General features: G+C 32.3%; 4 protein-coding genes and 1 pseudogene across 9 annotated transcripts; 3 read left to right on the top strand and 2 right to left on the bottom strand.

Annotated features, from left to right (window-relative positions):
- The first annotated feature begins 764 nt into the window (after window positions 1–764).
- Window positions 765–2,748, top strand: LOC137822958 (1-aminocyclopropane-1-carboxylate oxidase 5). Its single transcript, XM_068627996.1, has 3 exons — window positions 765–1,019; window positions 1,109–1,335; window positions 1,829–2,748. Exons 1-3 carry the CDS (start codon window positions 918–920, stop codon window positions 2,424–2,426), a joined length of 927 nt encoding a protein of 308 aa, XP_068484097.1. The 5' UTR covers window positions 765–917; the 3' UTR covers window positions 2,427–2,748.
- Window positions 2,749–3,595: 847 nt separating this feature from the next.
- Window positions 3,596–20,023, bottom strand: LOC137822956 (NAD kinase 2, chloroplastic). 4 transcript variants are annotated; one of them, XR_011083031.1, is made up of 8 exons: window positions 19,716–20,015; window positions 17,574–19,469; window positions 6,527–6,648; window positions 6,279–6,420; window positions 5,977–6,184; window positions 5,745–5,819; window positions 4,370–4,471; window positions 3,596–4,128 (listed from the first exon to the last, which is right to left on the bottom strand). XR_011083031.1 is itself a non-coding variant. In XM_068627992.1 (8 exons), exons 1-8 carry the CDS (start codon window positions 19,911–19,913, stop codon window positions 3,925–3,927), a joined length of 2,964 nt encoding a protein of 987 aa, XP_068484093.1. In that variant the 5' UTR covers window positions 19,914–20,023; the 3' UTR covers window positions 3,596–3,924. The 4 variants fall into 4 exon arrangements, 1 of the variants encoding a protein (XP_068484093.1); XR_011083029.1 differs by having other exon boundaries at window positions 4,370–4,767; window positions 5,960–6,184; XM_068627992.1 differs by having other exon boundaries at window positions 5,960–6,184; window positions 19,716–20,023.
- A 5,769-nt stretch (window positions 20,024–25,792) lies between these two features.
- On the bottom strand, window positions 25,793–34,853 carry LOC137822957 (ubinuclein-1-like). Of its 3 annotated transcripts, XM_068627995.1 has the most exons (14): window positions 34,309–34,788; window positions 33,195–33,281; window positions 32,976–33,068; window positions 32,761–32,837; window positions 31,702–32,305; window positions 30,580–30,679; window positions 30,373–30,464; window positions 30,178–30,261; window positions 29,451–29,576; window positions 28,856–28,990; window positions 28,722–28,769; window positions 28,227–28,328; window positions 26,130–26,396; window positions 25,793–26,063 (listed from the first exon to the last, which is right to left on the bottom strand). In XM_068627995.1, the coding sequence occupies exons 1-14, from the start codon at window positions 34,480–34,482 to the stop codon at window positions 25,959–25,961; spliced, it is 2,094 nt and encodes a 697-aa protein (XP_068484096.1). In that variant the 5' UTR covers window positions 34,483–34,788; the 3' UTR covers window positions 25,793–25,958. The 3 variants fall into 3 exon arrangements, with proteins under 3 accessions (XP_068484096.1, XP_068484094.1, XP_068484095.1); XM_068627993.1 differs by having other exon boundaries at window positions 25,793–26,396; window positions 34,309–34,853; XM_068627994.1 differs by having other exon boundaries at window positions 25,793–26,396; window positions 28,856–28,987.
- Window positions 34,854–49,127: 14,274 nt separating this feature from the next.
- LOC137821781 (PLASTID TRANSCRIPTIONALLY ACTIVE protein 6, chloroplastic) lies at window positions 49,128–52,664 on the top strand. Its single transcript, XM_068626534.1, has 6 exons — window positions 49,128–49,705; window positions 49,807–49,875; window positions 49,978–50,082; window positions 50,823–50,942; window positions 52,062–52,151; window positions 52,225–52,664. The coding sequence occupies exons 1-6, from the start codon at window positions 49,220–49,222 to the stop codon at window positions 52,339–52,341; spliced, it is 987 nt and encodes a 328-aa protein (XP_068482635.1). The 5' UTR covers window positions 49,128–49,219; the 3' UTR covers window positions 52,342–52,664.
- Window positions 52,665–62,092: 9,428 nt separating this feature from the next.
- The window catches only part of LOC137823042 (agamous-like MADS-box protein MADS9), a 3,166-nt pseudogene continuing 2,274 nt past the window's right edge, over window positions 62,093–62,984 (top strand).

A 62,984-nucleotide genomic window follows, 5' to 3' on the forward strand; every position in this document is an offset into this window, starting at 1 on the left:
TGATTGTGTAATCAGTTATATATTGAAGCCTTGACCCTGCCTTCCTTACCCCTAAAACTATGCCTGCAAATCTGTGTATTAACAGTATACTATTCGAAATGGCAATGGTCACAAAGGACCACATCATGTGTGAATTCATTGGTAGTAGTTCTATAAAGCAATAGGGTGTAGTCAACAGATGATTAGATTAGTCGGCACAGATTTAAACCATACGCAAAATTTTCATTTTCAAAGTCTGCTAAAGGATAAATTATTCATACTTTATTACTAAGAAGGTAACAGTTTCACACGAATCAATACTAAATGGAAAAGTAAATTATCCCAAAACTGCTGAATGTTAAGTCCCAGTCAAATAACTCGTATGGTTTTAACTAAGTATAAATTATGCAGTGCTACTAGTGGTTTAATGAGCAAGTACTTGGGTTGGTTTTAAACATAAAATGAAGTCAAACACCAGTGTTTGACACGGATTGATACTTATTAATTTACTAACAGATCTGTTATCAATTATTATTATGCAATAATCGTAGCATGGTTGGAGTGATTAACAAATGGCTTCTTTAATGGTAGGATAATTAATATGATGCATCATCACCTGAAAAGTGAAGGCCCTTGTTGTAGACTTGTAGGCTAAAACAAGCAGTAACTCCCAAAGCAAGCATTGACATTTGAAATTTTAATTAAATGTATCACCGTCTGTGACCTAATTCTAACGGCTGCTTACTTTTAAAGGGAACATATACTATTGGTTGAAATCCAACTATGTATCCAATAAGGTGGGAAGTTTTGCTATAAATAGCCATAGGTACTTCCCACCCAAACCACAGCACAAAAGAACTAGCCAACCTCAAACAACACTTGTTATCTCTCCCTCTCTTACACTTGCACTCTATCTCTTTTTTGCACCGTCCTATCTAATGGCAGTTCCAGTGATTGATTTTTCAAAGCTGAATGGAGAGGAAAGAGCCAAAACTATGGCTCAGATTGCTAATGGGTGTGAAGAGTGGGGATTTTTTCAGGTACTTACCGCTAGTTATGTTTCAAAGAATGGTTCCTAATATGCTTAAAACATGTTTATACATATCAACACTCATGCTTTGTGTTACAGTTGATCAACCATGGCATTTCAGAGGAGCTACTTGAGAGGGTGAGGAAGGTTTCCTCCGAGTTCTATAAGCTGGAAAGAGAGGAGAATTTCAAGAAGTCCACACCAGTGAAGCTAATTGGTGATATAGTTGAAAAGAAGGAAAGTGAAAAGCTGGAGCATGAGGATTGGGAGGATGTTATCACTCTCCTTGATGATAACGAGTGGCCAGAAAGAACACCAGGCTTCAGGTATATATAAACGAAGCAATTCAAGAGTTCTTCATATTTCAAGAAACTCAAACAAAAACAAAAAATGCCTGAAAAACTTGTTATATTTCATATATTTCAAGAAACTCAAACAAAAACAAAAAATGCCTGAAAAACTTCATATCTCTCTATGTGAAAAATAGTCAGACATCACATAAAAATATTATATTTCATATAAGGAAGGACACCATCTATAATTTCATGCACACTCCCTTCTATCATACTTCCTCTTATCTAAAAATACGCATGTTCTTTGTACACTTCAAGCAAATTAGAGTTAATCAGAATTCAATCCATCTTACTCTTGATGACTAAAATTGATCATTTCACCAAACATAGATGACATGAAAGGAAACCATGAATTTGAAAACCGTGGACAATGACCGTGGAACATAATAATTAGTGGTGTCATGTCACGACACAACAGGTAGAGCTTCCACATGATTGCATAACTGAATTTTCATATGGATGACAGGGAAACCATGGCGGAATATCGGTCTGAGTTAAAGAAATTGGCAGAGAGGGTGATGGAGGTGATGGATGAGAATCTGGGCTTACCCAAAGGATACATCAAGAAGGCACTGAATGGTGGAGATGGAGACGGTGCATTCTTTGGCACCAAGGTGAGCCACTATCCTCCCTGTCCCAATCCAGAGCTTGTGAAAGGTCTGCGAGCTCACACTGATGCAGGAGGTGTCATCCTACTCTTCCAAGATGACAAGGTTGGTGGCCTCCAGATGCTCAAAGATGGGCAATGGATTGATGTGCAACCTCTGCCAAATGCCATTGTGATCAACACTGGTGATCAGATTGAGGTCCTGAGCAACGGTAGATACAAGAGTTGTTGGCACAGGGTTCTGGCCACTCCAGATGGGAACAGAAGATCAATTGCCTCCTTCTATAACCCATCACTCAAGGCCACCATATGTCCTGCACCCCAACTCGTGGAAAAAGAAGACCAACAAGTGGATTACACTTATCCTAAGTTTGTTTTTGGTGACTACATGTCTGTCTATGCTGAGCAGAAGTTCCTTCCGAAGGAACCAAGGTTCCAAGCTGTTAGGGCCATGTGAGAAAACCAATTGCTTTCTGCATAAAAAAATACTTTTGCTCCTCCCCCCACTTTTTCTTTTCTTTTCTATAAACTTCATATTTTCTTTGTTTTCGGGTCTTGATACTATAAGACATGCTTGATAGTAGCAAGAATATCATTTGGTTGTCATTCTCTACATAAATTTATCTACAATCAAAAACCACCATGGGTATTTAGTATTCCCTTTTTTAGAATTTTGCCTTATCCTGATGTCATGGGGGGAACTAGTGTGCATCCATCTGTGCTTGCATTGTACAATAGTTCTATTACATAAATTCTACTATAAAGTTGTCCACCATAAACTTCTCTTTATTCTACCCTTTTGAATATGCTGTTGTCTTGGTCTGGTTTCGGTTATTATCACTAACACGAAGTAGAATAAACGCGACCATCTCCATGTCCTGTAATATTTCCTAAAAAATAAACTCTAAAACGGACAACCACGGAGCATATATCTTTCACTCTTTTTCTCAACGCAATCAACTACTAAGTTTTAGAACAAGTAGCTGCCACTTACGCACTGGCATGTTATGGAAATATCGAAGTATACATTTTCCTTTTCTTTAACAAAGCATCATAACATAATAAATTTTATAATTGATTCAAGTTACAACCTTTTGCTTGTGAAGTAGACAAATACAGATTTTATAGGTCATCAAATGACTAAAAACTTGTAAATCTTAAAACCCTTAAAAGGAAATTGTAAATACTTTGACAAAGTTAGTGTAAATCCAGTTAGTTGACAGAAACTATAACTCTGGATTTTTCTTCTTCCCAAGAGTGAGGCCATTGTTACATGAACATGTACATAATATGGCAGAATTTATGTTTGCCGGTAATTGCATGTTGAAATAGAGAGAAAAGATCCAAGGATTACGTGAATAGGGATCAGGGAAGTGTCTAGCAAGTGCAGCAAAATATTAATAGTATCTCAACTACTACAAATATATATATATATATATATATATATATATATATATATCAACATATCGAGTATAATAATGAGGAAAAAAGGAGACTAGCAGACAATGGTGAACTTCGAAACCCACCACTGAGCTGCTTCTGATATCAATTTACAAGCTTTAAATGTCAATATACAACATCATCTAGCCACAATAGTATGGTTAAAAAATATTAGCAAACCCGATCTTCTGATGGGAAGCAGTTGAAAGAAATAGATGGATTGTGTTTTTGAGATGTGTCTACAATTGTGATTACAGCTGAATTTATGAACTATTTACGACCTAATTAAGAAGAGAAATAATAAGTAATTAAAACTATACAAATCAAATCACTAAAAGATATCAAATCTATCCTAATAAAAAGATAATGAAATCTGCACTTAATTATGGGATAATTCTTAACAGAAGCCAGTGTCAAAATTTTGCAGTAACTAGCACTATGTAGCAGAGTTGTGCAATTTTATTTATAATATGTACAGGAGAAGATAGCATCTTCGCTCTTCACTTTCATATGCTTTAAAGGGCCTTTTGATCAAGCCTTTCATTCCAATTTAGGCAGCGAATTAAGCTGTGAAACCAATCACCTGTTTGATCAAACTTGTTAACTGTTGGAAGTGGATGCTGACTCATAGATATTCGTACTGAATCTCCTCTTGAAAGTTGCTGCCTTCTCTTTCCATCAAATGAAACCCAGGCATTGCTTCTTGCATCCTCTGGAATCTGTTAGCAATAAACTTGTGTCACTCATTCTAATCACAAAACCCAAAATTAGTTAACTCCACAATTCCAAATCATACAAAATAAATTGTGTCCCTAAATTCATTGATCCTCATTACCATGTTATCTTAACCATGTAGCCTTTTTCAATACATGCCTGACACAATTTAGCCTATCTGAAGAGAAACATTTTTTTGGCATACATCATAAGCAATTAAACGTGCAACTTTGTAACTAACTTCACCTTCAATTCAAGTTGTGCAGAGTCTGGAAGTATGACTGGTCTAAATGAGAGCGAATGCGGACAGATTGGGGTAAACAGCATGCACGGAACATTTGGATGGACCTGCAGTTTTTTTTTTCATTAGAAAAGAATATCAATTAAAGAAATAATTAATTCAGGCCGATTTCATACTGTTACAGAGTAGAGATACCATGCCACTAGATGATTCGTGTACAAACAGAATTTAAGAATTTATACTAACGGAAAGGAAACTATACGAGACTACTTCTATGAGATTTCTATACTAATTTAAACTTGGAACCCAAACTCCTTGGATAATAACTTATCTCGTCATCAACAAATGGAATAAATTTGCAGTTACATCTTCAGAGTCCCTTTCTCTAGCGATGTTCACTGTTCTACTTTCCACATGATAGAAGCCACATGCAAAAGGAAACATAAAAAGAAGAGCATTTTCTATATGAGATAGTGTAATGTAAGTATAGATTATATGAAACTTCTTTTGGGAAAGGTTCCAGAAGGAAGAAGGGCAGACTCTGTTTAATATGGTTCCTTGTTTTACAAAACGAAGGCAAACCAAAAAGGTGGGTTTGAAGGAGAGAAGGGGACTGTATCTTGGAGCAGTTATCTGCAACTCACTTAGCTTTGTCAAATGTCAGTCACCAACATTCGGAAGCATACAAGAAAAGATTGTTTATTAGAACTTAATATCACTAGTTCCAGTCTTCTTAGAACATAATAATGGTTCTCATAGGATTTCTTAAGCTGCCTATTGTAAACAGGTGCTAATTAAGGATATAATCTCCCTGTATATTATTCAGAATATAGTTGTAATTATTAGGATAAATTTTTATCTTTCCTATTTTTTCCATATTTCCCTTAATACGTTTAGTTTCCATATTTCCTTTTACAAGCTTGGCCGATAAATAGGGATTAGTTTTCATATTTCCTTTAATAAGTTTAGTCAGTAAATAGGGATTAGAACTTGGACTAAAAAATCATTCATAATATTCTCTTTTCAAGTCTGCCACTTATAGGGCAATGCAGTAAAAGTAGGAAGATGACGTGTCAGTACAATGTTCATCTACTGAGTGTGAAAAGAGTAGGAAATATTGCTTGAACCAATAATAGCTAGTGTTTGTAAGCACTGTTTATCAATATTAGAAAGATTAAACTTCTTCAATCTCAAAACTTAGCTCGTGAGGGAAGGATTGTCCAAGTCTAAAAGGAGTACATTGGTCATATTACTAGCCAACATGGAACATTTTATCAAACCATTCCAAGGGAAAGACATACAAGGGACCAATTCTATTTAATTTAGTAAAAATACAGCTCAAACCATGCCCTAACAAATAGAACTCTAGCTCAAGCTTACCATGGAACCTCCAGCAGCTGTAGAATAGGCAGTACTTCCAGTAGGGGTGGCCACAATGACTCCATCACCTTGTACCTGAAAGACATGCCAATCATCATATAGAAGGAATGACACTGCTTCCGAAAGGTGTTTAGAGATGGTGAAAGCTCTAATCACCAAATATAAAAAAAACAGAAAATTTGGTGCACAAATAACAATTACATAATCAAACATGCCTTGGTTATAAGTCTACCATGTTCATAACATTCGATCTTTGACAGGTATGGATTAGAACCCCGATCAACAACAACCTCATTGAGAATATCAAATACTTTCCCTGGTACAGCTTTACCCTTACGAAAAATTTCACATCGGAGACGCATTCTGAGAGTGATGTACACTCCATCTCGTGCACTATTACCATGGATAACTTGTTGTAACTCCTGTTTGTAGTCTTCAAACTAGAAACAGAAAACAGAATTGCATCAAACATATGGCCAAAAAGATACCAACATTTCTTTATGTTGAAATAAATGATGGATTTGAAAAGCATACACTATGAGAAGTCAGAAAACCAAGAGAACCAAGGTTAAATGACACAACAGGGGGAACAGCACCACTGAACAGATTTGAAGCATGCAGTATAACACCATCTCCCCCCAAACAAGCTACGAAATCCACTTTCTCGTGTAGATCACTGAACCAGAGGTATTAGATATGTTAATCAACAATTTAATGAAACACAAATTTTACATAAGGGTAAAAAGTAAAGTTGTTACACATAAATTCACAAACTTCAGTACCGTGTATCATGACTATAGAAGGTCTGAACAAATCCAAACCCAGGAATTCTTGAAAATATATCATGCACATCTGGTTCCACAAATACATTCATTTTCTCTTGGTAATACAGAAAAGAAGCAACCTGCAGATTAGATGCATAAACTCTACTGAGAATGAATTTAACCAAACTAGTTATAAAAAATTCGGAACAAAATGCGGTCAGAATATCAAATAAAGCTCAGAATAACATTACCCAATCTCATCTCTCCAGAGAGGTGACCATTTTTTGCCCACTCACCACCTATTTCCTAATATATTTTTTCTGTTTTTAATTTTATTTTTCTTTATGTTGGATCTATTTTTTCTTTCTTGAAGTTTTTTCTTTCTATTTCATGTTTAGTTGCAAAAAAAAAATTACAATGTCTAAAACTGGGACTAGTTCAAATTAATCTGATCCTAATATCAATGCATCTTCCCAGCCCAGACTTAGAAGTAAAAATGTTGTAGGAAATAGGACACATGTTGAATGGAAACATAGTGTAGATGTTGTGGGAAATGGAAAAAAAAGTTTAAAGTAATTATTGTGCGAAAACATAAAATGGAGGAATTTTCATACTCAAGCATCATCTTGCCGATACTAGATATGATTTTGAACCATATGCCTCACTGACAAAAGAAGTTAAAATTGTAATGATGAAAGTTGTGGCAAAGGCTAAGGAAGCATCAGTGAAGAAAAGAAGGTTAAATAGCATTGAAGAGTTTGATGATGAGCAAAGTGAAGGGGTGTGTCGAATGTAACAGGCTTAGTCCATAGTTTCTATTATGTTATTATGTTATTATTTCCATCTATAAATAAACAATCCTATATGTGTATTTTACACATGGGATATTAATCTTATATTTATTTTCTTTATTCTTAATATGGTATCTAGAACATAGGGTTAGGAGTTAATTTTTTTCTAGTGAACCCACTATTCAACTGTGTTTTCCAACCACCATCGCTACTCCGCCGCCACTAACACCATCTATGGCTTCTCCCACTATACTTGATCTGTCTATGTATACTAATTATGTCAATGTTCATCTCTCCATTGACAAATTGGATGAAATTAATTGACACTTGGATCTCAAATATTAAATTATGGCTTAAGTGTCAAGGGTATGTTGATCATCTTACCCAATGTGTTCCCAATATTACTGAAAAATAGGTTTTTCGGTGGTTGAAAATTGATGCTCAATTATGCATTGTTATCAAATCTACCATTTCTCATCTTTAAAACAAATTTTTCGTGCTTATGAAACATGTTCAGAAATTTGGGAATAGGCAAAATTATTATACAATAATGATACTCAACGTCTTTATGGTGCGTGTCAAAATCTCCTCACCATTGTTGCTCCCAAACATCTTGATGGTACAGTGGCTGAATATCTAGGTAAACTTCATGCTCTCCTCACTGTTGTTGCTCCCAAAAGTCCAAGTTCTTCATGTTATTGGGCTTAAATGACCTTTCTGATGATTATTCTCATGTCCATGATCAAATTTTGGGATCTCCTGTTGTGCCCAATTTTACTTCCACTTGTTCTACCCTTCAGCGTATGCCAGTTTACACACCGCTAATACACCTCCTCATGTTGATGACTTTTTTGCTTTAGTCTTTTGGCGTAATGATCGCACTTGCCTCCACAAGTAGGGCAAAGGGCATCACAAGTGTGACCATTGTGGCAAGTTGGCCACAAATTTGACAAGTGTTATGTCTTACATGGTCATCCTCCTAAATCTGTTGCGATTGCCCAAACTGCTCCTGTGCAACATTCTATTGTAGACACTACTTCATCTGATACCCCATGCTAGCCTGCTATTTTCAATGAATTTCATAAATGGTATGAGGATCGTCAGAACCTTGGTTCAATTGCTTTTATTGCACATTCATGTACATCTTTTGTCGGCATCACTCACTCCAATTATTTTGATCTTTGGGTTATAGACTCGTGTGTCACATGGTAATAAATCTTTGTTTTCTCTTCTACGTCTACCTCTAGTTATTTACCATCTCTTACCATGACTAATGGCTCTAGGGTCTCATCCCATTGTGTTGGTATTATTCATCTCCTTCCTTTTTTATCTACTGATAATGTTATTTACGTTCCTGGGTCTCTCTTCAACTTATTATCCATTAGTCGTCTAAATCGTTCCCTTGAGTGTGTTATTTCTTTTACCAAAGATTCTATTTGTTTATAGGACCGAAGTTCGGGATGAATGATTGCCACTGAATGTGAGTCTCAAGGTCTTTATCACCTACGAACATTTGTACATGTTGGCATGACAATGGATTCTCCATCTCTCGTTCATACTTAAAAAGAATATAAATGTTTGTCACCCTCTCCTAACCGCTACTTCTGTTCTGCAAATGTTATCTTCACTGGGTCTTCTTTTTATTTTAAGTCTTTTTTTTCTCAACCTGTCTCCATATGATCAAATACATATTTTGGTTGTCTTTAATCCTCTTGTTATTTCTAGTGTACCTAAAGATTTCCCTCCTCCCCCACCTCTTCAAGTTTACCATCGTCATCATACTTTCCATCGTCCACTAAATGACTATGTTCTAGTGCTAGATTCTCTGCCCCTTCCGGATTTGATGGTTGAACCTGATCTTTCCATTGCCCTCTGTAAAGGTATACGTTCTACCTGTAATTCTTCTCCACATTATACTGCTTTAAGCTACCATCAACTATCTCAACCTTCTTTCGTCTATTTCTTCTATATGCATTCAAAAGTCTATTAGTGATGTCTTAGCTCATCCTGTTCGGCGTTAGGTAATGCTTGATGAAATAAGTGTTTTTCATACCAGTGGAACTTGGGAACTTATTCCTTTACCTTTTAGGAAATTTTTTGTTGGTTGTAGGTGGATTTTTGCTATCAAAGTTGGTCATGAAGGTACTATTGATTGTCTCAAAGCTCATCTTGTGGCTAAAGGCATGGTAGTTGTATCGTGAATCAAAAAGCTTATATTTCAAATCGCAAATGGTTTCGTATCACAAATCATAAGATTCATAAACATTTAAAAAATATAACATAAGTCATATAAACATGTAAAAAATATAATTAATAATCACAACCACATTCAAAAAGAGTGGTTGTATCACTAATCAGCTTAGGTTAATATTATAATGGTTGGATTGAGCTAGATTATATGGCCCAACTCCTTTATTAAATGAAAAAAAAAAAAAAATTGGGTTGGTGGCCCAAAGAGAATAAGAAAGAAAGTGACAACATTAGGGTTGTCTTCTACACATGTGCCTCTTCATTTCCCATGGGCATGTTACTGTTACTGCTACTGCAGTTGTCTCTTCGTTTTCGCATGGACGCCGCTTCACAATTGGAATAAGAAAGAGCACAAGTTGGTATGCATCTCCAACGCCTCCGACACCGCCCGCACCTCTCGCTCCTCCGCAATTCACTTCTTCGTCATTCGCTCTTGTTGTCATTCTCCATGCGTCACTACGTTTGGGCCATTGGAGGAGAAGAGGGAAATCATAATTGAAGAAGAAGCAAGTTCATGGTAAAAAAAAGTTAGGGCTTTTACCAAACCCAAATGCACAGCACGATTTAAGGCACGATATAGAAGCAATTCGCAATTCTGCAATTTTTTGAACGATTCACACTTGTATTGTGCAATACAGGAGCAAAAACGATTATTTACACGATACTTACTACCATGGCTAAAGGTTATACACAAATTTTTGGTTTGAACTATAATTATACATTTTCTCCCGTGGCTTTTGTTTGCTTATTCGTAGCCATGGCAGCTCTTCAAAGATGGTATCTATATCAACTAAATGTCAAAAATGTTTTTCTTAATGGGGATTTGTAGGAAGAAATTTTTATGGAGCAACCTTTAGGTTTTGTTGCTCAGGGGAGTCTTCTAGATTGGTATGTCATCTTCGAAAATCTTTATATGACCTCAAGCAGTCTCCTAGAATTTGGTTTGGAAAGTTTAGTAGTGTTGTTAAACAATTTGGTATGACTCGCAGTAAGGTAGATCATTTAGTTTTTTTACCGTCAGTCAAGTGTTAGGTGTATTTATCTAATAGTATATGTTGATGACATTGTTCTTACAAGTAGTGATCACCATGGCATCTCTCAAATAAAACAACATAATTGTCACCACTTTCAGACCAAAGATCTTGGCAAACCCAGATATTTCTTGGGGATTGAGGTAGCACAATCCAACAATGGTATTGTTATCTCCCAAAAGAAAATTTATCAGATACTTTGGAGGAAACTGGATTAATGAATTCAAAATTTGTTGACACACCTATGGATCCTCATGTCAAACACATCTTTTAGATCTTGAGAAGTACATAAGATTAATTGGAAAAATGAACTGTCTATTACTCATCTTGATATTTCATTTGCAGTTAGTGTGGTGAGTCAATTTTTTAATTCCCCATGTGTTGATCATTGGAATGCAGTCATTCATATATTGAAGTACATTAAAGATTCTCCTAGAAAAGGCTTGCTATATGATCACAATAATCTTCATAGAGTTGTATGTTAGTCAGATGCTAATTGGGCAAGATTTCCGTTTTATAGAAGATTCACTTCTGGATATTGTGGTTCTATTGTTGGTAATTTGATTTCTTAGAAGAGCGAGAAACAAAATGTTGTGGCAAGATCTAGTGTTGAAGCAAAATATATAACTATGCTCCTGGCTACTTGTGAACTTATTTGGCTTAAACAAATACTTAAAGATTTGTTTAGTGTGGTGAGTCAATTCTTTAATTCCCCATGTGTTGATCATTGGAATGCAGTCATTCATATATTGAAGTACATTAAAGATTCTCCTGGAAAAGGCTTGCTATATGATCACAGTAATCTTCATAGAGCTGTATGTTAGTCAGATGCTAATTGGGCAAGATTTCCGTTTTATAGAAGATTCACTTCCGGATATTGTGGTTCTATTGTTGGTAATTTGATTTCTTAGAAGAGCGAGAAACAAAATGTTGTGGCAAGATCTAGTGTTGAAGCAAAATATATAACTATGCTCCTGGCTACTTGTGAACTTATTTGGCTTAAACAAATACTTAAAGAAATGCAATTCGGAGAGGTCACTCAAATGACACTCATATGTGATAATCAGGCTGTTTTTCAAATTAGCTCAAATCCCGTCTTTCATGAAAGAATCAAACATATTGAGATTGATTGTCATTTCATTCGAGAAAATATTGTATCTGGAGAAGACTAAGTTTGTTAATTCGAATGATCAGTTAGCAAATATTTTCACTAAATTTTTATAGGGACCTAGAATTGATTGTATTTGTAACAAACTTGGTACATCCAATTTATTCTGAATGGGGGGAGTGTTGAATGTAACGGGTTTAGCCCATAGTTTCTATTATTCTGTTATTATTTTCATCTATAAATAAACAACCCTATGTGTGTATTTTACACAAGGGATATCAATGCTATATTTATTTTCTTTATTCTTAGTAGGGTGAATACCACTCAAAGTAGTAATAGGATGCTGAAAATAAAAGAAAGGAAAAATATAGTCATAATGTTCAAACTACTTTAAATCAATTGTACAAAATATAGGATAAAGAAAAAGTTGATGCTAAAGTTGCTAAATTTTTCTGTAACTATCATTCTATTCAATGTTATTAGAAATCTAGCTTTAGCAAAAGTGCATGACACGATAAGGAGATATGATGTTGGGTATAAACCTCCATCTTATCATGATGTTAGAGAAAATCTTTTGAAACAATCAGTCCAGAAAACTTATTTAATCCTTGAAGAGTATAGGTAGGAATCAGAACATGTTTCATAATAATGTCTAATGGGTAGACAAATAGAAAAAGGACATTCAATTTGTAACCTTTTAATAAACAACCTTAAATAGACCGTGTTTCTTTATTCATTGGATACCTTAGACATCGTAAAAACCACAAATAAAGTTCTAAAATATTGGAAGATGTTGTGGAATATGTTGGAGAGGAGAATATAGTACGAGTGGTTACTGATAATGCTGTAAATTTCAAGATAGTTGAAGAATCGTTGATTCAAAGCAAGAGCATTTGTATTGGACTCCATGAGCTGCCCATTGCATTGATTTGATCTTTGAAGATTTAGAGAAGCATCTGAAGGTCCATCAACTTACTATCAAGATGGGAAGAATGATCAACATTTATGATAGAGCAATGCTAATTAGCATGTTGAAGAAGATCAAAAAATAAAGATACTTGATACAGCTTGATATGACATGATTTGTCACGACTTATTTGACTCTAACATGTCTTCATGAATTAAAAGCATCATTGAAGAGCTTTTAGTCTGTTTTAGTGGGTTTGTTATTATATTGTTTTATCTCCTCTCGGTGAAAACACCTTTTTTCAATAATAATATTTTCCTTTTTCTTCTTTGAATGTGCACTCAATCTCACATCCTTACATGGTATCAAGACCATTGATCTTTTTTTCTCTCTACACCTTTTTTCTCGGTTCTCATCCTCATCACCATGTTTGTTACATCTTCATCTGCTGCCTCTTCTCAAACCTCCATGCCTTCTTCCTCCACACAACTACATACTTTTCTCGTTCCTCTCTTTTTAAAACTCGACGACGATAACTACCTAATCTGGCAACAACAAATCCTTGCTCATGTCAATGGGCTTCAACTTTTTCATTTTCTTGACGGCTGTGCTCCTCCTCTACGTTTTCTCACCACCGACGATGTTGCTGCCAACAAGGTTAATCCTGCGTTTTTGGTTCATCAACAACAAGACCATCTTCTAGTTGCGTGGCTTCTTGGCTCCATGACCACACCGATCTTGACAAAGATGGTAGGGTTACGCTCTGCATCACAAATTTGGGGGAAATTACATGTTTATTATGCTTCTCAAACCCGTGCCAAAATCATCAAATTAAAGACACAATTGAAGGCTCCTAAGCGTGACCGATCCATATTTACATATCTTTTGGATATTAAGAAGACTGTAGATACGCTTGCTGCTACTGGCTCGTCTCCCACTAATAAAGAACATCTTGAAGCTATTTTTTACGGTTTATTGGAGGAGTATGAATCTTTCATTATCATTGTCACCTCCTGTCTTGATCCTTACATGGCGGAAGATATTGAAGCTTTGTGGATGGCTCATGAAGAACGGATTGAATGGTATAAACCTCAAGATCAACTTTTGCCTCAAGCTAATCTTGCGTCTACTCGGTCTTCATCCAACCCTATGTCTAGACTCATGTATGGGTCCATAATTCTCATAATCGTGGTTCACACCCCCCTATCAGACACAACAACTTTAATGGCCATCATCCTCCTCCCAAGAATTCTTGGACTGCATCTTCCATGCCCAATTCGTCTTTCTCCGCTCGCGTTCAGTGCCAACTATGTCAGAAGTTTGGTCATACGGCTCTGGAGTGTTGGCATCGGTTTGACACTGATCTTTCTTCTCATATTAATGCTAATTCTTCTCAATTTTATTCTTTAGATAATGACTCTGGAGAGCCATCTTTGTTGGGCACTCCATCTACTCTTAGTGACCCTCTTTGGTACCCTGATAGTGGTGCTACTCATCATATAACCCATGACAGTAATATCTTTTCTTCTAAAACTCCCTACACTGGCTCTGAAGTGGTTCAACTGGGTAATGGAAAAGGTATGAATATACGCCACATTGTCTCAGCTAAGTTATCCTACTACTATGACCACATTACGCTTACATAATTTGTTGCATGTGCCATCTATAAATAAGAATCTCATGAGTGTCTCTCAATTTGCAAAAGATAATAGTGTCTATTTTGAGTTTTTTCCTAACCACTGTTTTGTTAAAAACCAGGACACCAAGGAGATAACCTCCAAGGAAGAGTTAAAGATGGTTTATATGTGTTTCCCACAATACAATGTTCCCTCAAACTTTCTGTTTCCAATACTACTTTCAATCCTGCATCTTCTACTTTTCAGTTGTGGCACTCTAGGCTAGGTCATGCTTCCTCTAGAATTGTTCATAATGTGATGAAACTCTGTAATGTTACATGTCACAAACATGATTTCTTTTGTCAAACATGTGCTATAGCTAAATCTCATCAGCTTCCTTTTAATGATTCTCTTACTGTTTACACTAAACCGCTTCAATTGGTTTTTATTGGCATTTGGGGACCTTCTCCTGTATCCTCTTCTAATGGATTCAAATATTATATTGCCTTTCTTAATGCTTTTTCACGTTATACATGGCTTTATCATTTGCACTCAAAATCCCAAGTTATGAGTGTCTTTATTCAATTTAAGTTGTATGTTGAAACTCAAACTAGTCACATTTTAAAATCAATTCAAACTGATAATGCAAAAGAATTCTTATCTCTTAAAACTTATTTTGCTTCTCATGGTATTCATCACTGTCTCATTTGTCCACACACACATGACCAGAATGGCTCAATCGAGCGCAAACATAGGCATATTGCTAACATGGGTCTTTCTTTACTTGCTGGTGCATCTTTTCCTCACAAATTTTGGGGTGAATCTTTCTCTTCTGTTGTTCATATTATTAACAATCTGCCTACATCTGTTGTACTTAATAAAAGCCCTTATGAAACGCTGTTTTTACATAAACCAGATTATAATTTTTTAAAGGTTTTCGGTTGTGTTTGCTACCCGCTTTTAAGACCATATAATCAGCATAAGTTTGATTTTTGCTCCTCTCTATGTTTGTTCTTAGGTAATAGTACTCGTAACAAAGGCTATATTGTCTACAACCTTTTGGAAAAATTATTTTATCTCATCATGTCCTTTTTAATGAGTACTTGTTTCCTTATTCTTTATCTGATAATCCTTTTCTTCCTACTATTTCTTCAGAATCTTCTCCTCCTGTTACTTTCACTAATCCTTTAACTGTTGTTTCTCTTTCTACTTTTATACCTAACATTCCATTTGTTGCTCATGATAATGTTACTAGTAATACTTTTGACAATTCTTCTACTAGTAATTCACCTGTTTCTGCTAGTACCTCACCTTTTTCTGCAGGCACCATGCCTTCTTTTTCTGAACCACATCCTAATAGTTAGTACTAATATTCATCCAATGACAACTCGTGCTAAGGCTGGCATCTACAAACCCAAAGTTCTTTACACCTCCACTACTCAACATGATTTAGAACCAACTACATACAAACAAGCCATGCAACAACCTCCCTGATTACAAGCAAGTTTAGAACTTCAAAAATTGAGGGGAGAAAAGTTATGAATATGTTATTATATAGTCGATTTGGAATAATGTAAGCATTTTCCTCAAAGTTGTTGCCCCTCTTATGATGGTCTTTTGATTAGTGGATTGAGATATAAAGTCTGCAATGGGTTTTATATATGAGGAGATGGATTGTGCAAAAAAGAAGATTAAATTTAGCTTTCATAATATAAAGAAAAGGTAAAATTTATAACCTTTTCTTATTGAAAATTTAACTATTTATTTCTGTAATTGTTTCTAATATAACATCATTGGTATTTTCATAGTTATGAACTTGTTTGGAAAATCATTAATGAGAGGTGGGATAATCAACTTCATATGCCTTTGCATGCAGCTACATATTACCTTAGTCCCTACTCGCACTATGAACCTAATTTCAAAAATGATGATCATGAGGTGAAAGTGGGGTTGTATATACGCATGTGAAGATTGGTCAAGGATGTTGAAGAAAGGGAAAAAAAATAATATGCAACAACTTCATTCTGTAGAAAATGCAAGGGATCATAGGAAAGTTAAGCGTCCTAGTGAATGGTGGGAGATGATTGAGGATGGAACTCCAGAGTTTAAGAGGTTTGTTATTTTTGAGTTTTGAGCTTGACTTGCACTTCTTCTAGGTGTGAGCGTAATTGGAGCTCATTTGAAATGATAATTCAAGTTTATCAAGTTATTTTTGGTTTTTAATTTTATTTATTTGGTTTATATAGTTTTTAAATATTCGTATTTATTTATAGGTTCATACAAAAAGAAACTATTTGCATAAAAAAAAAGATAAATAACTTGGTTTTTGTCATATCCTAAACCTGAAAAATAAACAAATTAGAAAAACTGTTGTTCTCTCATTTGATGATATTGAGTCTGATGATGAATGGATAACGAAAGAGGGAGACAATGTTAAGGCTGCAAGTTCAAGATGAAGGTGATAGTGGAAATGTTGACTTAGCTGGACCAAATTCAACTGATCCAACTCTTAATGCACTTGATCTTGATAATATAGTTTTTTATGTCAATATTGATGGTGCACACTTTTATCATATGAGGAAGAGCTTGATGGTGATGAAGATGGAGAAGATGACGATGACCTTGTAGATGATGTTAGTAGAGGACTGAAGAGAAAAAGTTGAAGATATTTTTCCACTTTCAGTTATTTAATTGTTATGACATCAAGGATGTATGTTTTGTAATTATATGAACTTATCTATTTGGTGTAGTTTAGTTTGAACCTATATAGTAGTCATGCGTGCTAAACTTAGTTATTTTAGAATTACAAAATTATTGTTTATTGTTTTGATTAATTATGGTGTTGAACAATTGAATTAGTATGCTATTTATTTTCATATGATGTGCACTCTTAAGAGTCTACGAGTCAAGTCTACATAGCTCCCACAAACATACGTAGACTCTAGAGTCGGATAACCTTGATTAAGCCTATACAAATGAGTTTGGGCTAAATAAAGCTCTACCACATACTTATGATTCTTCACACTAATGGATAAATGAACATACAAGTTTGAGCAAAGATATAATTAAAGAGTAGATATGAGAGGAACATCAATGCTTGATAAGTATGATGCTAAATCATTTTCAGATAAATTGTTGTCATTAAGCTCCTTCCTTCATAGAGTCATAGCACCTACGTTGAGCCCACCTCTAAATGCCTCTCCCCTCCCCACAAAAGGACTTGTCCCTATGTATATCAAACACAAATTTGACCCTAAACTTCATTGTTAGAAACTTTGGTATCTAGGCTATTGGAAACAAAATAAAACTATATTTGATGGCTTGGATGATTCTTAGAGCTAAACAGAAAAAGAAAATACTACCTCTGTAGCTTCTTCCATGAGATGCTCTCCTGGCTTTTTCAACAGTAAAACAGTCTTTGGCGTAGATTTCCACAATAGCATCTGTTGCTGGGTGCTGGGATGAGTAAAGGCCAAAGAGGATTCACTCACCCTCTCTCTTGCACAAGAAAATCCATCTGTTCGTACTAAGAACATCTCTGCTTTCTTCCTTGACTGCACCCTTACCACCCCAGTTGATGATGCACACATGTCTCCTTCAATAAGCCCCAAGTCTTCATCTCGTAAGGCTAACCTAGCCTTATCTTTATCATCTCCAGTCCTTTGGGAGTTAGTATTGACATTATCAATATCATTGTTCACAGTGGAAGAGATATTTGCATCAGCCCTGTAATTCATTTCCCCTTCACTATACCCATTAACTGTTGTCCAAACAGAACTGGAATTATTCACATTCACTAACTTCCAATTGCTACCAACTATGTTATGTGACCGAGCTGACCCATTGGAACTTTTTGCTGGACCCACAATTTTAGGTTCAGAGCTCCTCGCATCTGGCAGGCATTCCAATCTTTTAACCTGATAACTGAAATAAGATGGTTTTGAGATCTTCCTACTTCCAAAAAATTTGGACATCTCTTTTTTAGAAAATATATCAAAAGGAGGAACTTGAGCTTCTAAAGGGCTGGTTTTGCTGGAGAAACTTGGAAAAGATCCTTCTCCAGTAGCACCAGTGGCTTGTGATGAGGCCCTACTATCAGGAGTAAGTTGACTTATGCCCCCATTGCTTTGTGTTTTCCCATTATTCTTCTTTAAAGAGTTACATAAGTCAAATGAGCCAGTAGAACCATGCGTTCCACCCTCTTGCGGCAAATTGGTATCCTTTTCCTGGAATGACAACTCGGCAATCATTGAGTCCTGCATTTTTCCAGATCCATTTGTATAATCCAATAACATGGTATTGGAAATAACTGCTTGATTAGAAACAAACTGTGATGTAGAGCGAGTCACGTACTGCCTCCATCTAGAGACCATGGCAGATGCTCTCCAAATTCCTTCCTTGCTATGAAGATAAATTGGTCTTTTACTGCAATCTGAAACATAAGATGCAAACCTCACAACCTGTTCCCTTGTAGGTGCAGCCCTATCTTTAACAGGGATCCTGACCAACTCAATTCTTCCAGATGAAATAGCATCATACACAGTTGCTTGATAGAAGCTATCTTTTACATCTTCTTCTCTGAGATCTATGATGGTCTTATATCCTTTATCAAGTAACCAATTTATGCCTTCTTCCGTTACCTGCCCACCTGTCCAAAAAGCTGGTTCAGATTCTTTGGATTCCATATCCTCTATGGAAGAGTATAAATACACAGGACTCCAATTTGCAAACAGTAAAGAACATGGATCATCCTCCCCACGAGGAAAGCCAGAATCATAGCACACATTCTTCAGTCTCTGAAGTTTCCTCCATACATCCAAGTTCCGATCATCGCCAGGAATTATATAGTTCTCAAGAGCAACGTGCAAGTTCTCACAACACCTCTTCATCTCGCTCCTGAAAAGGGCAAGTGGGGGAAGTGTATCCTCCATCACAGCAACCTCTGTGGCACGAAAGGGAGTCACAATCGAAGATCTTCCAGAAAGAAGATCCTGCCTCCCACTATCCACAAGGGCCACAATGCATCCAATGACAGATACTATTTTATCCTCCAGAAACTGTTTCTCGTCAGACGGAACCTCATACGAAACACTAAATTCGCCAGTGATCGGGTTCCACAAGGCATCCCTTAAAGCAGAATGAAGCCTTTCAGAATTCCTAAAGATCCTACAATATGCCTCCACTTCAGCAATGTCACCCGGAAATGGACCCATCCAAGGCAACCGTGATGGAACATGCGATTGATCGGAATTCAAAACCTGCAAAATGCAGACAAAAACATTTAAAATTTTGAAACAAAGAAATACCACTACATGACAACAAAGCTTTGCAATGGTGAATTCATGAATGCGTATACCTTGATTTGAAAATGATGATTTATTCACAGAACACAATTGGGTGGTCAAATATTTATGTTTTGTGAACATGGGGGTTTAATTTAACACTTAAAATTTGTGAATGAGTGGAAAGATGAAAGGAGGAGTTAGCGAAAGAGTGAAAGAAACCTGAGAGAGAGAATCAAATCCGAAATTGGAGAAAGAATTGGAAAGTTGAGCAGTGAGGAGGTGTGTGTTCCTTCGAAATTGGAAGCGGAAAGCCAACACTCTGGCATTATCAATGCCAGAGAACACAGACACCATGGTGGGAGTAATCCGGTCGACGGAGAACACCATGTGGCACGTGCAGAGGGTGTGAGCCAACATGGAAATTCGGTAACAGAAACAAAAGAAGAACCACTTCGGGAATCAGAGAATGTTTCTGTTTCCTTTTCTTTGATTTGGATGGACATTGCCTTTCTATAAAACATCAAATTAATGTCACTTGTTTTTTTCTTTTTAAGTTTACTTTTTTTTTCTCAACTTTTTGGACTTTTCTTATTAATTTTTAATTAAAATTTGATTACTCTTTTCTTTCTAATTTTTCTAGATAATATTTTTACTATCTGTAATCAAATATGGTAAGTTTACTAGTTAACTATGAAGGTCATACACTCCTCTTAAATAACGTGTCAATGTTCGATACTCGTGTTGGATACCAACATTCGTATGACACTTGTAGGACACGTATCCGTGAAATGTCAAATTCAAAAAGTATTTGTTAGATTTCGGACAATTCTAGTACGGTTCTAACACAATTTTTAAAAGGAAAAATACATTAATTTTCTCAAAATTCAAACTTTATTGTATAAATTGTTATTATGATTATAAAAATAAGAAACAAATCATTGTAAACCAGTCATGAAAAACATCTTTCCGCTCTAAAAAATAATTTGGAACATACTTGTACACATAAATCTTTATTGTCAATTTATATAATTCATAATTATGTGTCTCCGTATCCTACATTTTAGAGATTTTACATATCTTCATATCCGTATCTGTGTCGTATAAATGTCCATGTTCTACGCTATGTAGGTTGTTAGCAATAGGCAATAGGGGTAAAGAACAATTTTGTCCCAAATTCACTTTTTTTTTTATATATAAAACCTTTCAGGCATTTTGTTCCAATTTCACTTCAAAATTACAGTAACTTAAAAAAAACGAACAACGATTTAATAAATAAAAACTCTGCTTCAAACTACTATGTTTTTTATTTTAATTGGAAAATTATGTTAATAAATACTATTTTTATTTTTTATATTGAACTTGTGATTCCCTAGAATTAAAAACAAAAAAAGTTGTGTTTAGAGCCATTTAGGTAAACCATGACAGTTTTAACATAATATTAATTATACATTAAACTAAATTATCTATAACAATATATAAATAGATTCCTCTCTCTCAAACTGTTTCATAAATGTTTTTTTATGTAATTTTTCTACTTTTATTTTTATTAATATACCTCATTAATATAACAATATATAGGCATTTTTTAAATAATTTTACATAATGATAATAATAATATATTTAAAAAGTCACATTCACATAATTTTATAATGACTTAGAATATTATAATATAAATGAATAATAATTTTTAAAAATATGGATTTGCTAGTTTTAAATGATAAAACTCACCTACTAAAATGGGACATGTATTTCCGCTAATTTTAAATAATAAAAATAACCTATTCAAGTGTTATCTGCATCAGTCTTTTTTTATCATTAACAAGAATATAAAGTTATGTTTTACTTTTAGAGAACGAAATTAATATGAAAAAAAATTAATGATGAATTTAATATTTTCAAATTTTATAAAGGCACACAAGACATTTTACCCTTGTAACTTTACAAGAAAAATTAAAAAAATAATCAAAACTTACTTCTTTTTTTCCTTTTGATCTAATTTTTTAAACCAATTAATTCAGTTTTCAGTTTCAAAAATTAATAACTGAACCAAAGCGCTAATTTTATTGTGTATATATTTTGAAAAAATTAAAAAATAGCTTATATCACTTTTGAAATATAATTTTTCATTTGAGGACAAAAAAAATGTTGAGAGATCTTGTATGATTTAGAGTCAAAATAGAGAGTTATGATGATTGAATATAAATCACGATGGTCGCTTGGAAGACTTAATTCAATAACTAGATTGCATAACGGAAAGAAACATAAAATCGTCAAGTAGTGGTGTGACAAACCTTTTAGTGTAGACATTTATTAGACTTAGTTGCCTTAACAATTTTCTTATTACCTTAATTTAAGTTTTATATAGAGAGAGTGTTATGTGTATAGACGATATTATGTATCTTGTGTTAAATTATATGCATAAAACCTTTTAGTGTTAATAAAAGTATTTTCTTTTAATTTTTTTCTTGTGCTTTCTTGCTTCTTATTAATATGAACCCAACATATATACTATTACAAAGCATACTTATCAACATTACCAATAGTTTTAGAAAGCAAATACTTATATTACAAGAAAAGTAAAAACATATAAATCAAACTTTATATATGTGTGCGCATGCAATAACATATTAAATAAACTCCTATATTGATTCTAGACTACTTTTTAAAACTTGTAATATGATATGTTTTTATATATAAAAATATAGTAACCACAATCATAACATATAGAATAACACTCGAAAAATAAGCTAACATAATGAAAATATAAAAATAATATATATATGATATATGTGTTATAATAACTATTAAAATAAATAACTTATTATTTGCCTCAACAAGGGTTATTAAAGAATGAGATAAACTCTCACATAAATAATTATTATCAAGAAACCACAACCAAATCAAAATACACTATGACTTTCAAAAGATAAGTATTAAATAAGTTCATTCATAATTAACACTTAAATCATATCCAAAACTTACTAAGACATCTACGATAACTTATATGTTGTTAGAGTAGCTCATTGTGCACATTTAATATAAAAAAAAAAAGTATTGTGTATAAACTTCTATCAACATCTCATCACCTAATACCTTAATATACATAACTTACACTCTGGTTGGGCTTATTTATTGTTCAAATGAATTTGAAGGATAAGAAAGTGTAACTATTGTTCATGCTTGGTTGTGGTGATTTAACAGTGATTTTAAAAGGAAGAAATGAGAGGGGAAAAGAAGAATGTCTCCCTTAACTATGAAGAAAAGCATGAAAAGTTTGAGTTGAATTGCGAATTACAAATTTGACCCTCAATTTGTATGTGTATGAGAATGGGATGTGGTTGTATTCATGGATTTGAAGCACTTAAAGTGAACGTATAAGTGAAATGAGCTATAATCGATTAGGCATGAGTCCATAATCGTGTATGCCCAATGTTGTAATCAATTAGGGTGTTCTTTGTAATCAGTTAAGATTGTATGTGTAATCAATTAACTTTAGATTTTTAATTGATTAGAATATGAAAATTCATGCATTATCCTCCCATGCATAATCGATTATGCCCCCTTATTTCTATTAAATAAGGTGAATTTTTTTTATTGGCATGAGAATGTAACATATGTTAATCATTGATTATTGGGTTATTAATTTGATATTAGCTTAAACATTAACAAAGGCAACATGGCATTAGTGTTGTGAATGTTAATAATTTGAAATGGGTTGGAATTAGTGTTGTGAATGTTATATTTAATTCATATATTTCCATTTGGTACATATATTTGTTTTAATTTTTTAATAAATTCAAAAGTTAAAAAGAAAAGTGTTACAATATTTGATAGGTATATTATGAAATAGTAGTTAAAGTATCGTTTATGATTTTTTTTTATTTGATTACAGATTTCAAACACAAATATATAAATTTATTTTAATTCAAATCCTTCACAATTTCAAGACATGAATATTTTGGTAAATTTATAAATTATAAAAAAAATACATTTTACTCACATCAATCATATAATCTACAAACTTTTCACTCAAATCTACTCACTTTTAACTTACTTTTCCTATATCCAAACAACCTAATTTCCACACTTTTTTTTCCATTCTTTCCTTCCCTTTTCACTCACACTCTCATCCAAACAAAGCAATTATGAATATCTTATTTTTATAATTGTTTCATGATTCAATTCAACAATACTCAAACATGGTTAAATTATTACAAGACCACCTTTCACACAACTATATCAACTATCTCTACCAAATATAATTTAAAACATATTAATTATATATATATATATATATATATATCCTTGTAATCTGAAAGGACAATCACATTTTCTAGTTTCACTCTTATTAACATGTAAATCCTTCACGTCGGTATTTACCTTCTCTTTCACAATCTAATAAAATAAATGTTTTCCTTTCGTTGAAGTATTCGATCAATATCACAATAACAAAACCAAAGTGATATGCAACTTTTCTAACCCACATCAAGAGCTCGTCCCAAGTACGAAATATCTACAAAAGTTATTAATTCATTTACCAAATAACAAACAACCTAAACATACTTTATAAACTTAACTTTATCTCATCTGTAGTAAACACATTTGTACATTCATATCCCTTCGATATATTGTCTATAGTTTTGTTAGATAACGACTTCTCAATATCATCATCATGTAGACCGTCCCACACATAAACCCCATCATATAATTCTTGTTCAAATTCTTCACTATTGTCCATACTTCTACAAATTAAAAAAACGAAACTAAATCATTTCATTTTGAATCCATGAATCCATAAGTCAAAAATTAATTCCAAATCTACCAATATGTTATTCAAAAAAATCATTCCAGATCTACCAATCCATAATTCAAAAAAACCACTCCGGATCCACCAATCCGTAATTCAAAATATGCATTCCGGATTTAGAAATCCATAATTCAAAAAAAAATATTTCGGATTCAGAAATCCATAATTCAAAAAATTCATTTCGGATCCACCAATCCATAATAGAAATTATGGTTCCAGATTCAGCAATTCAGAAAGCAACAATTTATTAAAAATTTACCTCGAAAACACCCCTCATCCAAAAAACAAAATGATTTAGTTCTGAATTGATGAATTCATAGCATACTTCCGGATCCCGATTTTCGATAACCACAAAAACGCCATAACCACCCATGCTTCAAAAAAAAAATAGTTCTTACCTCTACAAGTTAAGCAACACTTCAACAATGCAACTCACTCCTCCACCTTACTCCGCACAGTTGGAATGACTCTCCACCGGCACTTGAGATGAATGAATAAGATGAACATGGCCAAATACAGTGCACCACATTACGAGGATGCAGGAAGAAAAACATAGGAGTGCAGGAAGAAGAAGCCCCACACTTTTTGTCATTTCTACTTCACACTTTTTCATACATTGATTACATTATGTATTTATTTTTTTAATAAAATGCAATATATTAATAATCAAAACATTTTAAAAATAAAATCAAAACATATTCAGCTAAAATTAAAATCTAAAATAATTTTATTCGTAAGCCGCGTACACAAGTCTAAATTTAGTTATGATAAAAAAATTCAAACCTGAGTAGGAGCTAATGAAAAATTAAATGTTTATCTTTGTTTTCTAACAACTAATGAGATTGGCTGTAACAAAAGCAACAAAAAGTAACTTCATCGTTTTCTAAAGTTGTGACCACGTTTCTTACAATTTTCCTAACTACGTAGCCCTTCACTTTACACCTTATAATTTTATAATTAAAATTTTTAATAAAATAAATTAGCACTTTAAAACTTTTATTTCAACCCCATAAAATTTATAAATGATCAAACCAAACTTAAACTTCAACTGAAGATAATATAACTTCCACCAATATTGCTTCTGACTTTCTTTTATACTCTTAACCATGCTTCTTCCACATTCTCAACAACACATTTTATACTTACTAGTATGCAAGAGTTGCGATTTATAACATCGTAAGAAAAATGGTGATTTAAAGCAACGGTTTCAACTAACATAGACAATTATTATATGCCTTCTATTCGTCAGGTATAGAAAATTTGATAAAAGTAACAGCTACTACACTAAAATTCGGTTAACGAGGGCTCTTTGTTGAAGCATACAAATTGCCTTCAATAATATTTGGTTAGGAGCTAGGCTAATGTAACGTTCTCTACTCAACCGCATTGTTAGACACGTTATGGTTAAGACACGTTATGTATGGTTAACTTAAGAAAACCGCATGCGGAGTAGCGTCAGGGCAAATAAGAAGCTTGGCCAGTGCATCACTAACAGCAATAAATCTATCTATATTTCGTAGAACGTTGCAAGGACATTTAATTACAAAAATGATAGCAAGTGAACTATTTGATAGAGAAGGGGATAAGAAGAAAATTGGAAAGAAAAAGTAAGGGACATTCGGCTTCGTAAACCTCTAAACCTACCTGATATCACGTTAGCTTGACTGCTCAAGATCAGGAACAGATGTTGGGTGAATATTTGATTTGTTGGGAAGTGGCCCTGAGGACTGTTGCTTTAGGAACCTGGGTCTTTCTTCTCCCTGCAAGGAAGCCACCTTCTCAGGAACTAAATGTGCTTCCAACTCAAGTTCTGGTTTTCTCTTTACCTTCTTTGTTAGCGCACCTTCTGCAATCCTGGCATCATCCAGGGAACTGCTTGAACTTCCCTTTGCTTTTTCTTGTTTTATACCATTTATTGGACTGGGTACCCGGCCAGTTGGGCTTGTATTAGAAACTTGCTTGCTCCCACTACTGGACTCAGGAGCTGATCTCTCTCGTAGGATCTGCTGTGACGTAATTGAATTGGTATCAAATCGAACGTTCTCCTCTTGCTTAGGTACCAGCAACTTTTTCCTCTTAATTTTTTCTTGGTCCTGACAGCAACCAAGTAAACCCATGAGAAAAAAATCAACTAATATCAAATCCTGATTATCATCTGGGCATAAAAAGAATCAAATGTTATTCTTTCATTTTTAATAAGATTCAATCAACAATTATTTTCCCTATCAAATGGAGAAAATACCTAAAATCCACTGAAGATACCATGACAATTTCCTCCTTTTTTATGTTATGTACTTTGCAAGAAGGTTTAGATCATACGTTAGCTAGAAATATGACCAAATTATAATATATAAGTGAAACATTACCTTACAAACAGGTTTTATAAGTTTGAGTGATAGACCTAAATCTACTTTCTAAGATGATATTAAAATCTATCCTAACAAGGTCTGTTGGGTCTATTATATCACTCACTATCAGACCAGACCTAACTTGGTGTAAACTTCACCGTAAAAACTAATTTTGTAGAGTTGAGTTAGGTCGAAATTCACTCTCTAATGAAAAGGTATACAGTATGAACATTCAAGAGAAATTAAAAGAAATCAACACTTAGGAGGCATCATGAGAATAAGAAACATGATCCTTGGAGCAACCTAATTCTGTAAGCCTAACAGCCTCAGTTGTCTGAATTAACATCAACTTTATAGTTTGCAAAGCGATATGTCCTTCCAATAGAGAAGATAGATGTAATTTAATAGGATACCATGAAATGAAAATGGAGACAGAAGTTTCCACTGCCTATATGATGTTCATTTACAAATTTCTATGGGTAATCATTTCTAAAACTTCCAATACAACAAGAACAATAGCTTTATCCCACTAGGTGATATCAGCAACACGAACCACAATGCCACGGGACTCTATCAAAAACCAAATTCTCAAGGATACTATTTACTGAGATCACTTTTAATAATTTCCTCCAATGTTCCTTTTAGCCTCTCTCTACCCGTTTTAGTTTTCACAAAGCTGAAAACCCTGCAATATACTTCCTCACCGAAGCCTTTAGTGGCTTTCTTCGCACATGTCCAAATCACCTTAATTGATTTTGTTTTAGTGTCCTCAATAAGTGTCATACTAATATCTTCTTGTATACAATCATGGTCTATCTTGTTCTTTCTTGTGTGGTCAGACATCCATCTTAATGTATTTATTTCTAAAACCTTGTATGTGGGGAATACAGCAAAAGGAAAAAAGCATGAATAAAATATAGAGATCCTTCTAAACAAGAAGTAGGCTGTCACAATCAGAATTATGAGCATGAATAGTATGGCCTTGGGTTTTGAAGCTCTGTTCTGCTAACAGACACAACTTCATCTTAAAGGTGCATGTGGGGTTTCAGTTTAGCTTGGTGTTTAAATAGAATGCAGCTGCTCAATTTTGACTACGCACATGAGTGTCTCCCTCTCTCCTCCACAAAAGGCTGGATTTTGGTTCACAGGACCCTCACCTTCTAGCATTATATTACCTAGATCCAAGCCTCCAACACCCCCCCACCCCATTGAAAAAAAAAATATACTTCCCTTGCCTTCACGTTTTGCTTTGATTTCTTATTTTCCCTTCCCAACATCCAAACCTAGCTTCAAAATTGGGAAACTTTAAAAAATGATCACAAAAATAAACAAGGGTTAGAGGCAGGACCTTATGGTCCAAGTATTAACATCTCCCTTCACTAAAATGATCTTTGGTAAATTATGACCTTGGCAAACCAACCTTAACTACCGTCCCAGGAATGTGTAGTTCCCAAAGTGGCAATCCTGTATAGGATTTTACAGCCTAGAGCACAGACAATCTTCTACGGAGAGAAAGTGGGGTTTGAATAATGCTCCAGTAATATAAAATATCATTATTAACTGCAAAAGGCATACCTTATGCTTGTTGTACAGTGCTCTGCGCCTCTCTTTTGCCCTGCAAATTCCACGTTTGATCCCATGGTTGTCCATGTAACCACTGGGCCATAGTTCTGCAAGCTGAGGAAGACAAGAAAATTGAAAGTTAAGAATATATATATATATATATATATATATATATATATATATTTGTTTCTAGAAATGAAACAGATTAACTTCACACAAGTCACAGCAAAAACTAAACACATTAACTATTAAGCGGAACTAATGCCCCTTGAAAGACAAGAGTTGTTTGTTGGGAAAAAAAGTGGTAGTCAAGAAAAGTTCCCTGAATGTGTACTTCGTAATGCTAATAAATTCTCAAAATAAAATTGCTAACATTTTATTCATATACGAACATAAAAAACCAAGTTGATTTGACATTTTGGGCCTCAGCATAAAAAATACAATGCAAGCAACTCAATAGCTCTGAAAAAACAATATCGAGAGGAAGAATTAGAAAATTTGAACCACCTCATAATACAACTTTCTGATCTGTGGACCTGCATTTTCATCCAACCCCTACAGCAATCACAAGCAAGGTTCAATAAGAAAGCTTTATCACAACCAAGAATTTCAAGATAAATATCTATAGATCAAATCTATACATCAACAAAAAGATCGTAGAGATCACAAATCTTGTCCTCCAATGCAGCATCCATGGCAAACTTTTTCTTAGTAATTGCTTTTCCATCAGGACCAAATTCTTGAAAATCACCAGATGCTTCACCTTTCTGCTGCTGCTGAAGTGCCCAAAAACACCATGTGTTCAAAATTAAAATATCAAAATATCAGTTGAGCAAATATATAATTGAATCTCAATATACAGTGCAAACATAAAAGGATATAAAAAACACAAATTTTAGTATCCTAACTAAAACCGATCAAATCCATTTCCAATGATCCATTAAGAAGAGCAACCAGAAAAAGGATGACAGGATACATAATATGAATTGTGATGAGGGGACATGAACAATAATAATGAACCAAAAAGGCTACAATGATTAAGAACATGCAAAACATACACCAAAGAACATATCACATGATTCTGACAGATACCACAACAATTTAAAGAATCTCAAGCTACATATTCTAGACAATGTGAATTCATCAGAATTGAACATGATGTGAAAATACAACACATGTAAGCCAGTTTACCAATATATGATAAAAGAAGCAAAAGCAAGTGAAACTACAGTAAACCTTGGATTCAAGAGTTGGGGGCTGCATCTTAATCATATCAACAACTTCTTTCTTTATTTGTTGAAACCTATTATCCTCCTCCTGCTTTGCGGACAGGCCCATACTGATCATTATTTTTAAGTTTCTCTGCAGAAGAAAAACACTGTATGAGAAAATAAGTACTTTCAGGAATTAAGAGAACCTAAATATACCTAAACCACACTGAATAAAAAAATAAATATCAGTTATGAAAATTATCAAGATACTACGAGATTAAAAACAAATGATAAATTAGAGGTGAAATTTTTAGTACTCGTTAAGACAGTTCCAATTGAAATAAAAGTTGACAGTATTATTACTTGTTAAGAAATATAATATTATGATAGCTTCATAGTCACATCACATTAAGGTACTCAAACAAAAGCAAAACGGAAAAGGAAAATTTAAGCATTTTTCTCAGAAAATCACCAAAATTAATAAGTCTCTCAATGTACAATCCTAACTAAACATGCAAATGGTTAGGTCAAGAATGCACACAAACCATATTTTTATTATTCTTAAATGATATCCTAATAATTAAATTAACTCAAAATGTACAATAGCGTAGAAACAGTAGCAATGGAACTTGAAATAGCTTTTGGGTTTCAACTATATATGTGAGCTAGAAGAAGTGGAGGGGAGATTGAAGTTGGAAACTGAAACAACTAACGTTAAAAAGTTGCAGTTTATATTATTCAGGCTGCAATACCTTTAATGTTCTTAGCTGAATCAGATGCCCAAGAATACTCATAAGACGGTTAATTAACTCTTTTGATACTTTCCCATGGGTTGCCTGATGCAACAAAAGCATATAATTAATATTTCAGTGTTCAAAATCCTTAAGTAAACAGTATAAAATAGAATAAATCTACAGAAGCATAAAATCAAGAAAGTATCATCTTACCGCCAGTCTTGCAACTTTAGCAAGTTTTAGCTTTATGTCTCTGGGCAACCTCCTTTTGACAGCATCCTGGTTATCCACTGCTGGTGGCCTGGCTGTAACATTATTTTAAAGGAACAAAGGAAAAAAAAAAGTAAAATTTAGCATTAGAAGCAAACATTTCACAATTACTATCCCATGTTAATTGTGAACATTAATTTCCGATCTTACATTCTGCAACCATTCTTTCCAACTCACGAAGAGCCTTTTCAAGCATAGAAGTTTTTGGCCTTACACTGGAACCCTCTTTCTTCTGCATGTTTTCAGATTTCTGCGTAACGTTCAAATAAACTCATGACCAAGATACAAACCATTTGAACATATACCCATAAGCACAACCATCATTATCTCTATCACAGTAATTGAAACAAGATGTATAGTTCAAAAGTTCTAGTTAAAAGGATAGTTTACTTTGTTATTCAATTGCTTTTAAATATAACACACCTCATCCCATGTATGCCAACATCCTTTAAATAAGGCAACTGTCATTTCAAATGAAAATCATGCTTCGTGACAACCAAGAGAAATAGTAAAAGGCCAGGGTAGAAGCAGTAAAAGTACAGAATTAATTCATGGTATGTTTAACATCTGCTAGCATCAGCAATGCTTATTCTATTGCCCTATTAATTGGCTCATTGTTGGGGAGTTCGTCTCTCTTTTCATCTGACACAAGGCATGAGTTGGATTAGAATATATTTGGAAGAAAAAAGCTTTTCCAAGAATAAAAGCTGTTCTTAAAAAATCTGGCATGTTGGTAAAAGCAAAGTGATACAAAATGAAAAGGTTTCTTCTACAGTAAAAGGTTTTGATGCATGTGATTGAACACTATCAGCTTATCTTATCTTTTGCTTAACATTCATTTTTCTCATTTTATCCCCAACAATTTATTATTTTAAATATAAAATCAACTACCACAAATAACTTCATACACCATTTTTGTAATTTTACTATGAAAATTGATTCTTCTATGCAATGAAATCAAAATAGATTATCTTAAAATCATTTTCCACCTAACATAATCAAACACAAGTGATTTCATATAATAAATAGCAACAACAAATGAGTATAAACATATTGAATATTGAAATGGGAAGTGGTTTTATTGAGTGCTGAAATTGCCCCCTAAGTTGCAATGGAAAGTGGTTCTATTGAGAGAATGCACTTTGGAAAACAATTGTTGAAAGTAATACAGTGCAGAGGACCTCTTTTGTTGGTATCACTGGTTAATTCAAGTATTTATCAAATCAAAGTTGAAAAAGGGAGCATAGAAAAGCAAACAAAATAAAAACTTACTATTGCTTGGGTAGCAGACTTTCCCTCAGACAAGTTAAGATCTGGCAGTTCACACATACCACTTTTTTCTTTTGTCCGTATAATATTTTCCAAATCATCAATACTATTTGGGGGTTTTCCAGGTTGGGATTTGGAATGTGCATAAGCACTTTTTTCATTGTACTTCTGATGAGATGCATCAAACAATCCAGTTCCATCTTTACATTTATCACTAATGTTCTTAGATTGAAAAGCTCCTATCTTTTGCTTGTCAGCATCTTTTGCATCTGTTACACCAGGAACATCATCATTTGGTGCTTTCAAAGAGATTGAAGGGTCCAATGTCAGTTTACTATCAACAGTTTTCTTTTTCGAAATAATTCCAGAGACATCTGACCGATTCGAAAGTTTCAAGTCTTCATGATGTTCATCGTGTGCAACCAAATTCTCAGATGAATTTAACATATTTTTTGCCTGTAGTGAAGCTGCTTTGCCAGATGCTGGCCTGCCAACTTTTACATTTTTGTTTGATCCATGACCATCATTGTTCTCACCAGCATTCTTCAATACATCTTTTCTGCGCCTTTTCTTTGGTTGCTGGTTAGGTAGTGCAGGAGGCTCATTTCTTGTAACATAGAAAGGAACAACAATCAGTAAGAATAATTTCTGATTTTGTTGTTAGACTCTATTTGATCCCATTTTCAACAAAATATACTCAATAAATTTCTACAAATTTGTTCTCAGTTGAAAAAAAAAATAGTTTTCAATAAGACAAATTCATGTCAATGTTGTTAGAAACACAGAAAAAACTTATAACACAAGATTATCTAATAAAGATAAGCATGTTGATAGATGTCTAAAAAAGCAAAAAAGTTATAACTGATGAATAAATATAGTCAGCAGCAAAAAGGAGAGATTATTTAAAAGCAAATACAATAAAATGACAACAACGGACCAACCTCACATTGATCAACAAATAAAAAAAAATTAAGTTGAAAGTGACCCTTCGATGATTTGTTTTAACCCTGTGTGGGTTGAAAAGAAAAAAAAAATGCAATTTTAAAAAACCGCAAAACTTACATGCGTTCCAGTTTCCCCCTGTTCACAAAGAACCCATCATGTTTGATTGCAGAATTATCAACTTCAAAATATTCATCCTGCATAATGAACAGTTTAAGAGCATAAAAAAATATGAAAACAAAAAGCCCATCACCAAAAAGAGTACCATTCCTGTCTCAGCAATAAAAGGTCAAGAGAGTCATAAATAAACCAAATAAATATGTGAAGATACCTACCAGTTCAGCATCATCTATAAAAGAGTCTTCAGTATCATATTGATCATCATCAGGAACATCAAGCAGATCCTCATCGTCACTACTATCCTTGCCCTGAAACAATTTGGTATCCCATTTATTCCCAATGAGAAGCTACAAATTAATACTTAAAAACACACATGTACAATATTAATCAAAGGTTCAGAAGACAAATTCATGCTGCTGATAAAGAGCAAATACCATGTAAAGGCGTTCAATCTTCTCTATTACAGCACTGAAACGGTTAGGCTGAGAGGGATCGTTTTCTTCACCATCAACAGGTTCGCCCTAAAAAAAAATGGGCAGAGACTTCTGAGAATTGTGCAACATAAGACAATGCATAATTCAAAAATGCCAATAAGATGGATTTTACAGCGATATAAAATATAAAAGAGCCTGGAAAATAATTTTGTGGGAAGGGGATGGTGCATGGAAGGATGAAATGAGAACTTATCAAAAGCCTACCAAACCAATCACAAACAACATAATGAAGAATTGAGAAAAAAAATTCAAAACAAGAGAACTTGAAACCAGAATAGCCTGTATGTCAGATTCTGGTGAAGTACAGCATATCTACAACTGCAAGTACATATCCACTAACCACTACATCTTACGTTATCCTCAAATATTAAAGACTACTAGATCTTAGTAATCCAACCGTATCTATTAATGAAAGTGTAAAACTGATATCATAAAATTTTCAGCATTATGCAAATATGCACAGAAGGAAGAACCCCGGAAGTATGATAAACAAGCAGATGCTTGTTAAATAGGGGGAGAATTCCTGCAAATAATAATGATTAACTTATGAACCAATATTATTGCCTTAAGGTACTGAAATAAAGTTCAGCACCAAACTCCGAAACTACCTCGTAAACATCAAGAATCACCTTACAGAACAATTGCTCTTACATTCCTGTTTCACATTTTAGTACTCGGATTATACTGCTTTTTTTAAAGCTCAGATTGATCATACCATTTTACATCTACGCAACTCATATAAGCTACATGGTGTCCAGTAAACACCGGAATATGAACATACATTAGGGTAAAACGAAAAATACAGCACCATTCAAAATAACGAACTTAAGTCAAATAGGATTGATAGTTTCCAAGGGCAAAAAATTCCAGTTTGGCACAAAAACCCCTTTCAAACCCGAAATTCGATCCAAAAACAACACCGCACCAAAATGCAAAGCATCGAAGCAAAACACTAACGGCGAAAGCTGAAAATACTTCAGACGTGACAGCGAATTGACAGTGCTGTCAGAACAACATCGAGAGAAAAACAAGCGAGATGAAAGAAAATTATCACCGGAGCGATTGCGACTTGTTGCGGTGCCGAATTGGATCCGATAGGCTTGTTAGAGTCCTTCATCAGCTTCTTCCACGAAACTATGGTCGTCTCGCCAGGCCGGAGCTCCACCGTGAACATTTGCCGGTCGCCTTTCTTCACGAACGACGACGACGCCCTCTTCTCCTCCGCCATGGGAATCCAATTCACCGACGATACAGAGATTCAAGAATTAGGGCGCGAGGAGAAACATTATACAGAGAACTAGGGAATCGCGCGGGATTCAAAAATTAATTGCTGAAAATTAAAGAAAATCGAATAAATGGAGTGTGTCTGTTGGGGTTTTAACTGCAATTCGAGTTTGATTGTAAAAAAATTCTTGCTCGCTCTTTTCCGAGAAAAAAAAAAACAGGGAGGGAAAAGGAAACGGGTCGGGTTAAAGTAAAACTGGATTGGAATAGCTTTATAATAGTTTTTTGTTTGGATACCTTTACTCTCACTGTTATGAACTATGAGGTGTCTGCTTTCAACAAGAGTGTTGTTTGGTTACATCACATGCCGCTTTCGAACTAGAGATAATGGTTCATCCAGGCTTATTATTCTCTCGGCCCAACTTCACCAAACAATTATCGTACTCATAAATTTTTTGACCTAACAATTATCAAATATAAAAGTTTTTTTTATTTTAAAATAATTAAATTTATCCTATAAAATAAATTCAAAAACTAAGTGATTTTTGCCATATTTTTTTAACATATTTTACACTTCTTTTCCCTGATAACTTTTTTACTAAAATCTACAAAATAAGAAAAAATCATTCAATAAGATAGTTCTATTTTTTAATAAATTTAAATCAAAGAGAAATACTTTTGTTATTAATATAAGGTATCTAATAATCTCATGTTATTAAACTATAGGCAAAAATTACTTTTGTTTTTTTTATCTATTTGGTAATGTATGACTTTCTTTTTATAAAGTAGTACATTTTAATTTTGGTCATAATTAACCTTATTTAATATTAAATATTTATTAATGTCCTTCGTTCATAAGACATTGTATTGGAATATATACACATATATACTAATTCTTCCAAATTCCATATAAATGTTTACAATTATTAATTAATTTTTATCTTATCTCACATTGTTACTTACAAATATTCCTGAAAAACTGTATTTTATTCTCACTGTCTTTCAAAACTTGTTAAGTCGACAACATTAATTAATAATACTTCTGTGCAAAATTATTATTTGGTATGCACATTCATATACTAGTATTCATATAATTTTTATTATTAATTAGTCTAGTATATTACTACCCTCATACTTCCGTCTAAAACAAGAAAATACTACCTTCACTTATATGTATTAAATTTTACTAATTTGTTAATATTATTATCTCTAAAATGCGATTATCTTAAAATCAAATGCACTTTATGATATAAATAAAAGGAAAACATTAATTAAAATTATGGCATTTTAAGAAAAATATAAATAAACAAAAATTAAAAATTGAGAATAAGAAAAAAAATGTTTGTCAAATTATCTTGGCAGGGACAAATTTTCTGATTTTTTATGGTTCATAATAGGACAGATTTGGCTAGATCCTGTTCTCAAAAGTTCAATCCACACAAAAATTGATAGGGTTCATGTTAAAACGAATATGAATATACCACAATATTATTGATTTTTTTTTAATTCTTAAAAATGTAAAATTCAAAAACTTCTTCATTATAGAAAAAAAAAATTTGTTATTTCAAACCATATAATTTAAAATATAATTTATATTTCAAATTATTCTAAATATAAATTTTATATTTTAAATTTATAATTTAAAATTTAGATTTATATTTATATTTCAAATTATAAATTTAAAATTTAGATTTATATTTCAAATTATAAATTTAAAATATAATACAATTATTCAATCATCAATTTGTTTGCCAACTCACCTCCAAGCCACCGCATGCCAACTTGTTTACAGTTTATTCTTTTATATATTATATATAATATATCAAAATAGAAAAATAAAAAAATATACTTTTATATTATAATTCAAATAATAAATATTAATACTTTTATTTTTTATTATTTTTTTAATTAAATTTAAATAATTATCTAATTAAAGACATTAATTAATATTTAAAAAATGTTCGCATAAATACTTACCATCATATCAATTAGTACTGATTTTCATCTAACTTGTTTTTGTGAGTAAAAAATATACCAAATCTAAAACAAAATATATTGATTCCTAAATTTTGTTCATACCAAATTTAGTTGAGATATATTTGTTCACCTTTTAATATACTAAATGCAATCTAACAATTCATCGTCATATTCTACTATAAATTTAGTCCATTAATATTAGATCATTCTTATCAAACTTCTTTAGTCTATATGTTCAATTTTAAAATGTATTGACTGTTGAATTGGGTCATTTAAACTTTCAATTGTAAATTGTAATGACCTATATATTAAATCACACATTCCAAAAAATATTCAAATGTTAAATATTAAAACTTCAATATAATAAAATTAATAAAAAATAATTTAGTTTTAATTTAAATTTGCAGTATATTTTTTTAATTATTATAATTTGACTAAAAACTAAATTGTATAGATTTTTAATTAAAAAAATGTAATATGTTAAAAAATGATAAAATAAATAATTTGATAAAGTTTTTGCTATCCAAAGTATCAATGTTACATGAATTTTGGATGTTCAATAAAAAAAATGGACATTCAAATATTAATATTTTTTATTTATAACAACAACATGTATAAGTCATTTGGCCTTTATTTTTTTCTTTCACGAGCATTCTCAAACTATGAGTGTGTTAAAATGGACTATGGATTACAAGTTAACTCAATGGATTAACGAGATTCCCACTGTCCCTGTCTACTGTCCAGCAAAACCACAACCAAGGGGCTTGGTGGAATCAGCGGGAAAGAAGACCCTGTTGAGCTTGACTCTAGTCCGACTTTGTGAAATGACTTGAGAGGTGTAGGATAAGTGGGAGCTGGAAACAGCGAAAATGAAATACCACTACTTTAACGTTATTTTACTTATTCGATAAATCGAAAGCGGGACGCTGCCCCTCATTTTGGACCCAAGATCGGCTTCGACCGGTGGATCTGGGCGGAAAACATTATCCGTGACTTAAAAATTATTGTTGTTAAAACAAAGTTTATATAGAAAATTATATAAGTTGTCGTTTATAATTTTGCGTATAAATCAAGATTCTAATAGTTTTCTATTCTTATTTTTTTTTGTCTTAATAGATGGTTTTTAGCATGACCTGATTTATATATTTTTTATAGTTAAAAATGAAAAAAAAAACTAATTCATAAATTAATATTGTTTTATATAAAAAAATTGGTTAAACGAGATTATTTAGTTTCAACTTCTTTTAATATTATCTCATACAATTTGTTGCATTATATAAGAACAACACTCATATATTCTTGATTGTTTATTATACTATAATTTAATATTAATGAATACTTAATAAAGATATTTACTTCACAAACAAATGAAGATAGGGAATTAATTAATAAAAATTACAAACAACCTTTAGGTGCAAACATGTACACTTATGAGATTTTGTACTTACTCGACCTCTCAAAATGTTATATTTACTATATGAGCTAAAAATTAGAAAGAAAAAAAAACAAGTTAGGGAACATTTAAGTAATATATATACATAAGTTGATAATGTAATTACCAATCAATTATTTGTTTGAGTAAGCGAGTGACTTCTTGTGCAATAAGAAGAACCACATAGCATTGTGATATTTATGGATATAACAAGTAACTGTTAGTGACGCCTGCATTGAGAAAATTACTAGTATAACTACAAGTGATGGATTACTAATAATTGACGACTTAAAAATTATATTTACTCATTAATATAAGGTGCAAATTAAATTTGCCCCCCTCTAACTAAGTAGTTGGTGATGTATGTATGAGTTTCAACTTTCTTATTTCTCAAATGGTTAATTAATTGGGGATCCATATACATCCTATTTTCCCTCATTAATACATACTTCGGACATTAATACATACATCCTATAAGTATAATTATTAAAGCATAATTAATGATTAATTATATAAAGTAAAATCAAATAATGTTTAAGAGACTTACATCATCCATACCGGAATGATCGATATGTTAAGCTCCTGGTTGCTAGCTACAACCTCTAATACATCAAACATGTGTATGTATAGTGGGATGTCATTATTTTTTCCAAAAATAGTAATATTCCACATCCCACGAAACATCCATAGGGTTTGACTTATAGCCACAACAACCTATAATAATGCGGATATAGGATTGTCAGTAGAAAATGCTTGCTTATTTCTTTAAGAAATTGGTTTCTGATGTCTTGCTGCAAAATAAACAACATTTTAAATAAATTAAATGTACAAATGTATTCATAAATAAATAAAAATTAATAATTACAATGTATATTTTTTGCATATTGGATATGTTTTATTATGACCGTTAACATTGTACTTTAACAAATTCTCATATACAAGAAAGTCATTAAAGGTGCAAAATAACATGAAATGCATATTGAAAGTTTCATTAGTAAACCCGTCAAATACTTTAATATCTTGATCTCATAATAACTTTAAATCTTTAATTAGGGAACTTGGATAAACATTTATATCATTTTCTATCTGTCTTTAACCGGATATCATCATAGACAATCACTACAAAATAATGTGTAAAAAGTGACGATTTTAATATGGTGATTATTAATAACCGCCACAAATTTATTCAGTATTATGTCAATATTAAAATAAAGATTTAGTATTTATTCAATATTAAAATTACGTCAGTTAAAAACGTCACTACTTACGTATATTATGGTGTCAGAATTTTCTTCAATGATTGTAAATTGCGACAGTTATAACTGACACTACTTACATATAAAAATCGTCACTACTTACACTATGTTTAAAGTGATGGGTGTTGCGGTGGGTAACATAAAACCGTTACATTAAACTTTGTGGCGGTCAATTCTATGGCGGTTTGGGAAACCACCACAAGCGTATATTGAGGCGGTTATAAACGCCACTTTATACGAAAAAATCGTTACAATATACAATTTTTTTTGTAGTGAACATCATATATTTTCGCTTCATGCACAATCCAAAAGGTAAGTTGTAAATAACTAGAAAAATGGGCCATGAAATGTGGATCGTAATCAACTTAATAAAGAGATTCATTCCATTTGTAACTAAATCAAGTCAAATATTTATTGACTTTGTACCGAACCCGAAAAACTTTTATCATCATTTTTTTTTCCATTTCATATAATCAATAAGACGACGATACATGTCATCGACGTTAATCGACGTTTAATCACAACAATAAGTTGTTTTTATAAATATACGAGAAATCAATATTTAGGAAACATCTTAATAATTTTATATGCGATGAATCGATATAAATGATTTTTATACCGACATCAATATCAATCAAATGACACAATATTGTCATGCTAATCAAAATACAAAAGAGTGAGAACGATGAAACTCAATCCCTATTTTCCATTTGAAGTAACAAACTCTTTGACTTGTTTTTTCTTATTAATCATTGTCATCATAACAATTCTCAACAAACTTTTATTATTTTGTTTTATATTTAGTGAATATTTTACTTGATTATTCAACTATATCTTGTGGATTTGATATTCGTCTTTAAGGACAAATTATTACTTTTGACAACATAGTACACTTGTTGTAAAATATCATCACCCGCCATCATTTCAGCAGGGCGAGTTCACTTTTTGAACCGCCAATCCATATTGGCTTGACCCGCCTAACCCGCCAATCTGGTGGACCACAGGCGAGGCGAGGCAGTTGGCGTTTAACACTTTTAAAGTGAAATCTCATATTTTTGGAATAAAAATTGGTAGTGATCAATATTTTATATAGAACTTTGTATACATTAATGTCTTTATACATCATTTGATTAGTTGAATATTGTTGATATTTACTTTATTTTGTTAGTTATTAAACTTTCTTTCATTAGAATATTAAAATTTGATTTTATTTGATTTTTCTTTCTTATATTTTTATCGTCCAAAAAGTGATATTAATTATTCTAACCAAAATAAGTAGATAAAAAAACAAACAAAAATTACAAAAAAGAAAAAAAATTAAAAAATTGAAAAGTGGCGAACCAACCCATCCTATGACAAGGTGAGTTACTATTTCGAATTTGCATATCCTTGACTAGTCGGGCCAAAATGAGTCTGACCCATTTTATCAACCTTAAGAATAAAGCAAAAACAAAGACAATAGTGACATTAAAAGACAACCGAGGTATTTTTCTTTTTTCATAACATTTTATTTGACCATTTTTTATCAATTCAGTAAAATTTTGTATTTTAATTATTAAAATAGATAAAATTATAAATTATAAATCATAGGTGATACATTTTATTATGAAAAAATTTATCAAAATAATACAATTTTAGTATATTTGAAATGTAACCGTCTTAAAAGATTACACGATTTTAACGTATTCAAATTTTAAGTGATACAACTTAACTATTTTAATAAGTTTTAAAATTTTACACATTTAAATAATTAAGTGATAAAATTGTACCATGTTAATAAAAATTATTTTTATTTGCTACTTTGTAATTTGGTTTCCAGTTGAGGGTGTAGGGCTATTGGGTTAGTCACAGCAGAAGCCTTATTCAGCGCCACGATCGTTTCTGACAAAATCCCTTTTCTGATTTTGAAATATGTTTCTGTGATTTGTACATTGGGTGATGAAGCCGGTGCTGAAACGGTGGTGATGCTGGGAATTCAACGAAGAGAGAGAATGGGTTTTAAGCTATATACACATGCGGATACAAATCTCTAAATTATAGGACATAAGAACATATTGTATACACGCAACAGATATATATATTATATAATATTAAATTATATAAATTAAAAAGATATTTATGTAAAAAAATATATTTGAGATTTTTTTAGGAGCATGAAAATATTTGTTATGACTGTTCAAAAGAATTTATTTTTTATTTTTTTATTTTTATAATCATAATAAAAATCTATACAATAAATTTGAGTTTTTAAAAAATTATTGTATTTATATCTTTTAAAATTGTATTAGAATCGTGTAGAATTTTCAAAAGTCAAATAAATATTTTTTGAATTGAACACTTCAGTAATAAGTGTCCTACAATGTCGTACGAGTGTCGATACGTATGCCCGACAAAGATACGTTATTAAGAGAAGTGCGTTATTTAAGAGAAGTGCGTAAATCTCGTTTATTTTAAGTCTTTTTAGTTGCTCTTTTGTTTCTTTGTTTTTGTTTTGGATAACAATTTTTTTTTTTTAATTTCAAGAAACGTAAGGGTGTCCATTATATTAGTTGACACGTTTAAGTCTCGGTTGAAAGATTTCTATGGGCAAACAATTAGTGCGGCATATCAACCCAGAGTATTCAACCCAGTTGATACATAACCAACTTCTTTAAACTTTAAAGATTTAGTAAAGGAGTGCAAAAAAATAATTCATCAAAAAAAAAACGATTAAGTATTCTTTTGTTTATTTTTTTATAGCGTTTTACATATTGTTTTGAAAATGATTGAATCTCAGACTAGGTAATTATTATTTTTTATATATTTACATCAAATTTTTTAAAACTATAAATTAGATATTCATGTAAATATTTTTTAAAAATTATTAAGCAAGTATCTATAATTAAAATTTTAACTAAATAACATATGAATTATTCTGTTGAGTCTCAAACTTACTTAATATATTTAACAATAGTTTTTGAAAAATATTAATTTCATGTTAAATCTCAAACTTGTTAATTAAAAATTTTATTCGTACAAATTTGTTGAAAATTATTAATTATAATGTTAAGTTTCAAATTTATTTAATAAATAAAATAAATTATTCACAAAAATTTCAAGACTTACTAAATATCATGTTAAGTCTCAGATTTATTTGATAATTAATTTTTTATTTAAATTAATAATCTTAGAAAATTTTAATTATCCTCAAATTTATGCAATAATTAAATTTTTTAAATATAAAAATATTTTTTTAAACAATTTAAACTTAAAAATATTTACAAATATCTTCTAAAGTATTTTTTTCACAAATGAACGTTTTATTTTTTGTTGTGAATAAAAATACGTATGAACAATGTTAATCAGAGTTTTTACATGCATTTTTGTTGATTTATGGAGAAAAAGTAAACATCTTAAAATCACATTTGTTTTTGACGTAACTGTCTCAGAGTTCGTAGGTGTTAATATCTTTTCTTACTTGGAGAAAAAATTTAAATTACAAAATTCAATCCATGATTATCCATATCTATATTAGTTTTAATTCATTCAAATGTATTTATTTCAAATTCAAATTTATATTTTTGGATTTTAAATCCAATCCATTTAATTGGATATGGATTAAATATAATTGGATACATTTTTGGATTATCCAAATTGCATTTCGGGATGTATTTTGACTTGGCCTGATCCAAGTTAAGCCAAGACAATTCAGCTGATGTCTAACCGAGCGGGCTCGGGCTAATGTCTAACCGAGCAGTCTCGGACCCATATCGAGTCGAGCGGGCCCAAGCCAATTTCGAGAGGAGCGCGCCTAGGCCGTTGTTGGGCCGAGCATTCCCGAGTCAATGTCGAGCCGAGCTGGCCTGGGCCGATGTCAAGCTGAGCTGGCCCGGACCGATGTCAATCCGAGCTGGCCCGGGTCGATATCGAGTCAAGCAAGCCCGAGCTGATGTAGAGTCGTCGGGCCCACTTCGATGTCGAGCTGAACGGGCTCGGGCCAATGTCGAGTGTCCTGGGCTCGGGCCAATGTCGAGTCGTCCGGGCTCGAGCCGATGTCGAGTGGAGCGGGCCCGGGTCGATGTCGAGTCGATTGTGCCCTGGCTAATGTCAAGTTGAGCGTGCCCGGGTCGATGTCAAGCCGAGCGGGCCCAGACCGATGTCGAGTTGAACGGGCTCAGGCTAATGTCGAATCATCCAGGGTCGGGCCATTGTCGAGTCGTCCGAGCCCGGGACGATGTTGAGTCGTCCATGCTCGGGCTGATGTTGAGTCGTCCGGGTCCAGGTCGATGTCGAATCTTGTTGGTCCGCTTTCAGGTTAAGTCGGCTTAGGTCCGGTTCGAGCCAAGTTAGTCTGTATCCATATCAAAATTAATTTAATGTAATTGACAAAGTGGAATTAATCTAATTAACAAAATGGATTGAATATAGATTTAATCCACTTTAAATGGATTTTAAAAATATCTATTTAAATTTGATCTAGTTAAAATGGATATGAATTTTAAATTCGATCCATTTATTTGGATTTGGATTGGATCTAGATTGGATTTTGAAAATTCCAATCCATGACCACCCCTAACGGTAAGTAACTCTCAAATCCCAATATGGTTTCAAGACCTTTTTTTTTTTTGTTTTTGGGTAGTTTTGTTGTAATAAACTTTAATGATGACTCCTTATCTTTTTTTCAAGTTTTTTTGTCGTTTTGTCATGACCTTGGTTGCGACACTTTCATTCTTATGTTAGTGCAGATAATAACAACATATAATGTAAATGAGATAAGAGATAAGAAAGAAAGAAAATATACATAACAATTTGTATTGGTACGTCTGTCGCAACAAAATACATTCAATTTTTGCCTAACAAACCAAATTCAACTAGGTAGATGGATATTGTGAAGTACACTCGAGTATTATTTAGTATCGTAATCACTATTGTCTAAACTCTTGAGTATTCTTTTCTCAAGTCATTCCTAATTGACACAAAATATTCTTTACACCTAGCCACTCTTGACTGACTGAGTATTCTTTTAAATCCCAACCACTCTTGGTTGACCCCGTTAAGGAGTATTCTCTGGATTATTATCTACTCTTGACTACTCCCTTTAGTATTTTTTCCACAAGTCACTCATGGCTTAACGAATATTCTTTGCCTTTTAGCCACTCTTGACTAACATAGGGAAGGTTGGAAGTTTGTATGATCATCTGATCATTTGATTTGACTGTTAAAGAGGATTGCATCTAACAATAAGTACAATATTTAAACTTTCTTTCCTAGTTCAAATATTTTTGCACTTTAGGGAGGGGTTGCATCTTTTGACGTGTACAATGGATAAGTATCACCTCTTAAGTGGTTGAATGAACAATTCAATATTCTTTTAATGACCTTTTTTTATCCATGAATATAGCAACATTCATGCTTTGAATTTTAAGATCATTATTTTGAAGCTTTAAGGAGTTCTTTGCATTTTAGCAACATTTAGCATAGTGTCATCTCTCCTCCCACGTTTTTCTTCTTATTAATTAGCTTTTTATAAGTGTTGGAATAAGTTAATCGTTAAAAGATCATTTCTATCCGATGGAAGACTCCTTACCAAGGGATCAACCACTAGTCATGACCAAAAAAATATAAGAAAACTATGACTCAACTAACCTTATTAGGTCAAAGATCTTATCAACATGGGTCAAACTTTAGTTTGTAAACATTGTATAAAGTATAATAGAATTTAATGGGCGTTGTTTTGGGCTAAGTAGTGTAAAACATTTGGACCAAGTAGTCTAAGAGTTTGGGCTTGTATTTGGATCCTAAGTATATTAGGGTTTATTTAACCTAACTATGATTTCAAATTGGCTTACAACAGCTTAAGAGAAACCCTAGGTTGATATAGGGTTGAGGTCTTTTCCCATGTTTTGAGCACATATTTTAATGCGAAAAATATGAGTGGACAAGTAAAACTTGATTCACTTTACACATCACTTTTATAGGGTTTTGAATTCAAATTGAATCAAAAAAATGGTCGACCATGTAGTCTGAAAATAGGACTCACCACCCATTATATAATACATTTTAAATGAGTAAAGAAATTATGTCCATTTTTGCTCACTACTTGTTCACAGGTCCTTCATAGGATAGTTTCCTAGAATTTGGCTAGCACTTAGTCTTCTTTCTTTCTATAAGAGTTAACCTAACCTCTCTTCTAAACATTTTCCTATGTCCACTTCAATTCCACTAACTAGTCCCTTCCAACATTTTCGCATTCATCATCTTCATTCCTCCATTGAATAATTTATTTGAATAATAAGTTTATCATTCTCCATTAAGCAACTTCCGTTTTATGATTTTTTTTTCGTATATCAAGCTTGAATATAGTCATTGCATTTAATGCACTCCATCTTTATGCAACGTTCTTGATCGCTGAGAATGCTCATTTTCCTATGTAGCATATCCTTTAGCACCAATGATAAAAGTTCACAGTGTACAAGGGAGACAAACTTTTGGATCAGAATTGAAATGTCTTTTGTGTTAGGAGGTTGGCGAATAAGGCAACTTTAGCTATTTTCCCAAGAGATTATTTGATATTGAATTTAGCTTGCATCTATAATGGATCTTTTGGACAAACAAAGATAATGGACATTTCCTGCATCCAAATAATAAACACGCAATATATATGTTTAGGTTACAAAGTTAGTTGCATGCATCATTTGATCTTTTAAGCATATGGTCCAATCATATAAGTGCTTTGTTAGATACAAGAACATACTACACAATATTGTTTCATCTATCATACACAACATTTGTGTTTTGCATGATTTTTTGTTGAACATCATTTGTCTTACAAACGATGCATGATCGTGTTTTAACTTGAGTGTTTTCAACATTTAATCAAAATCATAAGGTGTTTAATTTTTTCTTAACTATGTATCTACCCTTTACAGATAATTGAAAAAAAAAATATACACAGGAATATTGTTTTCCCACGTAAGTCACATACTCATAAACGTAACCAAAATGCAAATCAGAAAGAGAAACTTATCCAAATATGGGATCCTAAACTTCCACCTAACAAGCTCACATAATAAAAAGTTATCTTATACAACTTCTAGGTTGATATATTTGATGAACATAAAACATCTATCATTGCCAACTAGTTTATACCTCTTTCAATAATACATTTTGATGTGTTGCATCACATTTTGTCCACAAAAATATTTATCCTTTTATCACACATTTACTCATTTGTTTCCATAAACACTAGATAATTGCAAGTCATAATGTAAATCATAACTATTTATTAAACATAAACATTATTTATGTTGATGGATATGTGCTTTTGTTGATTCAAAGAAAACAAAAAAGTTAAATACGACGATAAAAAATTTAAAAATATAAAGATAATACTAACATAAACAATACAAAACACATGTAACAACAATGTAAGCAAATTCATATATAATACTCAAACAACACATTTAACAAACTCAATTAATAGATATGTACAACTTGCGATTGATGTGGTTACAATTTTTTTCTTATTTTTTTCTTATAGATGTCTTTTTTACGAGTTTTTAACTTGATTTGAATGTGTGTGGTCCTATATAACTACTTCTATCAATGGATATTTGGTGTTTCTTTATGTACCTCCATTAGCACTCATACTTTTTAAATACAAAAAATACCTTTTATTCAATTGATGTTTTTCATTTCGAAATAAGTGATTCAGAAAAACTCCGGATTCTATAATCTTTTAGATTCTATAATCTTTTAAAAAATACATCATAGATTATATAATCTATAAGGTATTTAGATTCGAATATATCTTCCGAATTTTATAATAAAAAATATATTTTTTTAAGAAAAAAAATTTAATATTGTAGAATCCAAAAAAATATTTTCAGTCCTTTAAATTATACAATGGACTTGTAAATTAAAAATATTATGGATTTGGATAATCCAAGATGTATTTTTTTTTTTAAAAAAAAACATTTAGAATTGTAGTATTCATAAGATATTTTTTTGTTCAAAAATATTTTTTGAATTCTCCAATCTGAAATGTATAAATAGAAAAAAATACATCTTAAATTATAAAATCCAAAATATATTTTCATATTTAAAATACTTTATAGATTTTATAATTCAAAATAAAAAATTTAAAAAAATAAAATGATCTTTTGGACTCACCTCCTATGAGGTGCAAATAGCCTCTACATTCCTATAAAGTGTTCATAACTATAACACTATCAAATGTATCCTTGTCAACAAGTATTATCTAGGTAAAAAAAATAAAAATCACACGCATCAAAGTGCATTCAATCAATACAAGATGAATGGTGAATTAACCTAGTTTTATGTACTGAGTTTGGGTAAGATGGTCTGAGTGAGATAAACGTTAGTAATGGATAACAAAATTGGATTCAATTCATTAAGTTGAACACATTGTATACTGGATTCCATGCATTAAGATGAACTCATGGTAGACCAAACAACTCTTCAACCTTTAAAAAATGCACCTAATAATAAATACACCATTGTATTCAAATTTTATTTTTAATTTATTATATGTTATGAGAAAACTGAGAGTTGATGAACAAAAATAATATTAAAACTTTAAAAAAATTATAAGTTTATGAGAATTGAGAAATTAGTTGGTGTGGTATTTTTTTTTTATTTGTCATGTATTATTACATATTATATGGAATATTTTTTTTTTAATTATAGAGTCTTTAAGATGTTTTTTAGATATATACAAATTTAAACATAGTAACGGTTTTGTCCTTAAAACACGTCTCGAAGGGTGAAAGGAAAGAAGAAGTATATAAACTGCCTTTGACCTCGATTTTTGAGAGATGTGAGACTATATTGGCATTGACATACGGGAACAAACCCCCCAGTCGAGGTCTAAGGGGAGTGGATCCCCGTAGTTGAGGGGCGAAGGAGCCTCTTCGACCCCACGGTGGGCGCCATTGTTCCGACCTCAAGTTATTGGACAACATCGCTAGGGTTGTCCGCTTTGGAAGTCGGTGCTCCGTCACGGTTTTGTCCTTAAAAAACGCCTCAAAGGGTGAAAGGAGGATGAAGTATATAAACTGCCATTGACCTCGATTCCTGAGCGATGTGAGACTGTATTGACATACGGGAACAATACCAAATCCCTATTTTGTAAATAAAATGATGTGAATCGAGATAGAACGATTCATTTATAAGTTATATTAAGGTGATTTAATTAATTAAATTTAATTTTTGTACTTGTATACAATAATTATAAATTATTATAATTTATTTTATTATTGATTTCTTGTTATTTGACATTTTATGACACACACGCTACTAGGTTTTCTTTCGTATATCCTCGTGACGGCATTGGCACCATCATGGTATGTTTAGTGTTTAACAACTATTTGTCGTTTCGATACTTAAATTTTCTAATAAATATATAATAAATAACTTAATTAAATAATACATTTATTTAATATTAATTAGTTAGGTAAGAGATACATTAATACAACACGAAAATATGTATAATTTATAAAATATGAAAATATAAAGACACAAATTTATATATTATATAACTATGAATTATATATATTGACAATAAAAATTTATGTACATAAATATATTTTAATTTTTTTAGCATAAAAATATTTTTTATAACTTGTTAAAAAATTTGTTTTTTATTTTTATAATTTTATTTTTTATTTTTATAATCATAATAAAAATTTATATAATAAATTTATGTTTTTAAAAAATTAATGTATTTTTTTTAAAATTAGATTAAAAGCGTGTTAAAATTATCAGAAATTCAAATATTTTTTGAATTAGATATTTCACCTATACGTATCTTAGATGTATTTAATACGTGTCCGATACAGACACACCATTTAAGAAAGTATCTAAATCTAATACTTTTGATTTATTTTAATAAATAAAAATATTTAAAAATAATAATAATATATTAAAATAAATTATTATCCACAGAGGAAAAAGAAAAATAACAGTAGCAACGTTTACGAAATCTTATCCAGCAATCAGTTACCCTTACTCACACTATCTTCTCTGCGCATCTCTTTTCCCACCTTAAACCCCTCAAAACAAAACCCAGCACCACCATGACTACTTCTTCCACTACCTCCACCTTCTTCTTCTCTTCGCCACCTCTCTCTCTCAATCCCCATTCACATCGCTCTCTCCTTCCCTTCAAACTCAAACCACTCTCCATTTTCCACTCCCCTCTTCTCCTTCGCACGCCCTCCAGGTCTCCACGTAACCCTTTCCTCACCCGCGCCGACGACGATGACGGTGACGCTGCCGGTCCTGACCACTACGAGATGGATGAGGACGAAATGGAGGAGCTCGACAACAAGAAGGACTTCGACATCGAGTACGACCCCCTACTCCCCGCCGCCGTCGCTGCCGACGATGACATTACCATCGTCGAGAGCGGCAGCTTCGTCTCCACTCAGGGCTGGAACTCCGACACCGTCGTCGACTACAAAATCAACGAGGACGAATTCCACAAGATCAGCCTTCTCGATTGCGACTTCTTCATCCGCAAGCCCCCCGACCCCGACAACGACGTCTACGATTTCAGAGAGGTTCGTAACCCTACTCCGCTTCCATTTCCAGTTCTGCCTTTTCGTTCTTGTCGCTTTCAACTTTTCATCGTTGAATACTTGAATTGAATCTCTGTTCGTAGATGTACGTCACTCCTCCAGATACAGATGTTTATTCAGTTCCCAGGGTTCTCGCTCCAATGCCCCAGAAGGTAAGTTTCACTTCATTTAGTCTGTTTTCTTGGAGTAATTCATTTTTTATATAATATTTAATGTGTCTTTAATGAATACCGTCTTTTTGGTCAAATGTGTAGTACATTAGATGTGCGCAGAGTGATTATGCAAGCTACAATGTGACAGAGCCACCGATTGATGCGCCTCGAGATCCTTTATATAAAACTGAGAGGGATGTTCTGAAGGTATGAACAGTTTGTTCTATTTGAGGCTGCAAGTAACACGTCAATTGCAGTTACTGTGCTTCTTACAATTCTGTGTTTTAACTAAATCTAATGAAAAATTGGGGATAAGAGATGGATATACGAATTAGAGGAAGAGTAAATGTGACTGTTTGGAGCATTGCTTGCTTTAGAGTTTGTCTCAAGAGCTGTGAGATATTACTGAATAATCCTCTTACAGAATCCAGTGCGGCAATGAGCTTTAATTTAGTTGTCTCAGGAATACAATTCTTTCCCACTTGTAGGTAATCTAGGGTGAATGAAGTAATCTTCATTTGGGCCCAGGACCACTCTGACTGATTAATTGTTTATATATATATATATATTATAAATGACATCCTTTCTTCATTATTGGAGGTTTTAGGAATATTAGATGTTTGAACAAGATATGAACTAACGAGGCTGGTAAATCTTGTTCTATTCATCGTTATGCCTCTGGAAAATTCATTCGTACTTTTATGCATAAATATTGCCTGCTAGAAGCTGTGGAAATTCTGATCTGGTTTTGATTATGTTGGGATTTTTTCCCCCTCTCCTTGAAGATGGTAGTTGTTTCTCGCTCCTTTCCTTATAGGTATCATAGTATAGGGAATCTGTTCTAAATTTATATCAACACGTCCAAGCATTAGAAAAAAAGAAATTAACATAGTTACTAGTTTTTTTTGCTAAGATGTCTCCCTCATTGATCTTATTTCCTGTCACAGGTGTACTTGACAAAACACTACAAAAATCGGAGGTTGGGTGATCATGAGTTTGTGCTAGATTTCGAAGAGATTTATGTTATTGATTCCAAAACCAAGTCAATTACCAGAGCTAAAGTTTTGGTAATTATTTTTTGTTAATTCTCAGTACAGTTGCTTGTGGAATGTTTTCTGCTGGTTATTGCAGAACTAGTCTTCCATAGTCATTTTTCTCAGCCTTGAATTTAGATTACCTTTATTGTTTTACTGTTAAACAATTTCCTTCTTAGTGCTAGACAGTGTATTCTTGGAACCTTTTCTAAAACGTAATGTTCTTGCATATAGCTCTAGGATCTTAGGTAAAAATCCTGGGAAATACCATCGCATGATAAAGCTCGGGTTTAATTTATGGGATTCTTGCCAACTTCTATGTTGAACTGTTGTTTTCTATATGCATACATGTGTTGAAGTTTCATGTCAATTAGAGATATTACCAATGCAATCCTTATAAAGTTCGAGCAGTTCCCCCTTTATAAGCAGAATTTGTCAGGTTGAGCTGAATTCTAGTCTAAATTTTAAGATGATATCAAAGCCCATCTTAGATCTTAGGTCCCGAACGACTGATGTGGGCTCAGAAATGTTGTTCATTCCACCTCTGCAAATTTCTAGTTGTTAGTCGAGAACTGAGATTGATATTGTGTTTTTGTACAACTTTTTGTGTTGGGTATATATCAATTGCTGTATGATTTCTTATACTGCATATAAGCATGACAACTCTAGTCCAGCAGATGGCTTTTCCAATTTCTGGCTTTACATTATTTTATTGTATGTGATTTAGAATTCTTGCTATAATAAAGTTTCCTTCTCTGGTAAACTATTTCTGAAGAATGTCTATGAAAACTGATGACTGTTTTAATTTTTTCTGGCAATGACCTTATTTTGCATTTTACTGCCTTAAGAAAACTTATGAATCCAACCAAAACTGCTGGATTCTAATTGATGTGTCAGAACTTGTAAGTTGTTACCCTGATTGAATTTCTTTGCCTTGCATGGCTCTTCCACTTGTCGCTTTAAGTGCTTAAGGAGAGTTTTCTCATAAACATGGGAACGCTTTTTTTTCCCTTCTCTCTTCCCACTCACACTCCATCCAGGCTTTTATCTCTCTGTGAGACAACTGTTATAAACGTGGGGATAATTGTGACTCATTCTTGAGTTGTCCATAATGTTAATATTTACACTAATCATGAGTTGGCATTTCTGTAGGTAACAGTTCCAGGAGGGAGAACAAGAGATAGAAGGAGCGACTTACTTGTTATATCTGATCGTGGGAGCTCCTTCAAGATAATACATGCGGTGACTATTTCTTCCCCGAACCATTTGCTATTTATCTTGACATTATACCTCTGATATGCCATCTTATTTGCAGAGTGAAAAAGAGGATCCAACGACTGTTATAGAAAAACAAGAGTGGGAGACTAGCAGAGCAGAAATGGAGAGACATCTTAAAAAGCTAAGAGACTTCAGCATTTCAAATTGGTTTTGAGTGATAAGAAGGTATTCCAAGAATGCGTCATGGATATACACAGTATGGCAGGGAGGTCGAACTTGGGCACGCGATAAAGGGCAATTAGACTCAACCTTTCATTTCGGAAATTGTGTGCCAGTTGCTTGATCATATGTGTATTTTGTTGTAACCTGTTGAAGATGCGGCTGTTGGAATTCAATAATCTATGAGAATGATCTGCCAAAAATGCTGTTATGACCTACAGCTGAATGTAGTCTGGAATCTGGTTGGGATATATAGACCTGAGATTTTGCACCAAACTCTGATCAAACCCACTGAATTAAGAATAGAATATTTCTTCACAGACGCATGTATATATATGCTATTGATTAAGGAATGAGACGAAATCACAGTTCAAACTTCAAAATTATTTTGTAAAGAGTTGCAATTATATAATACCTTCTCAAAATACCTTGAAAGTTACTGTCTGTTTTTAAAAATCTGCTCAAAATAATTAAAATTGTCTTTTAGAGAACTTAATCAAACCCACCGTTTTTGTAAAAGCAATTAATTTAAATAAAAGTTTTTTCTTGAAAAAAAGATGAAAAAAATCACTCTTATTTTAATTACTTTTAAATAAATTCTACCCTTTTCATAATCAATCCTCGAATTTCATTCATTCTAAAAATATCTCTTTCTACGATCATTGACTTACCTTAAATTAACAGTTTATATCGACAGTTGAAATACAAGACGAGTTAGAAAATTCTTTTCGCTAAAATTATAAGGCGAGAGATAGTTTATAAAAGCGTTTGTTAAAAATTTACAAGACGAGATAGGTTAAAGTTGATTACATGAAAAATCCTTTGTAAGAAAGAAGTAATTTTATTTCAATGAAGTTAAATGTTTCGGTTAATTTTGTGTTCTATTTGATACATTTAATTTTTAAAGTGCAAAATTGTCATTTCAATTTTTTTGTTAATCTAGAAATCACGAGCATATCAGAAGTGTGGATCACCTTACATGCTTGGAATGGAGTAAAGACCACGCAATAAAACACTCTTGGGTGCTGATTCAACTAAAATCTAAACAATTTCTGTCTCACAACGCTAAAGAATTTATCTGCTTTAAACCTTATCTTGTTACTCATGATATTATTTTTCGGCTTTGATGTCCTCACACCATGAGAAAAATGATTTTATTGAAAGAAAACACCACTATATAATTGATATGGTCTTGCATTGCTTGCTACAGCATGTCTTCCAATTACTCGGCTGAAGCCTTCAGCACAACAACATTCATAATCAATGTTTTACCTTCTTCTAGTATTCACTAGGACAACCTATATCATATGTTTTTTAACAAACAACCTAACTATAATTTCTTTTAATATTTTGGTTGTGCAAACTACCCTTTACTTAGACCATATAACAAACATAAGTTTGCTTTTCGTTCCACTATTTGCATGTTTATTGGTTACAATCTTACACATAAAGACTACCTATGCTTATCACCAACTGCTAAACTTTATATTAGTTCCACTATTTGCATGTTTATTGGTTACAATCTTACACATAAAGACTACCTATGCTTATCACCAACTGCTAAACTTTATATTAGTTGTCATGTTTTATTTGATGAAAATGTTTTCTCATTTCTCTCACATTTTTCTACTATATCTTGTGTTGATCCTGATATGATTTCTACTCATCCTTCAACTCTTGCTTTAATACCATCTTCTACTATTATTCTTTCTTTTGTTGTCACTCCTGATATCACTCATTTTATGCTTGTATCTCCATCTCTAACCTCTTATGTAGATCTGCCGTCTTCCCCTCTCATTCAAAACAACCATCCCATGATTACTCATGGGAAGTATGATATATTCTAACCCATAACCCACACTATATTTGTCCAATATTTTTCTATTCGCACAACAGTTAACGATGTTCTTCACCAACCTCATTGGTATGCTACTATGCATGAAGAATACAAAGCTCTATGTGCAAACCAAACCTGGACCTTGACTACTTTACCTCCTTACATTCAACCTATTGGTTGCAAGTGAGTTTTTAAAAATAAATATAATCTTGATGGCACCTTACACAAACACAAAGCGAGGTTGGTTGCCAAAGGTTTTCATCAACTTGAAGGTTTGGATTACTCTAAAACATTTAGTCATGTAGTCAAACCAGCTACAATACACATTATTTGCACCCTAGCTTTATCATCTAATAGGCATATTAATCAAATAAACTTTAATAATGATTTTTTTTATGGTGATTTATAAGAGAACGTCTTCATTCTTCAGCCCCTTGGTTTTGAATCTATAAATTCCAATCTTGTTTGGAAGCTACATAAAGATATTTATGGCCTCAAACAAGCCCCACGATCATGGTTTCAAAAGTTAAGTATTGTTCTTTCATCTTTTGCTTTCAATATACTAAATCTTACTCATCGCTATTCATTAAGTCTCACAATAAAGTTACTTTGTTTGTCCTCATTTACGTGGATGATACTTTCTTGGCAAGCTTCATTACTTTCTTGGTGTAGAAACATTGTGGACAACTCATGGCTCTCTTCATCTTTCACAAAATAAATATATTAAAGATCTTTTACATAAATCAAGCATGCTTTTGTCAAAATCTCAACCTACACCCATGGTTTCTTCTCCTTGTTTATCTCAGAATGACACTACAACTTTTAACAATGCCTCGTTATATTGCTCTATCGTCGGCTCCCTTCAATATCTTCTTATCAGACGTCCTAAACTCTCTTACAATGTCAATAAGGTTTGCCAATTTATGCACCATCCTAAGCAACATCATTGGAAGGTCGTGAAGCGAATTCTCCACTACCTTGTAGGGTCTCAGACTCATGGTCTTCTCCTTTGCATGTCTTCTCAACTTCCTCTTCAAGCTTATGTTGATGCTGATTGGGACTCAAATTCAGATGATAGAAAATCCACCACTGGGTATACAGGTAGTCTCACGAAGCACTACCGAAGTTGAATACCGCAGTATAGCAACAACCTTAGTAGTAATCAAGTGGACAACCAATCTGCATATCTATCTCGTCGGTTATTTCTTATCAATTAATCACATATAAAATGAACTGATGTTTAAATTTGTTGTTTTTATAATAATTATTTTAAATTTCGTAACAATATTGGTTTGCAAATTATTTCAGTGGATAACATATTTAGACTAATACTATATCAAAATTAAACTCCTAAATAAATAAATAAAAATTATTTTCTAATATTATAAAACAATTTTATAATGTCATTTAATTATTAATAAACATATATTATGTAAAATTTTATTTACCTTTATAGTAATTATGTAAAAATTTACAATATTCAACATTTGCAATTTATTATTAGTAAAAGAATATACATCAAAGTAATTAAATATTTTATAAAAAAAAACTCCACCAACCTAAACTTAAGCACACTGAGAACTTACCTCACACGACAACCACTAACTTTGTTAGGAAAAAATGAAGGTATGAAGCTAGATCCATTTACAAGTATTTAATAGAGTTTTAAAATGTTAAACATCAATAGTCAAAATATTTTCTAGCTCATTCAAGAATTTTTTACATATATGATCACTATGAGATCACGAATCTCTACCATACAGTGTAAAAGTGAAAGACACTTTAGTTTTCTGATACACGTCCCTCTTAATTTCTCTCTCTCAAAGAAAATCATGAAATAGAAACTAATTTTAGAGACAACAAATAATTAGTTGTTATACTAACTAAATTAGAGACCAATTTAGAGACTAATTTTTTTTTTATTCTAAATTAGTTATTATTATTTTTAAATAGTTTCTAAATTCGTATCTAATTATAGCTACCAAGGTTTTAACTACCAATTATTTAGATTCTAAATTTGGTAGCAAAAACTTTGGTATATATCAATTTAGAAACTAATTTACAAACCAAAAATTTGTTTAATTTTTTAAATGATCTCTAATTTAGTCACTATAGCAAGTAATTATTTTTTATTTTTAAAATTGATTTCTATTTCATGATTTTCTTGTACCTATTATACTTCCTCAACGCTTTCCTCGTACATTCATTCACATTTTCTTCTTAATAAACTCTTAGAAACACATGACCCTCCTTCAAATTTATCAGCATAAATAGTATTTACCCAAAACCAAACAAAGGCTAAAGGTTGTAACAATAGAGTTGAGTGGTGAAAGTGGCAAGGGCTGCAATGTTTATTTGTGTATAACTAGAATCTCTCTAGTTGAATTCCCTTTTAGGGTGTGCCTATGTTTGCAGCTCTTACCATTAGAGGCCTATCATAAATGAAGAGATGCAGAAAAGATGAGATGTTGAAAATGAAGCACGCAAAAAATGAAGCAGGGAAGGTTTCCTTTACCCTAAGGTCAGATTGTGGAGGTTAGTACTGTAGTAGTAAACTAACTTTGAGTACAATGCATGGCCTCCTAGCCTGCATATATAGATCAGATGCTGTTAAATCAAAACCTTAGTTGCTTCCCAAACAAAAACAGCTTTCTGAAATTGACTAAGAATGGTTAATGGAAGTTGAAGAGTTGGAGAAAAAAAAAGGGCTATCTCTGCTAAATCAAGTACATATATAGATTGCCATTAGGTGAACCCTAGCTGTTCTCTTCAAAGTCTCTTTTCCTGCACTGCCCTGTTAGATCATATTCATATTCAAATTTAACCCACAAAACTCTCATTTTATTTGGGAACCAACTTATTTTTTTTAATGATTACTGATTTACTTTATACTTTACTTGATTTTCAGTGTTATTAATAAGTAATTTTGAATTCTTAATATCCATTTGTCAGTAAAATTCTCTTACAGTGTAAATTTTTTGAGTTTCAACTAATAATTATTAAGAATAAAAAGAGGTTACTCCGAGTCCATTTTAGTAAGTCTGAATCTAACCTATTTAAAATGAAGTTTTAGTTTGACCTCTTACATGTTATAAATATTTTTTTTTTAATCTAGCTTTATTTGCATACAAAATTTGCCTAGTTATGTACATCCAATATAACATAATAAATTATTTATTTAAAATTTTCAAAACAAAGTATTCGTCTTTCAATAATCTTATAAGTTTGATATATTACGAAAATTGACATATTATAATTTTTCTTGGTTTAAAAATGAGATTCTCAGAAATTTTGTATTTTTAATAAATTTAATTTTAATAATGTTAATGCAACGGGCATCTATTTTAACGAATTTTTTTACCACAATTTATAAAATATATAAAAATATTAACTTTTGATAAGTTAAAATTAATTTATACAAACTTGAAATACAAATTTAGAAAAAATATTTTTTTTTATACAAGCTAATTTTAATTTTTGAAAAATTTCATTTCATTTTTTTATATTTATATATACTCCTAATTTTTTTTCAGTACCATTAAAAGGATTCTTCACGTTCAATAAACTCCAGTATAATATATTTTGTACCAATGGTGCTGGATATATACAGTGGAAAGAACTGATCCCCAAATATGATGATCAATATTTGAATATTTATTAAAGAATTTTTTTTCATTATATTTTTCATTTATTTTATTTAAATGGGTTCTTCTATCAATAAAATATTTAATCGAATTTCTCAATTTAATTCCTTTATGTTTTATGTGTCAAAAATTAATAGTTGATAACACATCGATTACAATTGCACTTAGATCAATAAAAATAGTTAGTTATTTTTAATTAATAATAGCATAAATTATAATTTATTTCGAAATTATCATTACATTATGTTATAGTTATATTTGATGAGATTATTCTTAGTTTAAAAACACTTAATTTCAACAATAAATGGTTCATGTAAAACAACCCACCAATTATTCCAAAACCAAACCAATTGAGTTAGAGAGAAATAAGAAGTAACACCAAAAATCCGTAGATTTTTTTTTAATTATTATTTAATAATATTATTTTTTGTCAATTATTATATATACTATGTCAATTATAATTAATATTAGAATGCTATGACAATTATAATTAATATTAGAATTAAACTGTATAGATGAGAGTTAAAGTCAAATTTCTTGAGGAATGTGTATAGAAATTTTAACCATTACACCAATTAAGTTTTATTGTCATGTTATGATTATTATTATTAATATTATTCATATTATTAATATAATACTAATTATATTATTTAAATTATTATATTAATTTTATAATATTAATAATATGTATACTTATTAGTTATGGTTATTATTATTTATGAATATTAATTATGATTTTATAATTATTCATATTATAATAATATTTTTAATATTATGTATATAATTATTATGATAATAGTTGGTAGGTAATAGAGATCCGTAGATGATAGTTCATAGGTAATAATAAAGATTCATGGATAATAGTTGGTAGGTAATAGAGATCCGTAGGTAAAAGTTGATAGGTAATAAGATTTGTGGGTAATAGTTGGTAGGTAACGAATTCAGAATATGTGGTAATGTCCGTAGGTAATATCCGTAGGTAATGTTGAATTTACCTACGAACTCAAATCTATGGATAAAAATTCGTAGATAATACTGATTTTTTTTGTAGTGTTCCTAACACACCAGATCTCGCTAACCACCACAATCTAGACATTCCCCATGACCAAATTAATAGGATTATGTACATTACACAAGTTAAACTGCAAGAAATTGGAATGAGGGTTAAAAGAATCAATCGACTTCAACCCCTAACTATGCATAACAACAACTCCACACTAACCAAGCGAAGCGACAACGAAAAAGCAAATGAGAAGAAGTCTCATCTTTTTTCCTGCACAAGCTACACACGATATTTTCAACCAAACCCACAATCTCATGTCTTACCAAATTAACTTTGGTTGTGATATTGTTTTTCAATACCCTCAACAAAATGGGTCGAAGCCAAAACTTTAATCTTCTAAAAAACCTTAAATAATTGATGCAGAAACTCCTTATAGAAAAACATAAGCAGACTTAAATTGAAAACTCTAAACTTGTGACATCTTTCCAAGTCCACTTATCAACTTTTTCCAAATTAAGCACAAAATCTTGCCCCACCTCCAAAAGTTGATTGACCTGATTCTTCTCCCAAACAAAAAGGCTCATTTTCCAAACCAAATCCAACTCCCACTCATTGTTAACCCATGTCCCGCAACATTCCAACGAAGCTTCTTTAGAAACACTAAGAGAAAAAAACATTGAGAATTTACTCTTTAGGTCATTACCCACCTATCTGTCCTCCCAGAGCTTAATAGATTTCTTATTACCAACTTCCCAAACAAAACGGTCTTTGAAACTCCTACCCCAACCCTCCATCTTCCAGAGCGCATTCAAATTTCTCCACCAAAGGAAATCTTTGTTGTTTAAACCTTTTTCAAGCTTCTTCATCCTCTATACTTAGACTCTAAAACCTCCTTCAAAACCACCATTGTTAGAGTCCAACCGTCAAATCCATTTACTTAACAAGGTTAAATTAAAAAAAAACTTGATGTTAATAATACCAAGCCCGCCAGCTTCCCGAGGCTCACACACCTTATCCCAAGAGGCCCACACGATCTTCCTCCCTTCCGATTCCCAACCTTACAAGAAATTCCTCTGAAGATTCACAATCTTTTTCAACACTACTGAATGAACCTTAAACATGAACAGATAAAACAACGGGATAGACGAGAGAACATACTTTATCAAATTTATTCTTAAAAAAATAAAACTTATTAGTTCCTCGTAAACATGCTTCATAAAAATCTTATTATACATAAATGTTTTAATAAAATAAGTTATATTTTACCAAAAAAAAAGTTTTTTTCCTTAAAAAATAAGAACGGGTTTAGGTTTAAGACTATTTAAAGTTGAAAAAAGAGTGTAATTTATCTAATTTTAACTTTCAAGTTGGCAAACAAATATTAATGAAAAAAATTGAATTTAGTTAATGCATTTTTCAATGATGTTGCAGATTGTTGCTTCTTTTATGCGTGACACTAATTAAATTTCTTCCTTGAGCGCTTGCAGGTAATATATGTTGGAGAAATTCGAGTCCTTTGCGAGCTTTTCAGCTTTTGTGTTAGCTAGGGACACAAAATGAGAATAAGTACATGTTACGTGGATCACATTTCTATTTACAATAGTTGAAAGTATAGTTTTTTAATTAATATTAATAATAAAAACAAAAACTTCAAAAAGTTATCTAGAGATCATTGAATTCAACTGAATGTTTTACTGTTCTATGAACAGTTTATATTGCACAAGATAAAAAGCAGTTAGCTATGAGTGAGACCCACTTATTAACCCCAATTAAAGAAGGTGAGATGAATATGCTCTTCAATGTTCCACGCGTTTGACCAAATTAATGAAACACTTCTGCATAATATTTTAAGCCTTCTCAATGTGATGCAACAAAATTGCATTCACCAAGACCCAACTCTAATTCTTATCAGTGGAATTAAATGCTGTTGCATTGCATCTATGCAAACCGAATACCAGTTCAGGGTTTTCAGTAGTTTTGTTTCCCTCTTTTTGCAGCTACGAAGTGTTGTTTCTGTCACATTGTTTGGAGTTAGACCTAACACATTTTTTAGAAGAGTCATTACTAACACATATATATATGTCCCTTTAAAAGACTTGAAAGACATACAAATAAGATTAAATTATATAAATAAGACTTACAATTTCATGTGCACTACTAGTGTGGTGCAGTTTACATTTTATGAGTAAGTTTGATGTAGATACTGTTGCCAAATCTTCACACCAGAAAAGACTATAAATCCGTAACAAGTGTTTATGGAACAAATGAAATATTACAATAGTGGGATGCATCTATTTCTGATTTGTTGGGAGCTTTTGTGAATAAGGTTGTTTGTTTTGGACAGATTAATAAATATTTTGGTTGTATTGTTCATTGATGCTAGATATTCAAGGTGTAAAGTACCAATACATAGATTATTTAGTTTTAGATTATAAGTTACATGATATATTAAAAGATGCAGTAGAATTTTTGAAACATGGGGACATTTCCTTGTAGCAGGTAGCATGTAAGATATATAGCTGTAGTAAGATGTATACATAAGTTCTCCCTCTTGAGTTTGTCATGTCAAGCAATCTTGCAGCCATATCTATAGCTAGTGATTTGAGGGTTGCAGTTTCTACCAACCACACCTTTCAAATCAGGGGTTCCAGTTAGGGAGTCACCATTTACTAGTGCATGCTTGTCCAAACTCCAATTCATCATATCTTTGGTCTTCCATTAATTTGATGGATAAGCTTGAGCCTTCTCCTTTCCATTGTGGTTGCAACATTTTCATTGTTTTCCCCTATACCCTTTTACACATTACTTTAAAAAGCTTTTATTCCTTGCACACAAATGGGAATAATAATCCTTTCCTTTCGATTTGATGGTTGAGCGCCCCACAACTAGTTACCACTACCCGTCATTCAAACCCTAGAAAACTTAATCAGTCACACCCACCAATACAACTTAATTAAACTCCAATTATAACCTTGTTTTAAAGTGAATAATTTAGTACACCCTCAAAATACACGTACTCTTGGAAATGACCAAGGGTTAAGAAAATGGATCACAAGTTCAAAACTGAAGAATTACACAAAGCCAAATTAATAAACGTGAAATAAAGGCATGCAGTTGAATTGGCTTTGTCACAAACCCTTAAACAAACACTTCCTTTCTGTGCCACTCAGAAAGTTGTTTATCCACAAACCCATAATGGAATGCTCCGCTATTACTTTTCTTGCTACTTGCTATATACCCCTCTTTATCTCTCCACTTCTTCATTCACTGCAGTTAAGAAACACAAAAGATAGAAAGAGAATAGAGGAGAAGGAAAGAAGAGAAAGGTTGTGAGTTTGTGAATTTGTGAGAGAGATGGGGAGGGGTAAGATTGAGATCAAAAGGATTGAGAACTCTAGCAACAGGCAAGTTACATATTCAAAGAGGAAGAATGGGATCCTTAAGAAGGCAAAGGAAATTAGTGTTCTATGTGATGCTCAAGTTTCCCTTATCATCTTTGGTGCCTCTGGAAAGATGCACGAATACATCAGCCCCTCCACCACGTAATTATAAGGACTTCTTTCACTTCTTCATCTTCCTATGCTAAGCTTTGCTTTTCTAGATTCCTAGTTTTCTCTTTTGTTTCATCAACAAGAGTGCAAAACTCACATCTACATCTACTTTTCTTTCTAGCTTAACTTGGATCTTTTTTTCTGCTGATCAATAAAAAAAACTTGGATCTCTTTATTGGTTAAGGTTGATTGACGTCCTAGACAGATACCAAAGAGCCTCTGGGAAGACCCTGTGGGACGCCAAGCATGAGGTAGCTAGGTTTTTTTTTTTCTTTGAAAAAAATATACAAAAGTTTTTTGCTTGATTTGCCTCCAATGAAAACATGTATATAGATAGTTGTTTGCATAAAATATGTTCAGTTCCAAGAACCGGTAATTCTGTGATTAGATCTAGATTTGGAAATGAACTCTCACGCTCCCTCTCTACATATATATTTTCCTACATCTTATATTAAAGAAAGGCAAGAACAGTGAGAATAGATATATGTCTATATGAACAGATCTGACTATAAAACAGTATTATTAACTCCCTTAATTCCTTTTCTTTGCAAAACTTTTTCAAAAGCCGAATGGTATACAAGAGTTGTTTGTAGGGATTAGGAA

The sequence above is a fragment of the Phaseolus vulgaris genome, chromosome 9 (assembly GCF_000499845.2).
Source record: "Phaseolus vulgaris cultivar G19833 chromosome 9, P. vulgaris v2.0, whole genome shotgun sequence".
Lineage (NCBI taxonomy): Eukaryota > Viridiplantae > Streptophyta > Magnoliopsida > Fabales > Fabaceae > Phaseolus > Phaseolus vulgaris.

Excerpts from the sequence above, each read along its gene's own strand:
- LOC137822958 (XM_068627996.1), top strand. The coding sequence starts at position 918 with ATGGCAGTTCCAGTGATTGATTTTTCAAAGCTGAATGGAGAGGAAAGA. Across the intron at positions 1,020-1,108 it reads AAGAGTGGGGATTTTTTCAG|TTGATCAACCATGGCATTTC; the intron begins GTACTTACCGCT and ends TTTGTGTTACAG. Across the intron at positions 1,336-1,828 it reads GAAAGAACACCAGGCTTCAG|GGAAACCATGGCGGAATATC; the intron begins GTATATATAAAC and ends TATGGATGACAG.
- LOC137822956 (XM_068627992.1), bottom strand. The coding sequence starts at position 19,913 with ATGTTGGCTCACACCCTCTGCACGTGCCACATGGTGTTCTCCGTCGAC. Across the intron at positions 6,649-17,573 it reads TCATGGAAGAAGCTACAGAG|GTTGCTTCTTTTCTGTATTA; the intron begins GTAGTATTTTCT and ends TCTAATCTGCAG. Across the intron at positions 5,820-5,959 it reads ATGGTAGACTTATAACCAAG|GTACAAGGTGATGGAGTCAT; the intron begins GCATGTTTGATT and ends CATGTCTTTCAG.
- LOC137822957 (XM_068627993.1), bottom strand. The coding sequence starts at position 34,482 with ATGGCGGAGGAGAAGAGGGCGTCGTCGTCGTTCGTGAAGAAAGGCGAC. Across the intron at positions 29,577-30,177 it reads TTCAGCTAAGAACATTAAAG|AGAAACTTAAAAATAATGAT; the intron begins GTATTGCAGCCT and ends TTTCTTCTGCAG. Across the intron at positions 28,991-29,450 it reads CCCCAACTCTTGAATCCAAG|CAGCAGCAGAAAGGTGAAGC; the intron begins GTTTACTGTAGT and ends TGGGCACTTCAG.
- LOC137821781 (XM_068626534.1), top strand. The coding sequence starts at position 49,220 with ATGACTACTTCTTCCACTACCTCCACCTTCTTCTTCTCTTCGCCACCT. Across the intron at positions 49,876-49,977 it reads TCGCTCCAATGCCCCAGAAG|TACATTAGATGTGCGCAGAG; the intron begins GTAAGTTTCACT and ends TCAAATGTGTAG. Across the intron at positions 50,943-52,061 it reads TTACCAGAGCTAAAGTTTTG|GTAACAGTTCCAGGAGGGAG; the intron begins GTAATTATTTTT and ends GCATTTCTGTAG.